Genomic DNA, 72,089 nt, shown 5'->3' with positions numbered 1-72,089 from the left:
CATGCCATATTTCAATATAATGTTTTGGCGATTGATGACACACACAACACTTGGACTAATGTGATTGTTAAGATGACCATTCTCAAGCTTTTAGGTTCAAGTGATGACAAAGAGAAGATAGGCATACCATGTCAAAGAAATCAAAACAGAGGCATTTTGTTATCACCGGTTTAACCGACGTATGGCAAAATGAACTCACCGGTGCAATAACAGAGAAGGCCTGCGAGCTAGGGTTTGGCACCGGATTAACCGGCGTTGGGTATTTTACACTCGTCGGTGCATTGACTTGGAGCACGTCTGGAAGTTTGGTTTCACCGGTTGAACCGACGTTAGGAAATTTTGTATACGTCGGTGCATTGATAGATGAAGACAGAGGAAATTCTATACACCGGATGAACCGACGATTGGGTCTTGGTGAACGTCGGTGCAGTTCTCCAGAGAGTTGGTTTTCAGAGTTCACAGGACAACTACACTCACCGGTTAAACCGACGTAGCATCGGTTGATTGCCTGTACACGTAACGGCTAGGTTTTGAGGCAGGCAGTTTAGTATCACCGGTTGAACCGACGATGGCTTTGGAGGTACGTCGGATTAACCGGCGTTAAGTGTTTTTCTGGCAGCTTTTCTCCAACGGCTATATTTGCTTGGGCTGCCTATATATACCCCCAAGGCCGGGTCATTTGAAGTTGCTGGAGACCATACAAGCATACAAGAGTTAAAGATCATCTCCAACCATCCTAGAGCTTCATTGTACATCATATAGGCTTAAGCACACTTGTGAGAGTGCTTGTTTAGGCTTAGTTCTTGAGAGAACTAGCTTGAGAGAAAGTCTTGCTGCGGCAAGCAACTTGTGTACTCGTCGTGTGACCCTCCGACTTGGTGTGGAGCGGCAATGACACTTTGTGCGGGGAAGGAGACCCCTCTTGGTGAGAAGCTCCAATAGTGAAGACGGTGCCGTGGTGACGCTTCGAGAGAGACGGTGGCGGTGGCCTTGTCTTAGTGACTTGGAGTCACTTAGCCTTTGCTTGCCGGGAGCCTTGGTGGCGAACGCAAGACGGTGATCAAGCGAAGAGACTCGACATCACACTTGTTCGTGTTGGACAAGTGGCCGTGGACGTAGGGAGGGACTTGTTGTCCTAACCGAACCACGTTAATTCGTGTGTCTTGGTGTCTTCACGGGAGTTTGCATATCCTCTCCCTTACCTCTTTACTTACCGTATTTCGTTTCCGCATTTTCTCTATCTTGTGTTCCTTTACTTTCCTAGTTAGTTTGATTAGGATTGGCTATAGGTTGCAAGTCTTTTAGGGGTAAGTAGAGAGTAGCATAGATAAACCTTAGTCATAACTAGCATGTGTAGGACGTGTTAGGTTTATCTTATGCTAATAGTTTGAGCCCTAGGCTAAAAAGCGATTAGCGACCCTATTCACCCCCTCCCCCTCTAGGGTCGGACACCCCGGTGATCCTTACAAGGGGTCCTTGGCCGATGGCCCGATGGCCGCAGCCCCCGAGGGTTCAGGTGCTGCTCCGATGACTTCTGCAGGATTCCTGAAATCGACGGATGGCATGGCGAGGTCGCGGGCGAAGATGTTTGGGGGAACAGCAGTCCGCCCGGATGCGATTTTAGCCAGTTCGTCCGCTTCCTCGTTGTACTTGCGCGCGATGTGGTTAAGCTCGAGCCTATCAAACTTGTCCTCGAGGCGACGCACTGCGTTGCAGTACGCCTCCATCTTCTCGTTGTGGCAGCTTGCCTCCTTCATCACCTGGTCGATGATGAGATGGAAGTCTCCCCGGACGTCGAGGCGCCTGATGCCGAGCTCGATGGCGATGCGGAGGTCGCTGAGGAGGGCCTCGTACTCCGCCATATTGTTGGACGTCAGGAAATGCAAATGCACCATGTAGCGCATGTGCTCTCCGAGGGGTGAGACAAAAAGCAGGCCCACGCCTGCACCGGTCTTCATCACCGACCCATCGAAGTACATGAGCCAGCATTCCGCTTGAATCTGGGGTGGGGGAAGCTGAGTGTCGGTCCACTCGGCTATGAAATCTGCCAAGATCTGGGATTTCACTGCCTTGCGAGGGGCATAGGTGAGAGTCTCTCCCATCAGCTCCACCAACCACTTGGCTATCATACACGTGACCTCCCGGTTGTGGACTATCTCCCGAGGGGGAAAGATGAGACCACGATGACGGGGTGGGCCTAGAAGTAGTGGCACAGCTTGCGCCGAGCTAGGATCACTGCGTAGAGCAGCTTCTGGATCTGTGGATACCATGTCGTGGTTTCGGATAGAACTTCACTGATGAAGTACACCGGCCTCATGACAGGCAGAGTGTGCCTCTCCTCTTGTCATTCCACAACAATGGCGGCAATGACGACCTGAGTCGTGGCTGCCACGTATAGGTAGAGGGGCTCGCCGTCCATTGGCAGCGTTAGGATTGGAGTGCTAGTGAGCGATGCCTTGGCCTCCGGGGTCCAAGAAAAGCGTTTAGATTTCCTCAAGAGCCGATACAGAGGCAAGCCTTTTTCACCGAGGCGTGAGATGAATCGGCTAAGGGCTGCTAGGCAGCCCATGACCTTCTGCACCACCTTTAGGTCTCGAATTGGTCCCATCCGAGTGATGGCCGAGACTTTCTCAGGGTTGGGCTCGATGCCCCACTGAGAGACGATGAAACCCAAGAGCATGCCTCGAGGGACTCCGAAAACGCACTTCTCGGGATTGAGTTTGACCCCCTTAGCCCTAAGGCAATCAAATGAGATCCTGAGGTCGGCTACCAGGTCGTACGCCTTCCTGGATTTCACAACAATGTCGTCGACATATGCTTCTATGGTGCGCCCTATATGATCTCTAAACACATGGAGCATACATCGCTGGTACGTAGCTCCAGCATTTCTAAGGCCAAAGGGCATCATGACATAGCAGTACATGCCGAAAGGGGTAATAAAAGAAGTCGCGAGCTGGTCGGACTATTTCATTTTGATTTGGTGGTAACCGGAGAATGCATCAAGAAAAGACAAAAGTTCGCATCCCGCAGTTGAGTCAACAATTTGATCAATTCGTGGCAAAGGAAAGGGAACTTTAGGACATGCTTTATTTAAACTAGTATAATCTACATACATCCTCCATTTCCCACTCTTTTTCTTAACTAAGACAGGGTTAGCAAGCCACTCGGGATGGAATACCTCCTTGATGGATCCGGCCTCCAAAAGCTTGTGCACCTCCTCACCGATCACGCGCCGCTTGAGCTCGTCGAAACGACACAGGCGTTGCTTGACCGGCTTGGAGTTCGGCAGGATATCAAAGGAGTGCTCGGTGACCTCCCTCGGGATGCCAGGCATGTCCGAGGGGATCCACGCAAAGATGTCGGCGTTGGTGCGGAGAAAGTCGACGAGCACCACTTCCTATTTGCTGTCGAGGGTCGCGCTGATCTTCAACGCCTTGTCGTCGGGGGTCTCTGGGTTGAGGGGAACATCCTTGGTGCCTTCAGCCGGCTCGAAGTTGCCCGTGTGCCACTGCTTGGAGTCCATGGCCTCCTCGGCCATCCCTTGCAGCTGCACGGCGAGGGCTTCGTCGAGCGCCAGAGCCTCGGTGTGCTTGACGCACTCGACATCGCACTCTTAGGCATGCTCAAACGAGGAGCCGATGGTGATGACACCCTTCGGGCTCGGCATCTTCATCTTGAGGTAGGTGTAGTTGGGGATCACCATGAACTTGGCATAGCAAGGATGCCCAAGAATGGCGTGGTAGGCTCCCCGGAACCCTACCACCTCGAAGGTGAGCACTTCCTTGTGGAAGTTAGCCGCCGTGCCGAAGCAGACGGGCAGGTCGATCTGGCCAAGGGGTTGGACTCACTTTCCCTGCGCAACGCCGTGGAACGGCGACTTGCTGGGGAGGAGCTTGTCCAAGCCGATCCCCATGAGCTCCAAGTGTGGGCTATATAATGTTGAAGTTGCTGCCTCCGTCCATGAGCACCTTGGAGAAGCGGGTGTTGCCGATGATAGGGTCCACAATGAGTGGGTACTGTCCAGGGTTCGGAACGTAGTCGGGGTGGTCCTCGCGGCCGAAGGAGATGGTGTCCTCCGACCAATCGAGGTAGGATGGCGTGGCATTGGTGACGGAGAAAACTTCCCGGCGCTCGCGCTTGCGCTGTCGGGGGGTCATGTTCGCCGTCGGCCCTCCAAAGTGAAGAAGGCGTTCTCCACCGAGGGGAACCCGCCATCTCCGTCCTTGTCGCCAGCATCCTTCTTCTTGTCCTCGTCGCGATTCGCGATGCGGTTGTAGTACTTGCGGAGCATCTCGCACTGTTCGAGGGTGTGGTTGACCGAGCCTTTGTGGTAAGGGCACGGCTTCTTGAGCATGTCGTCGAATAGGCCGCCACTGTGATGAGGGGGGCCTTGAGGACCTTTGCGGTCTGGGGCAGTGACGAAGGCCTCGTCGGAGTCCTCCGCCTACCCCTGTCCGCGATGGTTCGATGGGGCCGGCTTCTTTCCTTTCTTCCCCCACTTTTGTTTCTTGGCGGGGGCCTTAGTCCTGCTGCTGCTGCCATCTGCAGGCGCATCGTCCTTGCGCTTGCTTGCCTTGTTGTCGAAGATGGCACCAACTACCTCCTCGCCGGCGGCGTAGTTGGTGGTGGTATCGAACAACTCGTTGGTGCTGACGGGGCGGCTTCGCACAAGCTCGTGCACGAGATTCCTGCATGTCGTGCATTCGAGGAAGGTGTTGATGACATCGACGTTTGTGACGCTGGGGAGCTCGGTGCATTGCTTGGAGAAGCATCGCACGTAGTCACGCAGGGACTCATTGGGCTTCTGCCGACACCCCTTGAGATCCCAGGATTTTCTGGGGCGCACGTAAGTGCCCTGGAAGTTGCCCACAAAGATCTTGACTAGGTCAGCCCAGTCGTAGATCTGATCCGCGGGCAAGTGCTCGAGCCACGTTCATGTGGCGTCGGCAAGGTGAAGAGGAAGGTTGCGGATGATCACGGTGTCATCCGTTGCGCCGCCCAGCTGGCATGCCAGGCGGTAGTCGTTGAGTCAAACCGCGGGGTCCGTCTCTCCTGAGTACTTGACGAGGGCGGTGGGTTGTTGAAAGCGTGGGGGGAAAGGGGCGGTGCGAATCTCCCGGCTGAACACACGGGTGCCCGAAGGCTCCGGTGTCACTCACCTATCGTGCTCGGGGTCGAAGCGGCCTCCCTGTCGAGGGGTGTACTTCCTCCGTTGACGATGTAGCGGGCGTCGTCGTCATCGGCGTGCCCGCGCGTGTCATGTAGGCGCTCCTTCACAGGAGTCCTCTTGATGCGGTCGTGCATCGAGGGTCTTCTCGCGTCATCGGCGGCGGCCGCCTTGCCCTTTCCTCCCGGAGGAGTGTGCACCGAGGCCTCGTGGCCCTAGTGCACTGCTCCTCCGGGCTTTGAAGCTGCCGAGCGCATGCGAGACGCAGAGCTCTCAGCCTGCTGCACCGCAGCCTGCTCGAGGAGCACCTTTGCCTCGTTGCGCAGGTTGTGTCCATCAGTCGTAGAGGGCTCTGGCAAGGCTTGGAGTACGTAAGCCATAGCGACGAGCTTTTGGCTGGCCCTTTGCAGTTCCAGCGGTTTGTCAACATTGTCGTCGGCCAGGATCCGCTCCCGAGCGATGCGTCCCGCTGCCTGAGCTCGCGCACCGCGAGCGGTGCACTCCTGCTCAAGCGTGGTACGCAGCAGTCGTGTCTGGTGATGCTCCTCCTCGAGCCTTTTCTCGAGCTCGGTGAGTTGTGCCAGCTGCATCCGCCACGCCGCCGAGCTTGATGAAGCGGCGGGGTTTGGAGGGGGTGCCACCACTTAGTTTGCTGGTGGGGGCTCCCCGTGGTTCCCGTCGTCGCCCGATGCCTCCCCGACGTCCCCGTCTGCCAGCTCCGCCATGAAGCACTCTCGAGTGGGATCGTAATCCCCCTCGCTAGAATCCTCGGAGCAGGTGACGCAGTACGCCGCCGCGAGCTGGAACGAGTGGAAGGCATCGGGGTCACAGACCCCGGAGGAGTCCCACTCCGAGGTCGTGAAGTTGTCCATGAAGAAGTTGATGTCGTCGGCGATCGAGCCCGCCATTTTGGGGTAGGAGTCATCAGGAGATGACGCGATGAGATTGTGGATCGCGAAGAGGTGGTGACCCGGCAGCTCCTCATAAGCACTCATGTTGGTGCTGACTGACGAGGCGTAGGTCGCGGCAATGGAGCGCGTCCCGAAGGGAAAGGGCGACGGCGCAGTCGTGCCCTCCCTGGGAGGCTCCGGGGCTGTTCTTGGTGGCGGTGCCGGCGCGGATGGCACCGGAAAACGTGATGACGAAGCAGCGACATCGTTAGCCGCGATGCTGGGCTCTGACATGCCATCCTCGACCCACGTGGGGGAGATAAGGCGTGCCGCCCTACGTCGCTCCATGCGCGCTAGTCGCGCGCTGGCCCGAGCACCTCCTGCGCTGGGGTGGTGTAGTCGGAGTGCCGGTGTTGGCCCCGACCGGGAGCAGCTCCATGTCGTAACCGTTGCTGGTCGCAACGAAGTCGAGGCTCCCGAACCGAAGCACTGTGCCCACCAGGAGTGGGCGTGGTGTGTCTGCCATCTAGGAAACAAGGGAGAGAGCGAAGACAAAAGTCACGCAGCGCCCCCTACCTGGCGCGCCAACTGTCGGTGTCCTGACCCGGCGGTCCGGCATCAACTAGTAAAGTGATGTGTGATCTCTCTTCCGGGATGGTTGATGCAAGAGGTAACACAGGAACGCAAAGGGTGTGCGAGTGCACTGTACTATCTTGTATCGGGGGTGCCTGTAGTAGGGGGTACAAACGAGGCGAGAGAGGGAGGGAAGCTCCCAAGTCTTTGCTAGAGGAGAAGTTCATTGAGGCAAGTACCAATATCGGGACTCAGGAGAGCTTGTGTGCTCTATGAGTTGTGCTAAGTGTGGGGATGATGTGTGCCCGCGGAGAAGACAGAGCCCGACTCCCCCTTTTATAGACACAAGGAGGGGCGGTGTACATGTACGAGAGGGGGTTTAGAAGTCATCGTCTTCCCCGAATCGGGGGCGTGCAGTGGCGGGTTACTATAGGAAGTACATTGTGCCGTACTGGAGAGTGAGGTGCTGGTCGTGGCGGTCGTCCTGGGCGTCGTCCTTGGTCTTGCGGAGATCGTGCTAGTGTCTTGGCAGCTCCAGCGGGCGACGTGGTGGTTGCTGTAGAAGGTACTGTCTCCCGCGCTTGACGTGGCAGTGTTTCGGGGGTCCTGCAGGCAAGGGTCTTGATCGGGTTAAGGCATGGGCCGCACCCGAGGGTCGTGCCCGGGTTCGAGGGTTCTGTGGAGCGGAAAGTACAAGGAGTTGGCAGCACAGTGGCTGGTACAGCGCCGAGCACGTCGCGCACAGTGTCGCAGGTTCCCACAGTGGCGCCACAGCGCCGGGGATGGCTGTGCAGCGACTGGAGTTGGTGGATAAGACCCCGGTCACAGCCACTGTGCGGAGTGGTGGCCTGACGCCGTCTGACCCGGGTGCCACGGCGGAGTTGTTAGCATTTAATGCCTCCGTACGGCGAGCCGGTGAACGGATGGCTGTTTGTTCTTTCCATCGAGGGGTGGCCTCGAGCGAGGCGGAGACGTGGGGGGCTGTTGACGGTCTCGGCGGGGAGCCCTCGAGCGAGGCGGAGACTGCCCCGCAGGTCCGAGGGGGCTTGGATGGCCCCCATTGTGTTCTTGGGCCGTGGATTGGGCTTATTTGAGTCATTTCCTTTCCTTTGGATCGAAGGGAGGCTGTAGGCTTTCGTGGGCCTGGTCGCCTAACATGTGTTTGTGTTTTAAGGGCGATTTTGTCCCCTGGTTAGGGTGCCCCTAATCATGGTACCCGACACTTTGGAACTTTTTGATAGGATCACTTGATCTTTTGCTTATTGGCCCTGATGATATAATGATTTGGATGGCATGCTTGATCCTAATTCAAAGACATGGAGAAATTTTATATCAAAAATAAAATAAGGGCAACTGTAGTGCTCAACCTTACCAAAACCCTATCCAGAACCATGTATATTTGAGGAAAGTACAATTTGAACGCACATAGCTATCTTTTACATTTTTTAGCTCGTTTTTAGGTGGAATGGAACAGGGAACATCCGAACATCATTTTTTTAGGTTGCTGGTATGGATTTGTCAAGGAACCGACTGGAATGCAATAGGACCAGGAATGAGTGGATGAATTAGGTTTCAATGGATCCTGCCAGGGAACCATTTAGGGGCAGGAATGAAACCTGAACAACCAAACGAGACCTAAGAGTACTCAACATGACATGAAGATAGGAACGTTAGCAATCGGCAAGTCATGGGTCATGGCCATGGTGCCTGATTAGTAATCAGGCCTCAGCGTGAGTGTCAAAGGCGATGCATCTTGATATGACCGTGTTCATCTCGGGTCGTCCTGCTCCCTCGAGGTCTCAAGGGCTCATGGCGTTCATCCAAGACTTCTGTCCCTCATTCCAGCTCCTTGGCTCCAATCTACCATGGGATTTGGTACTTAGAATTGAAATGACGTGCAGTGAGCTAATTAACTAACTACTGATTAGGGACCGGACAACGGCTAATTAACTACTAATTAGGGAGGCTAATTAACTAAATACTTATTAGGGACCGGATAGTGGCTAGTTAACTACTTATTAGGCAATCTCAATGGGAGTTTCATGGCGCATTTATCTAGACTGAGAACTAAGTAAGTGTGCCATAGGAGTTTCATCGAAACTCCTCCTTATCTCTCCTCATAAATACCTTGCCAAATCAGCAAAATTGGTGATGTGGCATAAAAATTAATGTTTATGAAACTCTCCATAAAAGCCTATTAAAACTGGCCTTAGCGGATTTGAGGGTTGTTGGCAGTCGATTACAATGATTTTCACCGCCAAAATTTCGCCGGTGTGCCTTGTGCAAAGTGATCAAGGATAAGCGAACGATGAAATGAAATTCATGCCCGTTGCTCCACGGTTATTACATCCATGACGGCCACAATTAAGTGACCCATTGGGGAGGCCTGTTGTAGAGCACTCAGCAATGACAAATGAAATTAGCAATTGTCAGTTGGTCATACGTCGCCGGTTCTCCATCCTTGAAGGATTATTCACGGGTTGCTAGGGGTCGCAGGTACGACTGCAAGCAGAAGGCTCACAGAAGGTCCACCTGCATCTCGCTACTGCCACCGCCGTCGCCCCATCTCTGGTGGCTCCCGCCACTAGATCTGCTGCCAAGCAACCGCCTCGAACGGCTTCTTGCGCTTCCCGCCTGGTGCCTGGCGCACTAGTTGTCTTCACGACCATCGGCAGCTAGCAGCTTCCACCATCTCACCACGCCATGCCCTCAACTCGGCGCCCGGCTTTTTGACCATCCTATCCCCCCAGCGGGCCGGGGAAATCTATTCGTCGCGCGCTGCTGGCGCACGAGCTGTCGCAGAAGGGGGTGGCGTTCACTGCAGGTAGGCCCGCGCAGCACTGTACTTCTTCTTCCTCTCGGTCTCGCGAGGGTGATGGCCGCGGGGTTGGGGAGGGGGTGGCCGGGGTCCAGGGTGGCGGCCGGCGAGGTCGCCGGCGGCTGGGGTGGTGGCGGGTGGCGGCGGCCTTTAGGTTCCGGGTTGTCGGGGCTCCAATGGCCACCGGACCTAGAGGAAGGGTTCGGGGGCGGCGGTGGTGGTGTATTGGCCGGCGGAGGGCGAGGCGGTGCGGGAGCGCCGCTGGCTGGGCGGGGTTGGACCCCTGGTGGGCGGTGCCAGCGGCGGGGGCGAGAAGAAGGCGGTGCGACGGCGGCTGGACGGCGCGCTTGGTTGGAGTTGGCGGCGGTGGAGGGCGGCGGCGCAGGCGGCGGGGGCGCCACCGGAGCCGGGGAGGCGGGGAACGGCGGGGGAGCGGGGCGCGGGGTGAACGACGGTGACTACGATTGAATCGCAGGAGAAGGTGACAAAATAGACGCCCCAGCGAGTCTATCTACAGCGAGTGCGACCTCTTCTGTTATGGGTCGCCTCGCACTCGTGCGCAACTGCTAGTACCTGTGGATTATTCGGCGCCAATGGCATCGTGCTTTTTTCTTTTTTATATTTTTTAAAAATAAAAATTTCAAAAATATATGTCCGTTTTGAAATATTTCAAAAATACCCCCCGGTCGCCCCCCCGTTGGGCGACAGGCCTTAAGTGTAATTTTTTTTTCTTCAAATTCGCAATGAGGTCCCTGGAAGAAAAAAAAGGCCCTGTCGCCCCCCCAACGGGCGACAGGGGCCTGTCGCCCACCCCTGGGGCGACAGGCCCTATATATTTGCCATATGCCGCCATTCCCTTTGTCATTTGAGCCTAAAAATTCAGGAAAACAGAGAGGGGTGAGAAGAAGAAAAACGGTGAAACTCTACCGAATTGCGTACTTTTTGAAATGGTGGAAGGGCACTGCTATTGGGTCACGTATGTCTGGGCAAAGAATGCCACATTTGGAAAACCCGTGATCACCGTGCTGAGCAGTGGCAACCTGTGATCTCGTACTCACAGCTAGATACACTATGGTTCCTATTTTGAGCTATTCGAGCGTGTAGTCGTCATCATCGTCGGCAGGATCTCGGCCGCTAACTCCTACCGCACCTAACTTGTCCTTCATTAAATCACGGGAAAAAATCGCAAAAACTTCCCTTATTTCACGAGCATTATGGAACCCACAAACATAATAAGTTCACATCAATAGTATGTATAGAAACAAATGACAAGTAAACTAGCACAATCATAAACATCGGATACAAATAAGCGGTCCACAGCTATCTCATTACAAATAAACATCAGAGATACAAACATCAGATACATCTAACCACCCCTTGGCCGTCGGACCCTCTTAGCCCTCTGCTGGGCACGGACATGGCCCTCGGAGTAGGTGAGAACATCCGGAGACCTCACCTGTCGCTCAGGACGCGCAAGGGGCTGCGGTGTCTGCTGCTGAGAGATCCCAAGTGGTGCTACTCCTTGCTGTGAATACCCCAAGACATCGGGGTCACCTTGCGCGGCAGGCTCTTCTGGACTCAAGCTGTCGAAGTCGTCTAAAGTGAAAGTCTCGTTATCTGGTCGAAAGGAGGAAGAAGAAGGTCCGGCGCCCGCATGGGGGTAGAATCCTACGCAAAAAATGTGGATGTTAGCGTACGCTCGTATATTTTGTCATGACATGTAGAAACCGAAATACGAAACATAAACTAACATGTGTAGGCCGGTATCTGTGGCCCCGGTACCATCCCTGGATACGGTCCGCCAACTGGTGCTGTCCCTCTAAACATTCCAGTATGGCCGAACGCAGTAGCTGAATCGTATCCTGTATGTGATATTAGTAAATATGTAGGAACACTTGATGTAATTTTAAAGAGATATGTACGTTACCTGCACTTGGGAAGAACTGCGACGTCGGCCCGTGCATGGTCGACGGACACGGGAACGACGACGAGGCATGAGACGACCCGTGGCTGTCTTTGTACTGCACACGGCTTCCGAAGTTGTGCACTACCTGACGCAACTGATCACGCTGCCTCGACCATGCCTCTGTCTGCTCAAATTGGGTCATTGGGGATCTAGCACGTACCCTCGTCAAGTAAGTCGAGCAGTCCGTCTCCATTATGTTGCAAAGGCGAAGCTGCATCAATTCAGTAAAGGTACAGTTACAAACACATGAATTATCTTATGAATATGATTATATATATATATATATATATATATATATATATATATATATATATATATATATATATATATGTGTGTGTGTGTGTGTGTGCAAATATAATCAAGAGACTCACCGCGCCAGCTAGTGCCTCCACGTGGTGCCGGCCATAGCCATCCTGAGGCCTCGCCTGGTGTGGCTGCGGGTGAGTGTAAACAAAAACCAGACGAGCCCGAGTCCGGGGTAAGTACCAGGTGAGGTAAGCCCTAAAGGAGCTGTCTGTGTGTGGTCCTGTTGGATGGACTAAGTGCTCGTCTACCTGTTCCCATTGGTCCACCCACGGCTGGATCTTGGTGAGCCAATCATCAGAGCACGGCAAGCCACTCCTTGACAACCTACAAAGTGGACCACGAAGAATCGTTAGATTCGACACGAATGTATGAGCCAAGTTCATTCATAATTACCTGTGGTCCTGGCGACTGACACGCTCCAACGCGGTGGGCACCGGAAACTCCTGGCGCTGCCCAAACTGTCTCCTGACTCTCCAGGGGCAATATGCCTCAACCGCGATGTCATAAACCAGGATGGCGGAAGTAAGCCACAGGCTCGCATTCGCGGAGCAGTGCGAAGACAGGCCTGCTAGTGCACGGGTAGCCACAGCCTCTGGGCTGTAAGGCTCCCAGACAACGTCCTCGGGCGTCAGCATGTCGAGCTCTGAAACAAACTCAGGATATGCGCGTCTAACCTGCGCATGCTCCTAGGACCTCTCCATTCGGAATAAGTAACATTAAAAGTGCGCTAATGCATCATGTAACAATGAATAACAAAATTAGATGTATAAGAATGTACCTGACGCCAGATCCAAATAGTTCCCATAGTGGGCCTCTCGTCCTCCTCTTCGCCGTACATGCCCCCGTGGTAAGGCTCGTGGCTGACCATGGGCCGACCAACGGCTAGCCTCTCATACGACCAAAGCTGTAGCAGTAGTGGGCACCCTGCCAAGATAGCGTTCCCATGTGTCTTCATGCAGCCGTCGCAGAGTCCACGGTAAGTGGCTGCAAGTACCGCCTCACCCCAGCTTTAGGGCGGTACGTCCTCGTCCCCATCCGCAATCTCCCGTGCATACGGAAGGAGAATCCTATCGACCGAGTTGCCATGAGTGTTGTTGAACATGATGTAACCAAACAACCAAAGTAGGTACACCTCCAGCGATCTGGTCACACTGTACTCGTCTGCATCCGCAGCCAACAGGGCAGGCTGCATAAACAATTAAGATTAATGGTTTCAACTGTCAATGGAACATTTGAATTGTAATAATTAAATTTATATATGGAATGAATACGTACTGTAAACTGTAGGAACCAGGTCTTCGAAGGACCTGCTGCTCGCGGGTGCGGGTTGATCGGACCTGCTTCCTCCACGCGGTCAACCAGGGCAAAACGGGCCTCCAGCTCATCCTTCCACGAGGCCGCCACCACGCGGACCTACAGCCTCCCCGACGATAGGGAGGCCGAGGAGGTAGGCCACGTCCTGTAGCGTAGGAGTCATCTCCCCACATGGGAGGTGGAACGTGTGTGTCTCCGGCCTCCATCTGTCAACGAGCGCCGTCAGGAGGGATCGGTCGAGCTGAATAGGCCCAACCTCAACAAGACAGCTCAGAGTCAGTAGACCGGCCTCACGTAACCTGAAAATAAACAAAATTATCGAAACAAAGGAATACCGACGAATACATAAGTGATAAACAATAATATTTCATTACATACCGGTCACACCAATCGTGGTGTATAGAGATCGCCTCCCCGGGTGGACGAGGACGTAGCACCTCTAGGGCTCGGTGCTCAACAGCTGCAAAGTAAGACCTGTGGCTCGAGTCGATCACTGGGTCTAGCAAGGAGTCCATCTCCATACCTGCATTCAAAAATATATGAGAACACATAGGTAAATATATATTTCATACAAACTGGACACATAGGTACAATAATAGTTCATTACATACCTGCAATATTTCATTACTACATATTACAAATAATGAAATACAATTGTGGATCATGACACCGAATGCCTTCCACGAGCAATTTCTCGCCGATGCTCGTCTGAACGTAGGAGGTGCTCCATCTCTGGGATTTCCGGAAGGACCGACGTCAGCAGCATCGTGAAGTGCATTCTAAGGACACTTCTTATAGTTGTGACCCAATGCTCCACATTGGCTGCAACGCTTTTGTGCCTTGCTTGCTTCCGACTCGTCCATACCATTCCGAATACGACGTGTTTGACGGCGGCCTTTGCCTTTCTTAGTGGCTGGATCAGGAATAAACATCTTATTCTCATTATCCTGAGTGAAAGGCCCCACAATTCCAATCCCGTATACCTCATGTCCCTAGGTGGATACAGCTGCTTCCTTGCTGAAGTACGGTGAAACAAATACTCCTGGCTGCAACGCAGACTCTGCACATGCCGCAATGAGATGGGAGCATGGCAAATGCAATAACTTAGGCTTCATGCAGGAGCAGAAGGCTTTGCCATCAACTGTAATCAAACTCTCCTGTACCACCCTATCTCTATGGATACCACGACCACTTCTATCCTTGCATAGAACCTCAAATCTATGCTCCATTATACCTGTCGATATGACGCGGTGCAGTTTGGCCTTTTCAATCTTCTCTTGCATATATTATGTCACTCTTTTGCAAAACTGAATTTAGGGGTTGCTGATGTTTATGCTTGCAGCCGTGTAACGCTCTCTGAAATACTTCATGCACCCATACATGATGAACTCAACAATTCCCACAAGAGGAAAGGCACGACAAGAACGCATAACCATATTGAAATACTCTGCATGGTTCGTTCTCTGAATATCATACCGTATTCCATTAGTATCATAAATGAATGACCATTTCTCCTTAGGTGCACCTTGAATCCAGTGTGAAAATGGCTTCACAATTGAATCCCTAGCCTCTGCAGCCTGACTCGTGCCTGCTCCTGATGCCCTTACCTTCACTAGCTCTGCAGTCAACTGATCAAGCATCTGCCATAATGCATTAAATTTTCTCTGTTGATTTTGGGTGCACAACCTCTTAAACAAGTTCTTAAGATCCTTGTTCTTGAAGTGCTCATAGAAGTTTGCACCCATATGCCTAATGCACCACCTGTTTTGGACATCGGGCAACAATGGAGGCGTTGTCGCAGTTCCACGTTGCAATTTCAGTATTGATTGCAGGATACCTGCATGCCTATCACTAATAAGGCACACATCTGGGCGTGCAGCAACAACATGAATCTTCACTCGTTCAAGGAACCAATACCAACTGTCTATGTTCTCATTCTCAACAAATGCAAATGCGAGCGAAACTATTTGGTTGTTGCAATCTACACCGATTGCGGTGAGTATCTGACCTTTATACCTTCTAGTCAAAAATGTGCCATCAATGCAGATCACCGGAAGACAAAACTGAAATGCTCTAACACAAACACCTATGCAAAAGAAGGCTCGTTGCATAATTCTTTGTCCCCTAGTCACGGCTGGTACGAGGTATGTGTCATAAAAGCTTCCAGGATTTCTAGCAGCAACCTGGGATAACATACGAGGTAGGTTATCATATGATGCCTCGTATGTGCCAAACCGCATCTCGAACACCCTTTGTTTAGCCCTCCATGCCTTCAAATAACTGATGGTGTACTGGTAAGTCTGCTCAATGTGTCGAACAATCATTTTTGGCTCATAATTAAGGTTGTCCATAATAAACTCATACATTTGCTTTGCAACAAACTCGCATGATATATTGCGATGCGAGGGAAGAACTTCTGACAGCAAACAAGTGTGCTCTGTGATAATGGAACATTTCCAGTTGGACTTCCATTTTCCCTTGAATGCATGTACTCGCCATGGACATCCATCATTCACACACTTCACCTCATATTCTTTACTGCCAGACTCTACGACTCTGAATTCTCATTTCAATGATATTGCCCATAGTCTCACAGCATCTTTTACGGCTTCAATGTTTGGATATGTTGCACCTTGCACTACCTCATTCCCTCTGTACTCCCACTCCTGATTTCGTACATCTTCTGCGACATGACTGCCAAAACCATGCTCCTTCCACTCTTTTGGCAATGAGTACTGCTCGTCATCAGATGAGCCCTCTTATTCTTCCATCTCTATTGCGGTTTGGTCTTCTGCCTCCATCTCGTCCACAATGCTATGTATCCTCTCTCCCTCATCAGCAAGGCCCTGTGGTCCCATGTTTTGGTTCTCTGTCTCTTCTGACTCATCTTGCTCAACATAATTGGTCTCTCTTCGAATACTCAGAGTTCCTTGATCTGCACAATGTTAGATTTCATTTTGTGTCTTCTCCCGGATTTGAACAAGAATGGCCAGAGGCCACCCACGCTCTAGAGCTGCTTGCATGTACTTCTGCCTGTCATTAGTGCTGTGTATCATCATCAATTCCCATAATTCACTTTCTACCTCCCAATTAACAAGAGACTGGACAGTGATCACATGTGTCAACGGATCAACATGGAACCCACGCTGCAGCCACTTACATATGGAACCAAAACTCCTTTCCAGAGGTTTATCTATGCCGCTAGATGTGCACTTAAAGGCAGAAAGATCTACTCCATTTGGCCCATACATAACATTGTATTCACCATAAAATACTTGAAACTGCATCTTGCTCGACATATCTGTATATCACATAATACTTATCGAGTTATACTCTTTACTTCACTACCTTATTCAATAATCCGTAAAAACTAAGTATGAAATTCAACTACAACGTATAAGTATTCATAAGTATTCATAACTACGTGATGACACTCAAATTCTATCCTGCATATGTCAAATTCTATTCTAAATCATAATTAATTTATAAACACATCTCTAATAGTACTGCAATTGTAATAATAAATGCGTAGAACTAATTTTCTAAACTAATTTACTACTACGTAACTACAAACTAAAGTATCATTGAACTCCTACTTAAATGGTTCTACTATAGCACTAATTAAATTAAATTACTCACCCCTACTTAAATTACTCATACTTAAATATGTAGTACTTAAATATAACAATATCTAAACTAAATGTACTAACCTGCAGATCACAAGTGCTGAATCCGGCAGGGCTTCGCCGCTTTCCTTCTCCTCACTCCTCTCTTTTTTTCTGGATTTTTGGTGGAATTTTCGGGCTCAAATGAGGAGGGAAGGGGAGGGTTGAAGCTTATATAGAGGGTGACGCCCCGGTCGCCCGAGGGGGGGCGACAGGCCCCCCCCCCCCCCCCGTCGCCCCTTGGGGGGCAACAGGCCCCCCTTTTTTCCAGGGACCTCGTTGCAAATTTAAAGAAAAAAAATTACACTTAGGGCCTGTCGCCCTTTGGGAGGGCGACCGAGGGGTATTTTTGAAATATTTCAAAATGGACATATATTTTTGAAATTTTTATTTTTAAAAAATATAAAAAAGAAAAAACTGCAATGGCATCCACGCCAATTTCAAATCCGGAGCTGCAAACGGGCCGGGGATAATATATGGTTGGGCCCTGTGCATTGACTGATTCAAACGCCTAGGCCTCGGTCCATTGCCTTTTGAAAGCTGGCATGGCTGTTGTTTCCCTCTTGACCGCACAAAGGCCTGAGTCAGCTTCGGCCCACTACGATGCGGCTCAATTCGAGACAAAGCAGTCCGCCGATTGCAGTCTCCACCTCGTCCGACCCCCGTGGGAGGGCTCCGTTCCACCCGACCCCCGCAGGAGGGCTCCGCCTCGCCCGACCCTTGCGGGGCGGGGGCGCACCGCCACGTGGCGGCCTACCTACTCTATAGTACGGAGACCACCATCGGTCAAAACGAGATCCACATGGGTAGACGTGACCGATCACCCATGCCTCGGTACAAAACGAGATAGGACACGGATACGACAGGGCCTCATTGATAAGATAGTGTATCACCACTTCCCCCGGAAGTCAGCACCAATGATAGGAGGACCGTCCGGATGGAGGTCAGGACCGGACGGCTATGCCCTGCGAACAGCAACATCATCAACGGGGCGTCATCCACAGTGCACCATGTCATTTCCCGTCCGCCACTTTCGCTACAGGGTGGGGAATGGGAGAAAAATGATCGCCATCGCCATCAGCAAGGACTGCGGGTCCCGCCATGATTGACAGTTGAGGAAGAGTGGGTTGGATTACATCCGACCCCGCGGCTTTCTCCTTTTTATCCTTACTCCATTTTTGTATCCGACCCCTTCTTTTTCCAAGACTATAAAGGAGAAGAGGGGTACCCCTTAGTGGGGGTGGGGGGGGATTGAACCTTCACACACACTCGCAATCAGAGACTTGGGGGCTCGTTCCCTCTCTCGCTCGTTTGTAACCCCTATTACGAACTAAGTGCAAGAGATCCAACTGGACGTAGGGACATTCTGCCCGAACCAGTATAAATCTTGTGTCGCATACTTGCATTACCATCCGAACCAGTGACGCGCATACAAATTTACTAGTTGATGATACATAACACCGACACCATGCATAAATTACTTCATCTAGATGAAACACATTTCATCTTTCTCCTCATTACTCTAATACAACAGTATCTAAAATAGTGACATGGCATCCTATATTAATTTGCATGAAACTTTCGTGAAACCTCCATTAGGAATGGCCTTATATCATAGGGAAAATTCGATTCATGCCACCACAACTCCGTGAAATTGGGTTTTACGTTGAAAATCATGCCACTCAATGGCATCGATTTCAACATGAAATCAAAAATCGTGAAATTGTAGTGGCATGGATCCAACTGACCCATTATCATATATGCCTATATGCTCTTAGGTAGCAACTTGTGTGCCTTGTTTTTTGTGCACCTTGCGTACTCAAAAGTTAGAGAAAGTTGACAAAAAAAAAGGTTTGCTGATCTGCCCACGAGGACACGAGGAGCATGATTCGCTCGTCCGAATTCACAAGGCCAAGCCCCCCACCCCCACCCCAGCGGCGTCACATGATGAACTGATCCACGGCACCCTGTTGACTTTGTGCAGCTGCGTCCCGGTGATCCAGCAGAAAGACCGCACAGAGGCCCCGTGATCCGGCGGAAGGCGCGAGCCATGGAGATCGCCACGGTGGACCACCACGGCGTGGAGCCCGGCGGGCCGGGGTGGGAGGCCGCCCGCGCCGCGGTGACCGCGTCCATGGCGGCGCACGGCTTCGTCGTCGTCGCGCACGACGCGCTCGGCCCGGACCTCCGCCGGGCGCTGTTCGCCCGCGCCCTGCCGGAGCTCTTCGTGCTGCCGCTCGAGACAAAGAAGCGCACCGTGTCCACCAAGGGGCAGTTCAGGGGCTACATCGGCCAGCGGCCCGGCATTAACTGGGAGAGCCTCCGCGTCGGGGAGCCCACCGACGCCGCCAGCGTCCGCGGCTTCGCCGACCTCCTCTGACCGGAGGGCCACCCGGAGTTCCAGTGCGAGGAACCGCCTAAATTATCTCGATTAAACCAGGTTATCATCCATTGATTAATCCTAGCTTAATCGAGATAATTCCGGTAGTCTCCGGTATGCGCCTTGAGCAACGCCCAGGATTAACTCGCATACCGTTTGTTCACATCATAGCAACCATCATAAGAATACATATGAGAGCAAAATTTTAAACTTTTGATTACAAGTCTTATTTATCTTATAAAGCTCATGATTTTAACTAAACATAAGCAACTATACATGAGGGTTTTTAGCAATTAAAGAGTTTTTTTACAACTAAGATGTATCCTAGGTCTAGGTGGATAACCTACCATGCTTTTCTTAAGATTCAGAGCCAAAACACAGCGGATATTTAGAGAGTATTAGGTAGCAATAATGATGTCCTTGCCCATAAAACACCACTTGCATAAGCTTTGAGCGAGTTCCACCATCCATCCACTTTGCCGGCTCCGACGGGATGAACGTGGCGGTCACTTCTTAGGAGAGAACCTGCAAAACAACTTAATGGCAACACCGTAAGTACATTTCGTACTTGCAGAACATATCCACAATACTATACATTTGGTGGATGCATGAGGCTAGTCAAGTTTTAATATTGATATATAAAAATGCGAGCATAGTTGTCAAGTGAATAAGCAAAAGACATGGCATCTAATATTTCTATATCAAGCACCAATACAAATACATAAGTAAAGTGATCATGTAATCATGAGGTCAATCTTCCATAAACTCCATCACGAGACTCTACATTGGAGCGAACCTCAGAGAGCGTGCTCTATGACCGAGAGCACGGCTATTCCAATAGATTAATACCCTGCAGGGGTGTACAACTTTTCCCACACGACATAAGACCATAGGCCATACTACCCGCCGGTCCATAAGCAATGATTCACGTGTCAACCGTTCGCATACTCATCCCCAACGCTGAGACTAACGGCCGGGATGGACAGGTGCAACGGAACTGCCGACTACACCCCATCACAAACCGCGCCAAATCCGCTCAGTGAAGGGTGCATGTATGGTACTGAGCTTACCATCCCATTATAAAGCATGTGGTTTGTATGAAAAAGTGCTCAAGAAACTGGCATCCAAAGAGACGGTCTTTAACCGACTCAAGCAAGTCTAAGCCACTTGGATTCCACTCCCAACATGGCCCTGCAACACTTGCTCAAGTCTCGATCCATCATTCATACCTTGTTCATGTTTTAATCTTTCTCATCTACTCAAGTATATTTAAGCAAACACCATATAGCTTGCGAGTGATGGTGACCTTGCCATCTCTCGACTTTTACCGTAAGCTAAACATGACTAAGCAATTTAATTCAAGAAGTCTAAACATGCATACTTTACCTAGTATAAGTTGTTCTAGGACTAAAAGGGAAGACATGCCAAATGGGTTCTACATAAATCACACGAACTAGATAGGGTTAAGCCCATACACAAACAATATTTTACAATAGCAAATTAAGATTCAAAAGTAAGGTTTGAGATACATACGTGCTTGCCTTGGTACTCCACAACCGCGACACTCCGGAACATCATTCTCTAAGAAAGTAGAAAATACATGAATTAGAAAAGATGACATGAATGCATATGCTTATGAGATGCAATAACATATGAGAGGTAAAGGCTAACATGATTCGGGGTCATAAAGTAAGCAATTCAAAGAGGTAATTGAGGGCACACAAGCATTGCATAAGGTGGAGGTGCAACATAATTATTCATACAAGCACACACTCTACAAGACAAATTGTAACACGAGGATGTCATCAAAACTAGTTGTGCTAATATTATTTGTGATATAAATTAAGAATAAGCAACTCATCACAATATCAAGCATCAACCATGGGAGTTAGTTCATGAATACTATCAACATAAAGCGCTAGAGTCTAAAGTATGCTCATACAAGTTGATAATATTATTATAGCTAAATTTAGACAATTCAAGTTAATGGGTGGCTGCTAGTAACATCACATTTTTAGTTAAGGCAAGATCATCATTGTACAAAAGAGAAACTAGCAGATCATGTTCTACTTAATTAAGACAAATATCGTTATTATAAGCTATTCCATGGAGGTCACTAACCAAAACATATCATGGCCACAAGTAATTAACAAGAGTGTTTCATGATTTTGGGAGAGCATCACTACAAGAAATTATTTAATATATGACAAAATAAATTCGTCATAGATTGCTGAAAAAACATCGCAAAATAGGATCTATGACGATTTTGGATAACGTCATGGAATGAGCGTTACAGATTAAATCAAACGACGTTTTTTTGCATAAACGTCACATATTAGCACGATCTATGACGTTTCTAAACTGTCACGGAACGACCCGAAGCCCACGTAGCCCAACCCAAGCCCAGTATATATGACAAAATAAACGTCACAGATATTGTCATGGATAATGCCACGTATTCAACAATCAATGACATGGACTTCACGTGGCATCTGACATGGCGCGTGGCAGCCAATAAGGCTGATGGCGTGGCATTTTTTAAGAACAGCTGGCCCATTTATTACTGGGTCCATTTTGGAACTGGGCCGCTATGATGGGCCATCTTTCAGCCCACTATAATTCTACTCAGATTTAAAGCCCATTAAATAGCCAATCGTACAAGAGAAAATTTCAGCTCATTTATCAGAATAATCAATTCAGCCCACAAAACATACAAAATTTATCATCCAATTTACCAGAATTGTATTTCAAATCTGGTACCTAATTCTCCAGAATTAATCCCACAGTACAAAAATTCAATCCAAAGTCTAACTTAAGTTTTAATCTAGCACAAGATCTCAAAACAATAAAAGATCATCTTTGTTCCTTGCATATGATCCTCGGCATGCCATGATCCTCCGCCTGAAAAGACCAAATTGTCAAAATGTCAAATACTTCAGTGGGAAATATTTGCAATAAAAAGATTTGTGAATCCAATGGGCTACTATCAAATCATAACAAGTAATAGCTCTAAGTTACTACTAGAATTTAAAGTTTTACGACAAGTAAAATAATTATCTAGAAGCTTTCAGGTGTCCAAATCTCGTGAATTTCAAGTAGTCCACACCAAAACTGACAATATAGTTCGTGTTACACAAGCTTATGCCTATGGTATATTGGATCAGATAAGCAATGTTACATAAGCTTAAATTTTAGGCACGAGCTGTACAACAAGGAATCCAATTAGCTTATTGAATCTTATCCAGAGAATACCACAAAATCCAGTAACAGGAGTGGAAACGGCAAGGCAACACTCACTTGATGCAGTCCATGATTCAGAGTTGCAACTCCATGATTCAGCTCCAGTGCTCCACTGCACCTACACAGCAAAACTCAAAAAAATCAGAATCACGGTAATAGAGATGAGTAGATCAAAAGTGAGCTAGCCGTCAGGCAACACCAAACAATCATAAATAATCTAAGCAGACCACCAACTAAACAACACGCTGCAACTGCTTTACTACTAACAGCAAGAAACAAGAATAGTACTAAAACTGATTGAATAACTAAATGAAGTAACTAGACATGGCCAACAAACTTGCATTAGCAGATAACCTGAGCTGCCGTTGGACTGCAGAACAAAACATAGATTAAAGAGAACGCAAGCTAAACCTTTAGTGCTTGGCTAGCAACCAAAGTATTATTTCATTTAAAGAAGGAACTGATGGATTAACATTTATCGCTTTCAGGTTCTAATCCAATCAGCTAATTCGTACCCTGCTTTAGATGTTGTCAATTCACGGGGGAAAGTAGAGCACACGAGGGAGGGCAGGGGGTCCGAACCTTGCATCTCCTGGGCGACCTTGGCAGTGTGGAAGCCTCCTCCATCTCCTTGGAGCAGCGCTTCATCTCGTCGAGCTCCTACAGCTGCACACGCGATCTTGGGTCAGTACCGCCACTAGGGTTTGGTAAGTGAGGAAGCAGCGGCACCAGCACCGGCAGTGGAGGCTAAACGTTGGAGCTGTAGACACGAGCCTGCCACCAGCATGCGCCACCTCCCCAGCATCTCCGTCGCCACCAGTAGCCCACGGCCCTCGGGTTCGCGCGGCGACCTTGCATCCACGCAGCCGCCCTGCATCCACGCCGCCCTGCCGTGCCATGCTCCCCCTTGATCCGCACCGCGCTGGGGATCCGCTACACGCCGCGCTGGGAACCCGCGCCGGGAACCCGGGCCGTGCCACACTGCGCTCGCCATGGATCCGCGCTGCGCCGGGGATCCGAGCCGCGCCGCACCGCCCTCGACGTGGATCCGTGCCACGCTCGCCGTGGATCTAGCATCTGGGCCATGGGAGCGCTGCGGCTGCTCGGCGCTCAGCATCTTGGCTCCCTTCTCTCCGGATGCGTCGGCCGGGAGACAGAGGAGCAAGACGCGGGGAGGGAAGAGGGAGATGAGCTCTTGCCCGTCCAGTGCGGAGCTTGCACTGCGCTCACCCGGCGGGCGGAGTTCGCCTCGAGCAGATCTGAGGGGAGGCGCGAGTAGCCGGCAATCTAAGGAGGAGGACGAGTGAGAGAGGACAAGCTAGGATTTCAACTCATTTTATACTATGGAGATGTGATGCTAACCGTCGGATTTGGCAATGGATGGTCAGGAACAATTGGACCGAGTGGGCCGAGCTAAAAACAGCCCATATATTGTCTCAGATTGATATTTTCCATTTTTTTCTTTCTATTTAAAGAACACTTGTGAAATAACTTGTAAAAAAGTATCCTAAATAGCTAATACATTTTTAAAATGTACTTGACAACTTCGAAGTTGTCATGTAGAAGTTTCAAATTTTTTTGAATATATTTGATATTTTCCATCAATTAAATAAATTTATGCGTGCTTATAGTAAGTAATTCCAAGTTGAACTATATGTATCTCTAATAAGATTAAAAAAATTAAAATAATTATATTTAGGCTCACATGTTTTATTATATCCCATGTCTTGGAGATAGATGAAATATTCAAAAGTTTATTAGGAATAATTCAAACTCCTTTCTCCAAATTACCACATAATAATTTTAATAATATCTTAATTTGGTAAAAAAATTCTACAAAATTGGTATGGAAACATATTTTAGGTCCATAATCTTGCCATAAAAAATCAAAAAGTTTTAGTAAAGTGGGAGCATGCATTATTCAGAAAAGGATACGTCTCACACATAGTTTCTAATAACTCAAGTCAAACTTTGAGATCTGAATACCTCATATATTTTTTGAACTTCTATGAACTTCAAATTTAGATATGACCTTACTCTAATCATAACATTATAAAATATGAAGTTACATTATCAATTACTATGCAAAAATATATGTTTCTATTCTCTTCGTAAGTGGGAGAAATGAAGTCATATCAATCCAATTAATAAATTCACAATAAACACATAATATAATAATATTGAATAAAAGATCGTGATTTTACAAAATGTTAGAAAAAAATCGGCAAATTTGAAGTTAATATGGCCAAGAAATACAAGTTTCAACTATATACTACGAATTTTTAAAAAATATATGAAGTATACAACAACCTTGAAAGCGATCGGGTGCTCTAGCCTAAGAGGGGGAGGGGGGTGAATTAGGCACTATTAAAACCTTAACCTATGGCTCCAACTAGTTTGCACAAAACTGAAACTAAAACAAGCTATCTAGATGTGCAACTACGGTTCACCTTAGTGTGTAACCCTCATCCCAAAAGAGTTTTGCATCCTATAGCCAATCCTAGCAAGATACTACACTAAGAAAGTAAAAGCACACAAGTTGCAATATGAAATGCGGAAGCTTAAAGAGAGGGATGAGAGGAAGCGAACTCTCGACATGAGGATTTATCCCGTAGTTCGGATTACCACAAAGGCGCCCCTACGTCCACGTTGTTGAAGCACTCACGAAGAGTATCGCTTCCCGGCAATCAAGTCTCTTCCGTGAACACAATCACGGTCACCTTGATCCCGATCTTCACTAAGGGAGATTGCCCATGAAGGAGGGGTCTCCGTCCCCCGCTCAATATCATCGACACCGCTCGACACCAAGCCGGAGGGTCGTTGACTTGACGGCGAGCCACCAAAGCTCCAAGGATGGCCGGCGCACCAAGATACAAGGATGGTTCACTCTAGAACCACAGCACAAGGATCTAAACCTTGCCTGATCACTCACTCAAGAGCTAACCTTGCACTAACACTCACAAAGCTTGTGCTAAGGACTAAGGATTTGATCTTTATGCTCTTGGATAGCTTGGAGATGTTCTTGGGTGTGTGTGGGATGTTCAGCAACTCCAGCAAACTCAAAATGGCCGGGGGAGCTCACATATATAGGCCTCCAAGTCGAACTAGCCATTTGTACCTGTTAGCAGCTTTTCTGCGTGGGCATCGGAACTTCCGGTGCTTCAGTATCGGTTCTTCCGGTCACTCACAAGCTGAAACTAGCTGTTGGCTTCTCTGACGCTTCTGCAGCTGAGTTGGCACCCATCGGTTGAACCGATGCTATGGTGTCAGTTCAACCGGTGACCCTTGATCATCTTGTAGCCGTTGCCCTTGCTGACGTCATTGCTCCGACGCACCACCGGTTCAACCGGTGCTGAAGACTTCGCTCCTGCTCGCTTGACATCATCTCTGGAACATGGTACGTTGAATGCACCGATTCCAATCTTGAAGCCGTCGGTTCAACCGGTGCTTCACTTCTTTCTTCACTTGATCTCCAGAGGCGCTCAGTTCTGCACCAATGCCAGGGCGTCGGATCTTCCGACAACCATCGGATTCACCGATGCTATGGGCATCGGTTCTTCCGGTGCTACTGATTTCAGTAGAACTCGTCCAATTCAGCGTTTCATTGAGTTCTTTCTTCGTATTTTGCTTTGTATGGCCTTTTTACTTCATCCCTGGGATCTAGAAATGTTTACTTAACAACACCATTAGTCTCATTGATTGTGTTGTCATACGATCACCAAAATCACTCGAAATGGCATAAATGGTGCCATGTTCGTTACAATCTCCCCCTTTTTGGTGATTGATGACAACATAATTAAAGCAAGCATAAAATTTGCAAGAATTGATAAATTAAACCACTTACACTTGCTTGGATGTTTACCATCATCCAATGACGGTTTGGCCTCCCCCTAAAACCATGATCCCCCTTTGTTCCTCCCCCTATTTGTTACTCTTCTCTCATATGTTGACTTGATCCAGTCGGCATTTTCCCCTTTTGGAATATACTTTTCCTTCTTGGGAACATCTCTCCCCCTTTGTTGGAAACATGCCTTGCTTTGATCCACATTTCTCCCCCTTTGGAATCAAATCACCTAAAAGGTCTTGCACCTAAAAGGTCTTGCAAAACAATATAGCTCAAGAGAAGATTATTAGCCTAGGGAGTTAGTTTCATGACTTATGATCCAATTGTATGATATCAATGAAGATACCAATTGAAAATTTACTATGGTGGATCACAAAATCACGAAACTAGTATGACATGAGCTAAGCTTTCCACAAGTGTGTACACAACATGATAATGTGAAAATCAAGTGTACAACTAAAAGATTCAACAAAAAAGCTTAGATCATATCATGCACGGAGGTAGCTCTAAAAAGATAAGAAATTGACAATTATACCAATTGAATGAGTTTAGAACCTTGCATACCTCCGGGGGTCACTTTGTTTACCTTGCATGTACCAATTGAAAGTGACTTGCAATCAATTGAAAGTCTTTAAAGGAAAGGCACTTGGTACACCAAGGTTAAACAAATGTATGAGCTCATAGCCTATGAACTTAGAGTATGGCTCAATATGCATAAAGCACAATTTGTCTAATCACTCTTATAGAGTTGTTTGTTCACATTGAGCGTGAATAACATTCTCTTAGAGTGTTAACTCCATCGTGAGACTGCAAAAGATAAACTTGCAAACATATTAGTCTCAAAATCACAACCTATAGGATGAACTCCCCCTAAATGTGTGCATTTAGTGTTTGAATCACCAAGCAAATGTATGCACATTGATTTTGACACAATTTGGAGGTTTATCATATATCTTGTGTTCATGGTACACATATGAAACACTTACCTCATAAAGTCCGTGTACCATGAAGAGTGACCTTGTGTAGTTTTCTACACACTTATCAAACCATGTAGGTTACTCATGGGTTAGAATCATGACACAAGCAACCCACCATATATAACACTAGGAGATATAAAACATGCAAACAACCTAGCAAGAGCAATGGAGCTACATGATGCTTGAATTTAAATCTAGCTACCATTACTTTATGGGGGACTTGGGCAACAAATGTCCAATTATTGAGCTTAGCTTGTTTTGGCTTGAACCTTCACTTCAACTTATAAGCTAAACCTCCAAATCCCCCGAAGCCATTCTTGGCTTTAAGTTTCCTTTGGAACCCACACCATTTGAGGCCCCTTCATGTTGGTGAGGATGTCCTTGGGCACCCAAATGGAGTGGTTCCAACTCCTTTCCTTCTTCCCAACCTTGTGAGCAATCACCTTGCCATTGGTCTTCTTTTTGATCACATAGGAGGTGCTATTGCTTTTGTTCCTCCGGTTGGGCTTGATGTAAATGAGAGAACTCTTGAGTGTGAGCTTCTTCTTGTTCTTCTCATTCGGAAGCTTCTTCCTTGGTTGAGGACACTTATTGGACTTGTGGCCTTCTTTGTGGCACTTAGAGCAAGTCACGGTGGACCCCTTCTCAAGCTTCTTCACCATGTCTTCATAGTTATCTTGAGAAGGTTGGACATTTCTCTCTATGCCTTTGCCCTTCAACTTATACAAGTCCTTCATGAGCATTTCCACTTCTTGCTTGAGCTCATCATTCTCCTTGGCAATGAGATCATCGCATGATTCTACAACAATATTCTCATAGCATTTCTCATTGCAAAGGTTAGAGCAAGATTCATCAATTAAATCAATGCAAGAAGTTGAAGCATCTACCCTAGAGATTGGAATTGCACAAGGGATAGTTTGCTCCATTTCTAAAGAGTCATTAGTATCATTAATGCTCTCAAATTTTAATTTGAGTTCTTCATGCTCCTTGCTAAGCAATTTGAATTTGCACATCAAATCTTCAAAATTTGTAGCAAGAGAAGCATTTAGATCATTGAGAGCATTAAAGTTTTTAATTTCTTTTGATTGCTTCTTAATGATTTTTTGGTGCTCATGAACTAAGTCAAAAAGTTCATCAATTGAAGGAGAGTCGGAGTCATCATCACTTACATCGCTATCCATACCTTTTGCCATGAAGCAAGTGTTGGATGATGATCCCATGCGGGTGGTGAATTTTTTGTTTGATTCATCACTTGAACTTGCACTTGATTCTTCACCACCGCTTACCCATTCACCAAATACGGCATATGATTCATGCTTGGGCTTCTTCTCCTTCTTATGCTTATTCTTCTTGAACTTCTTCTCAACCTTCATGAGTTGATGGTGAGGCCCATCTTTAAGGAAGACCATATACCCCCATTGAATTGATTTTCTTCAAGCATTTGTTCATCTTCTTCACTTGCTTGTAGAGGTTGGGGTTCATTGGCTCTTTTTCATCATTTGAGGAGCTTCTTGCATCCTCTTCTTCCTCATCACTTGAGCTACTTTTGATGGCCATCTTCTTCAACTTCTTGAGTTGTTTGCATGCAAGAGCGCTATGCGTTGGTGAAGAAGAAGGCACTTTTGCCTTGATGTCATTGCGTAGCTCATGGGCGATCACCTTATTGAGGACTTGATTTGGTGTCATCGTGTCGAGCTCTTTCTCATATAGAATTGTGGTCACCAAATCTTGGTCCGGCCTTCGGAGTGAGTGAAGGATCTTGCGAATGAGTTCCAAGTCTTCAATTTGCTTCACACCTAAGAAATTAATCTCATTCACAAGAGTGTTCAAGCGTGAGTACATTGATTCAGCTTTCTCATCATCAAGTTGCTTAAAACTATTAAGCTTATCAATGAGAACATGATATCTTTCATTGGCAACATCCTCCGTGCCCTCATGGTTCTCAATGATAGTCTTCCATAGCGCTTTAGCATTTTCACAAGAATAAACACGATTGAACACATTGTCACTAAGAGAAGATAAGATTATGCATTTAGCGGTGACATCATGTTGCTTCTCTTATTGACCATTATTTTTTACACCTTCACTCACAACTCTCCAAATATTTAATCCCGTTGCTTGGAGATGGGCTTGCATCAAAACCTTCCAACGTTAGAAGCCCGTGCCGTCGAACCGTGGAGCGGGTCTAAAAGGATCCATCCTTTCCCCCTAAGAGCTAACTCACTAGGTGGTGAATCCTACCGATCTAATGAGCTGGTAAACACAAATTTGCAATGAAATTGGCTTTCTTTGTGAGAGAAGTGAGTCCCGGCTCTGATACCAATTGAAAGCGATCAGGTGCTCTAGCCTAAGAGGGGGAGGGGGTGAATTAGGCACTATTAAAACTTTAATCTGTGGCTCCAACTAGTTTTCATAAAACTAAAACAAAAACAAACTATCTAGATGTGTAACTATGGTTCACCTTAGTGTGTAACCTTCATCCCAAAAGAGTTTTGCAACCTATAGCCAATCCTAGCAAGATACTACACTAAGAAAGTAAAAGCACACAAGTTGCAATATGAAATGCGGAAGCTTAAAGAGAGGGATGAGAGGAAGCGAACTCTCGACACGAGGATTTATCCCGTGGTTCGGATTGCCACAAAGGCGCCCCTACGTCCACGTTGTTGAAGCAATCACGAAGAGCATCGCTTTCCGGCAATCAAGTCTCTTCCGTGAACACAATCACGGTCACCTAGATCCCGATCTTCACTAAGGGAGATTGCCCACGAAGGAGGGGTCTCCGTCCCCCGCACAATATCGTCGACGCCGCTCCACACCAAGCTGGAGGGTCGTTGACTTGCCGGCGAGCCACCAAAGCTCCAAGGATGGCCGGCGCACCAAGATACAATGATGGTTCACTCTAGAACCATAGCACAAGGATCTAAACCTTGCTTGATCACTCACTCAAGAGCTAACCTTGCACTAACACTCACAAAGCTTGTGCTAAGGACTAAGGATTTGATCTTTATGCTCTTGGATGGCTTGGAGATGTTCTTGGGTGTGTGTGGGATGTTCAGCAACTCCAGCAAACTCAAAATGGCCGGGGGAGCTGACATATATAGGCATCCAAGTCGAACTAGCCATTTGTAGCCGTTAGTAGCTTTTCTGCGTGGGCATCGGAACTTCCAGTGCTTCTGCATCGGTTCTTCTGGTCACTCACAAGCTGAAACTAGCTGTTGGCTTCTCTAACGCTTCTGTAGCTGAGTTGGCACCCATCGATTGAACCAATGCTATGGTGTCGGTTCAACCGGTGACTCTTGATCATCTTGTAGCCGTTGCCCTTGCTGACGTCATTGCTCTGACGCACCACCGGTTCAACCGGTGCTGAAGACTTCGCTCCTGCTCGCTTGACATAGTCTCTGGCACATGGTACGTTGAATGCACCGATGCCTATCTTGAAGCCATCGGTTCAACCGGTGCTTCACTTCTTTCTTCACTTGATCTCCAGAGGCACTCAGTTCTACACCAATGCCAGGGCGTCGGATCTTCCGACAACCATCGGATGCACCGATGCTATGGACATCGGTTCTTCCGTTGCTACTAATTTCAGTAGAACTCGTCCAATTTAGCATTTCTTTGAGTTCTTTCTTCGTGTTTTACTTTGTATGGCCTTTTTACTTCATCACTGGGATCTAGAAATGTTCACTTAACAACACGATTAGTTCCATTGATTGCATTGTCATACGATCACCAAAATCACTCGAAATGGCATAAATGGTGCCATGTTTGTTACAAACCTCCCTCGCCGCGCGGCACGTTCCTTCTCGCGACCATCCAGGCGCTGCCACGTGTAGTGGGTTGCACGTCAGCCACACTAAAACATAAAACAATCAAATATTCCCATAACACAACAACTGCATAAGGAGTCCAGTGGTAAAGCATACACCATACACATGGTGTATTGCGAGGTCGCCGGTTCGATTCCCTTGTCTGATGGGTCCTGCTGTGGCAATTTTTTCCCCTCCGCTGGTCCTTCTGTTGCTGCGGCAAAAACAACAGGGTGGAGAGAGAGGAGGCCCGAAGCATAAAAACGAGCTCGGCCCAGACACGTGAAAAAGAGCTTGGCCCTTGGTTTTTTTTCAAATTTTTTACTACAGCCCAAGAAAATGTTGAGATGAGCGAGAACGATTTTTTTCAGGATAAAAATAACAACGATTTTCTTATGCTACAGAAATTTGAAAAATAAAAAAGTTGGATTTAAGCCTGTACAAAATATTATGTTGCAACTTGGATGCATACGTGAACTCGGTATCTTATAGTGATTCGTGGGCTCATGTTAACTATATCGCTTTTTTATAACCATTGTGGTTTGAGCATGATATTAAATCCGTGACGATTTCTATTTTCATTCTGTGACGTTTTCAGAGGTTTGTCACAAAAATTGGGCCCAAATTAGAGCCCGTATGGGCTATTTGCAAATCTGTGACGAAAATTCATAACTCGTCATAGATCGTGTCTGTTTATGACGGTTTTTATAAACATCATCGAAAATTCGTCATGGATTAAATGATTTCTTGTAGTGAAAATAATTGACCATGCATCTAACTAGGTAGCAAGCTCTTTAAGTCATAAATTAGAAACTACAAGAGTATATACTATTTCATAGGTGTTATCAATTTTATACAGAAGATAAAAGTTGAGAAAAGTAAACAAAACTGGAGTACATATGTAATTATTGTGTAATATACTATTTAACTAGTTAACTAGATCTAAACAAATATAGATTAAACTGTACCAATTTATAAGCAATTCACACAAAACAACATGTCTAATGGATAGTACACATCATAAGGAAGCCAACAAAATTGGTTTCATAATTTTTTGACTAATAGAGAATTAATTATGTAATTAACAAGGTAAACACATATTTAATTAAACTGGAAAATAATATAATTATTTTGGAAGTAAATATATTTTTAAAAGGTAGAGGACATCAAGACAAAACCAACAAAATTTGTTTCACATCAATCGGAGCTATATTCAATTTTATATGAATTTCACAAGGTGATGCAGCCTTAAGCACTAAAATCAGTCAAATAATACTATTTGCTACAGTAATCCGGGTACTCCAGGAATCAACCCGGAGTTTCCGGGTCTCTACCCACCTTAAAAGAATCTCATCCTGAGATTCAAACAAAAGTTGTAAAAGGAGATGGTAGAAGATAGGATTGGTGGTATAATACTGTAGTGAGATATTCAAGAGTAATATATAGTCAAGAGAATGGTAGACCAAGAACTTTGCAGTTTGATTAATGGAGATGAGTTCATCTAACCAAGATATAACATATGGGGTATTGATATGGAGTTGACTCTTGTGGGCTTATGTAGGTTTTTTTTCTTAGGGAAGATGAAGAAAGGAATAGTCATCATAGTCATGGAATTTAGAATTAATTTGGGATGAGCTCATTGGAAGTTTTCTCTAAGAGATTGAAGAAACACCTAAGGAAAGGAAAGATGCGAGATTGCTCAATCCACATAGATATTGTCTACTAGATTCATGATGGACATATTTGGTGAAAGAGAGTTGGAGGTAATGCATAAAGGAAATTGAATTGGTTCTACAAAGGGCTGATTTAAGGGATTCCTATATGTTTATGAGCAGTCATAGGTACCTATTCTTGACAAGTTTACTCCCCATCTTAATCTAGCATATTGGCTCAAAAGTAGCAATTTGGTTATTCCCCAAATTCCCGTTCGTGGTAAATGCTCAATTGAAATCACATGATTGCTCGTGACAAATTGATGGATGATGCAATTATTACAAAGATGCAGTTCTATTAATAGTGCTCCTAAGAGGACACCATGGAAACACAATGCATGATATGATGCAATTCATGGTGCTTAACATGATTGTAATCGTGCAATACACATATGAGATGGTGTTGGTGCAATAGTGCAAAATTATTGCAAGGATGCACATGCTCATGAAGGTTATTATAGTGCACATAATTACATGATTGCAATTTTTTTTTTGAAAGGATGGGAACACATGGACTAAGGCATATGTGGTACACCTATAACTTGCTAAAGGGGTTGTCATGGTGCTATTTCTATCTTACACCTAGCACAAGGGTAGATAGTTCTAAACATATTTAAGGCACACTATAGTCCTAGCTAGGTAAGTTCATGATGAGTGAGAGCTATCTCAAGATGACACATAGGTTTTTAACGGGTCAAGGATGATTGAGTTTAACCTAGAAGATCATCACAACATTCATAACCGACAAGGCATTAGGAAGGATTGACTTGGCAAAAGATTGGACAAACCGGTGTTTGTAAGATGGAATGGAGTAGAGAGGACCTAAATTGGTAGCTATTATTACCATGAGAATGACTTACTTTGTTAGATAGGATCGGAGCTCTAAGATATGATTGGGTATCGAGAATAAGAGCACTAGAAATTTTAAAGACTAAAGTAGTGCACTGGTAGACTTTTGTAGCATGTCACAACCACATACCCGAGCACCAGCGCGCGCCTGGCGGCACAACCATGTGGCTGCAGCACACATGGGGGCCCTAGGTTCCGTCGCGGCACTATGGGTCACATGGAATGGCACAACCACAAGCAAGCCACCAACAGCAACTAAAGGCACATATCACCAAAGAACATATTTTCTAAAGTTTTGGACAACAAGGAGGTGATCAATTTAGGAGGTAATCTGCGAAATACAAATTGGTAAGATTTCTAGTTATTGATAGCATGAGAAAGTTAGATGACCTAGGTAAAGAATTTTGGATAGCAAGATTGGAAGATTTCTATAGATATTGGACAGCAAGGTACCAAATATATAAAATTATGTACGCTCATGAAAATCATTAGCAACACATATACAAATGAATGGATGCAACATGATGATGACTACACTACCGCAATCCTAGCTACACGTTATTCTTACACTCGTCATTCTCCAGGAATTCAGCAAGGAAACTACCTACACAAAAAAAATTACACTAGAACATATATGGTGTGACTCAACATAAATACCAATGCATATGGTCATGATTTCATAGAAATTTCAGCAAGCATGAACAATTCAATGCATGATAAATCAGCCTCCTATATCACCATTAGTGCAAAATAAAATACTAATAGATAGTGCCTATGCAATTAACTCTATATAAACAACCTACATACATCGTTGCCAATGTATTCACTTTCAAAATACTCAACTAATGAAAATCTCATGTCAAATACCATATGAATTAGCACCAAATATTGCCATAATAAATTAAAAATTAAGTCTAGAGTAAATTGTAATATGAATGCAAAAGTGCGCTTGCTGAAATTGCAAAGTACAACTATCCATATGCAATCCATGAGTCATACCACAAGAATTTGTTTTTTTAGAAACATAGGGCAAGAAGCATGATGAACACTCATCCTCACTCACGTCTATTCATTTTCATACCTTAAAACCTTATTAAAACCTTAACCATGCTCGGTCCAGTCCTAAGGCACATACGGGCAATCTAGGTTGGTCGTGGTTCATTTCCACTTATAGACCAACATTCTTATTATTGAAAATGCTACCCATTTATTTAGACCACACCACATCTAGATGGAGAAAGCAAGATTTTAGAAAAGAACGGATAAGGTCAAGGTGAGATATAAAGTGAATTCTCTAACAAGGAATAGATAAGATACAAAGGTAGGAGATGCACTATGGTGAAGGGACATTCTCTATACGCACCCAAAATCCATGATAGAAAAGACAAGTTAAAAACAAATTATCAATTCGATTGGTTAAGAACAAGAAGAAAATAGCTCTAGGATACGTAAGAACAAAAGAGAAGGATACACTTAGAAAGATAAAACTGTATTTAGTGGCATAAATTGGTTACAAGTGTATGTTGTTATCTTTTAATACCCATCTAACTACTCTAGCTAAGGTTCTCTCCATAACCAAGCTCTGATGCCACGCTGTGAGGAACCGCCCAAATTATCTCGATTAAACTAGGTTATCGTCTATTGATCAATCCCAGCTTAAGCAAGATAATCCCGGTAGTCCCCGGTATGCGCCTCGATCAACGCTCAGGATCAACCCGCATACCGTTTGTTCACGTCATAGCAACCATCACAAGGATACATATGAGAGCCAAATTTTAAACTTTCGATTACAAGTCTTAATTACCTTACAAAACTCATGAAATTAACTGTAACATAAGCAACTAAACATGAGGACTTTCAACATCTATAAGTTCAACATATAAGTGGATAACCTACCATGTTTTTCTTATGATTCAGAGTCTAAACACAGCAGATATTTAGAGAATATTTAGGTAGCAATAATGATGTCCTTGCCCATAAGACACCACGTGCATAAGTTTTGAGCGAGTTCCACCGTCCATCCACTTTGCCGGCTCCGGCGGGATGAACGTGGCGGTCACTCCTTAGGAGAGAACCTACAAAACAACTTAACGGCAGTACTGTGAGTACATTTTGTACTTGCAGGACTTATCCATAATACTATATATTTGGTGGATGCATGAGGCCATTCAAGTTTTAACATTGATATATAAAAATGTGAGCATAATTGTCAAGTGAATAAGCAAAAGACATGGCATCTAATATTTCTATATTAGCACCAATACAATTGCATAAGTAAAGTGATCATACATTCATGAGCTCAAACTTCCATGAACTCCACCACGAGACTCTACATTGGAGCGAACCTCAGAGAGCGTGCTCCATGACCGAGAGCGCGGCTATTGCAATAGATTAATACCCTGCAGGGGTGTACAATTTTTCCCACACGAGACGAGACCATAGGCCATACTTCCCGTCGGTCTGTAAGCAATGATTCACGTGTCAACCATTCGCATACTCATCTCCAATGCTGAGACGAACGGCCGGGATGGACAGGTGCAACGAAACCGCCGACTACACCCCATCACAAACCGCGCCGAATCCGCTCAGTGAAGGGTTCGCATATGGTACTAAGCTTACCATCCCATTATAAAGCATGTGGTTTGTACGGAAAAGTGCTCAAGAAATCGGCATCCAAAGAGACGGTCCATAACCAACTCAAGCAAGCCTAAACCATTTGGATTCCACTTCCAACATGGCCCTACCACACTTGCTCAAGTCTCGACTCATCATTCATCTCTTGTTCATGTTTTAATCTTTCTCATCTACTCAAGTATATTTAGACAAACACCCTACAGCTCGCGAGTGATGGTGACCTTGCCATCTCTCGACTTCTACTGTAAGCAAAGCATGGCTAAGTAAATTAATTCGAGAAGTCTAAGCATACATACTTTACCTAGTATAAGTTGTTCTAGAGTTAAAAGGGAAAACATGCCAAATGGGTTCTACACAAGTCACATGAACTAGATAGGGTTAAGCCCATGCACAAGCAATAATTTATAATAGCAAATTAAGATTCAAAAGTAAGGTTTGAGATACATAGGTGCCTGCCTTGGTACTCCGCAACCACGACACTCCAGAACGTCATCCTCTAAGAAAGTAGACAAATGCATGAATTAGAAAGGATGCCAATGCATATGCTTATGATAAATTAGAACAGATGCCATGAATGCATATGCTTATGAGATGCAATGACTTATGAGAGGTAAAGACTAAGATAATTCAAAGTTATTAAGTAAGCAATTCAAAGAGGTAAATTAGGGCACACACAAACAATGCATAGGGTGGGGATGCAAAACAATTATTCATACAAGCACACACTCTACATGAGAAGTTGTAACATGAGGTTGCCATCAAAACTGAGTTGTGCTAATATTATTTGTGATATAATTAAATTAAGAATAAGAAACTCATCACAACATCACGCATCAACCATGGAAGTTAGTTCATGATCGCTAATATTTACAACAATATATCATGGCCCTACATAATTAACAAGAGTGGTTCATGATTTTAGAAAAAGCATCATAAACTAATTAACCATGCATTCAACTAGGGAACAAGTTCTTAATTAATAAATTAGAAACTACATGAACATACAACTATTGCATAGGTTTTATTAATTTTAGACCATAGATAAAGGTTGAGAAAAGTATACAAAACTGAATTCGCAATTTTAGAGGTACATATGTATTTATTGTGCAATATACTATTTAACTAGTTAACTAGATCTAAACAAACATAAATTAAACTGTACAAATCTACAAATAATTCACACAAAAAATATGTCTAATGGATAGCACACATCATAAGGAAGCTAGCAAAATTGGTTTCATAATTTTTGGACTAATAGAGAATTAATTATGTAATTAATAAGGTAAACACATATTTAATTAAACTGGAAAATAATATAATTATTTTGGAAGCAAATATATTTTAAGCAGATAGAGAACGTCAAGACAAAACCAACAAAATTTGTTTCACATCAATCGGAGCTATTTTCAATTTTATATGAATTTTACAAGATAATGCAGGCTCATGCACTAAAATCAGGCAAATGGTACTATTTGCTACAGTAACCCGGATACTCCGAGTTTCGCTGACCCAGAAACTCCGGAAATTACCCGGATACTCCGGGAAAATGTCCAGAAACTCCGACCGGTGAACATCGAGCTCGTCACCGGCGATTCCGACCACGGTTTGGGGTGGGGTTAGTTCTTAGAGGTTCCTGGAAGTGTGGGGAGTCTATTTTGGTAGCTAGAACCGACATGCATTAGGGTTTTAGAGCTCTAGGTCATCAATGGTGAAATGCCATGAATGAGCTAGGGATCTTGAATGAGGGCACAAGAAGGAAGGTGAACGGCGAGGGGAGATCACCGGTGATGAGTAGAGCACGAGCAAGGGACCACTTGTTGGAGTAGAGCGGCGTCGGCGTATATCGAGTCGATTTCCTCCTTGAGGGCTTGAGGAAGATGAAGAATAAGCTTAGGGATGAACTTCTCCTTGGTCTCCGGCGAGGAAGAGGTGGCCCAGGTGATGGAGAAGCTCGTCGGCGTTGTCCTCCTGCGATCATCCGGTGAAGTAGAGGGCTTCAAGGGTTGGAGGGATGGTGGAGCTCCTCCATGGCTGCTTGGAGTAGAGAGAGAGGTGGGAGTGAATGAGGGTGAGAGAGAGGGCAGGGGTGCCCTGGTGGGTGTAGGGAGCTCGGGCTGACGTGTGGGGTTCGTGGAGGCACGTGGCGTCCATGTGATATATGTTTGACACATATTCATCTAGCAAAACCCGGATACTCCACGTTCAGCCCGGATACTCCAGACGCTGATCTTCCAGGTCTCTAAAAATTCCACCAATTTTTGTGTTGATACTAGAAATCAAGAGCAACCCATTTTGCCTAGAATTGGTAGAAAATCTATTGTAGATTTGAAACAAAAATTCTTCCCGGAATGCTATTTCTGTGTTTTCGGCTAAGCTGTTTGGCTTCGAGATGGTTTCCTAAAATCCGGGAAAAATCATCTAAATTCATATTTTTCAAAATAGTATTTTATAAAAATAACTCCCAACATAAATCATATAATGAAAATGCAAGTTGCTTCACAAAGCATGAGTTCAAATGGCATTAATAATTCAAAATTAAATTTAGATGCATTCAAATCAACCACAAAATATTTATGAATGCTTAACAAAAGCTCATATGCAATGTTTAACATGATAATTACATTTGGGTCGTTACATCTGGTGAGACCAGCCGTCTTGTCTTTTGAGTTTCGATATGCTACCACCTTGAGATGCTCTTGTCGTTCTGTTCTGAATTGGGGAGAACAAACTAAAATCGATCACTTTTCTCCTACGCCCAGCGAGACGATCGTGTCGTTCGCCAAGAACATGCTGAAGCTGGAGGAGATGGTGGAGGCGCTGGTCCTGGAGGGCCTCGGCGTCCGTGGGGAGAGCATCCGCGCCCACTTGGACATGCTCGGGCACGGCATCCGGATGTCGCACTACGGCGTGCCGCCGAACACGGAGACCGCCATGTCCATGGAGCCGCACTACGACGACAGCATAATCACCACGATCGTGCAGCACGAGGTGGAAGGCCTAGAGGTGCACGTCGGGGACGGGCGCTTTGGACACATAACTAGCAACAAATAGCACAAATAAGAAAACCGAAAGGTCTAGTTTATGACGAACCATGCCTCCTGGTGATATGTCTAGTACTGGTTCCTCCTCTTGGTTGGGAGCTTTTATCGTCTTTTCTTTTCCTTTCATGAGAGGCCCCTCTTGGTTGTTGGCCGCACTGATTGGTGAATGGTGGTTGATGAGTTGGAGTAGAACTACCAAGATGCCATCCTCATGCTGGTGGTGAATGGTGATTGTGAAGCAACTTTTCAAAGTGAAAACGCGATTTTGGTTATGCAAACTAATCCAGCTAGCTCATTCTTTTTTAAGAACTATATCATGTGTAATTTTGTTCTTTTCCTGTTTCCAACTGCTTTCTTGGCCTCTAGGGTTCTAGCACCTTTACTATGAAGTAACCATAGTCACACATGTCGATGTCTAGCAGAACCATTTTTTTAATCAAGCTACCAATTTTCTTCAACACTATTAATACGGTATCTACCAAATACATTCCAGAGCTGTAAAATTTCAAAAATATACCGTGTCATCCGATGCCTAGATAAAATCTAGTCCTACATTCGAACCAACAAATTCCGTTTACCCGATCGACAAAATCCTAATTTTGTTAGCCTGCAAAATTAAATTATGTTTCGTCGGCCCGCTAGGCAAAATCATACATGGGTCGTACTCCCTCTATTCCAAATTATAAATCATTCCAAGAATCTTGGAGAGTCAAACCATCTCAAAGTTTGACAAAAAAATTATAAAAAGAAACATAAATATTTATGAAAATATAGCTAATAAAGAATCTAATGATACTTAATTGGTATCATAAATATTATTATTTTGTTATATAAATTTGATTAAATTTTAAAAAACTTTGACTCTCCAAAAGTCTTGAAATGACTTATAATTTGGAACGGAATAAATACTTAACAATAGATCGGCCGACGTAATACTTACTCTACTGGACATCCGGCCCGCTGCACGAAATTGATTCTCATCCCATGTACGATTTAGTCAGCTCCTCCAGCGACAGCGTGCGAATACTATGCTCCTTGCGTACCTACGTTCTGTATAAAGAAAGAAAAATTTATTCATAATGTATATACATTTTTTGCATATAGAATAATTAGTTTGTCCGGTTAAAATTAATTATTTGCTTTATGAACTAAATTATTTATTTCTAATATTATTTGTTCTCTATGTAGAGGTGTTTGTACAAAATGTATGTATATTTATTCTTTTAACTCATATAATTTGTTCTAGGGATATAAATTTTTGTTCGTAAGTCAATACAATTTATTCTATATTTGAAATTATTTGTTCCATAAGTTCAAATAATTTGGTCCAGGTACACACATATTTTTTCTGCGAGTATGTGAGTTTGTATAATTTGTTTTGTGAGTTTTTATAAATATGTTCGGATCAACTTCCTTCCTTGAAGTTGTACATCATTTTAGTTTTGTCAAGTTGAAACTTTTATAATAATCAAATTTATAAAAATGATGACTTTTTATGAACCATAGCTGGCTAGATGCGATATAGGTGTGCCAACATAACATGCCACGTAGGATGAATGATTGAATTGAGCCAGGTGAAAACGTTTGAGGACTAAAATTGTCGTTTTTGAAGTTTGAGAATAAAGTTGAGCTTTAACTGAAAATTTTGAGAATGAAATTAACTATTTCATATATTTATGGTCTTTTTTATTATTTTTTCCAGTTCAGCCACTAGAGCATAATATTTACCTAATCCAATTCATGCCACCTAGGATGAATGATTAAATTGAGCCAGATGAAAACGTTTGAGGACTGAAATTGCCGATTTTGAAGTTTGGGTATCAAGTTGAGCTTTAACTGAAAATTTTGAGAACGAAATTAACTATTTCATATATTTATGGTCTTTTTTATTATATTTTCCAGTTCAGCCACTAGAGAATTATATTTACCTAATCCAATTCTGCAGTCGATCACTTGCAGCGATTCGGACAATCGATCTTCTCCCACCTGTTGCCCCATGTGGGACCTGCCATAGAAATTAATTATTCCACAACCCGAGCTCCACAGTGCCTAAATCCAAACATGTCATCCGGTTTCCAAATTTCACAGGACTCTCCGGCCACCTCTTTCCAGTTCTCCATTTCCATTCTCTTTCTCTTATCAGATCCTAAGCTCCCAACGGTGGCGCGGCACGGCCGCTCCGGCGAGGGCTCCCAAGGCCCTGCCCCTTCGCCGCGCCCGCCGGAGGCGGCTTGGGCTCCTCCCGTTGCGTGCCGCTACAGAGGAGCGAGGATCCAGGAGCCCGCACTTTGATGAACCGAGTGACAACAGTGATGTGACCGACATCTTTTTCCTTTTTATGTTTTTCTTTTCTCTATACTTTCTATGTGGCAAAGTTATAGTATAAGTTTTATATATAAATTTATCTTTTCTCATAAGTTTATTTCTTTTTTTGCATAAGTTATATCGATAATTTGTTGCATTTGCAGATCTTTTTTCTCCAAGTTTGTTTGTGTAGCTTTTTTTCTTGAAAAAGTTAACTATGTATTTTTCTGAATAGATTATGTTATAAGTTTGTTATATAAAAACGTTTAGCATAATTTTTTTTGTATAAATGTATTTTGCATAATTCATGTGATATAAATATGTTTATAATGTTTGTGTATAAATTTGTTTTATATAAATTTATTTATATGCATATAAATTATGTACATAAGTTTGCGTTTAGAGCATCTCCAAGTATGAATAGAGTCAAAAACGACTAGTTAATACTTTGCTAAAAATTATTGAGAGTAAAAAGAAATAACCTTGCCAACAGTTCCAATCAAAAACTATCCAAACAAAAAAAATGGTTCCACATCATCAAAGAGGTGTGCCTATCTTGATTATATTCACGGCAGAATCACAAAGTCATTGCAGCTCTATCCGTTTTTTCATGTCACGTTTATATGCTCCGTCGCCGTCTGGAAGCATTGACCAGGCTAGGGATGGCACCTACGGATGCGGGTGCGGGTGTGATGAAAATCCGCCCGCAGACAAATCCGTGGGGTTGGAAAAAACCACCCAAATCCACTCGTGATAGATCTGCGGGTGAATTTCTACATCTGCACCCGGCGGGTTTCAGGTACCCATGGGTGTTGCAACAGACATAATAAAATACTCAAAATCATCAATTTAAATCGTCAAACAATACATTTCTATAAGTAATAAGAGCAAGTTAACAACAAATCCTTAAGTTCAAAATAATAAATAACAATTCAGCGTAGCAGCAGCACCACAAATCTACAATTAAGTGTTACAATACACTGAACATCCACATATTTATATGCTGGATATTGCTAAATAGGCTGGACCGATACTATCTGGATAGGAATTTATAAGTATGGTGCACGTGCAGGTACGAAGGCACTTCTGGGTCAAATTTGAAATCCGCACTCGCACCCGTCGAGTCTTAAATCCACGGCTACCTGCAACTGCGGGTGGAATTGCCATCCCTAGACCAGGCCCACACTCCACACTAGCCTGTACCTGCGAGGGCGGCCCACCAGTCAGTCCCTCTGCAATAACTGTAGAGGAGGCTCATCTGATCTAGACGCCGGAGACGCTGCATGCTCTGGTAGAATAATCAACATCGACAGGGTTATCAGCAGCTATGCGTTAGCGAAGGACGCAATTGCGTGGTCAAGAGCAGCTTGTCCAATGAGTTGTCATCCATAGTTGCTTCAAAGTTTACTGGATGAACCATCATCGGACAATGTTGATGAATTCATTCTTTTTGCAGCTGAAATCATGCAAAGTCATTCGTGATCGGAAAAAAAAAACACGGTGAGTTCTCTTTGGGTCTTTTTGGTGATAGAGAAGGATGGGGGCGAGGTCAATAAAGGGACGGCGCACCGTTAACAGAGGAGATGCCGCGCCATTGAAGCCGCACAGGTAGAGGCTGTGCCCTGGATTGAGAACCAGCAGGTTGAAGAGAGGCTGCGCCTCTGCTGCGCTCGGATATCTGTGGTACTAGTAGCAGGTGGATCACACCCACCTGCTACTGTGCATTAGAAGGTGATACTGCTAGGCCTGCTAATGGGGATCTACTCGCCCCTTCCCCACCCCTACCGGCAGCAGTTCAATTATTTTTTGCCAACCCGCCCCAACCCACATATTTAATTAACCAACCCGCCCCAACCCACCCCACCGATGGTGGGTTATGCATGGGTTATTGCTGTGCACGATACTGGGCTCCTCATTATCCGAGCTGTTCAAGCAACAAGCCTGAGAGGAAAGATGCAACACTGGGGGTAGCTCCTGATTGCAAGGGCTCGTCGCAGGAACCCTTGGACTGCCTGGCGCATAGACGAGGGAAGACGACCCCTCCTTACATTTACAGAAACAGCAGCAGCAGGAATGAGCTGTGCATAAACTACACTTCATGGAAAAATATTGCTTGACAATTAGACGGAAAGAACCAGCTGAGAGATAATAGGTCGCAGCTTCCAGATTACATCAAATGCTCCTGCAAGAAACTAAAAAAAAAACATAATCACTACTGACTGTAAGTTATATGATGTATCAACTACTAAAGTCACCTCTGAAGCAACAGATCCAACCTTCAGATACTACTAAAAACCATGTAGCTAGCATACAAGTTTCTCAACAACTACATCTAAATTTAAGGCAATATCATCTTCTCTTGGATTCCATAGTCTGTCAGAACAGTTGTAATGGTTTCCTCAATAGCAACACCTTATGTGGATACTTCACATCCTTAAATGCAATTATCTTTTTCTTCAAAACAAAATCAGGGCCAATATAGTGGGCTGTAACACAAAGATATCCCAACTTTTGGTTTGATGTCCAAAGATCCGAAGTGAAGCATATGCGAGAGCTAAGACTCTGAAGTTCACTTCGTAATTCTATCTTTGCTCAATCAAACTTAGCAACACAATCATTACGAATCGTTTGTCTCCCTATGCCGCTAAAAGTAGGTTGCATTGACTCCATCCAAGGCTCAAAACCTTTATCATCAAACTTGTTGAAAGCTACATCAGCTCTAACAATCCATGCAATCATCAGGTCACGACTTCTCTGCTTATTAAAGGTGAATGGACGACCATCTGGCTTTTTCTTCACTGTAGCGACAAATTTGTTCCTATCATCACTAGGGATTTTGGGGCAGTACTCTGCAATGTGAGTTCGAAGGCTATTTGTACCTGATTTCCTGTTTGCAATCAACTTTGTTCCACAGTACTTGCAAATTGCTTTTAGTGCACCATCTATCCTGACCAATTCCGGCTCATAATACTCCCAGATTGGTGCCTTTCTATTTGGTGTTTGTGACAAACTATTACCAGTGCTCTCACTTGTACCAGAGGCCTCTAACTGAAGAGAAGACATCTGTTTCGGAAAGGCATAAACGATACAGGTTTAGCTGGGATTTCCAACTACTAACTGGTCTAAAGTGTCATGATAGAACTGCATGTCTGCATAGGCCAGGTAACTGTTTGCTTATATTTTTAGAAGTTAAACATGCATGGGTTATCTTGTTGTAGAGCTCTTAAACTCTAAAGAAGACCTTTCAGTACTATAGCAGTCTAGTACTAGCAGCAATATCAGCAGTGCCAAGTGCAGCAATATCAGCAGCTATGCACAGCAATATACATGAAATGCAACAATATCAACAGCTATTTGAACAGCAAAAATAGCTGCCAGTCTGAAAAATAATTAATGGTTATGCCAATCATTGATTTCACAAACTAGTACTAATAGAAAACAAGCAAAGCCAGGAGGTGACAAATAACAAGTTAACAACATCTAGAAATCATGATGCCAAGTTTTATGTATCAGTAAATCCTACAAGCTTCACACCTCCAATTCAGCAACAGGACATAAACTATTTTAGGGCCACAAAGACAAACCTTAATTCTCTGGTCTGGTAGTCCAACTTTGTCTGATCATAATCCATGACTATGAGTAATCTAAGCATGCTAATGAGATCAACTTAAAGCTATTGGTCCCAAAAAAAAACCCTGAACTGGAAGCAGATAAAAAGCGATGCGAGAGGGCATGCGGTGGAGCAACCTGAACCTAGCATAAACTTGAGCGGATTACCTCGAGATGTTTCTCTGTGACTCTGTGATCTGTTGGTGCAGATGAATCCGGGTCAGCGGCGGCTTGGCCGTCAGCGCGGTCGGCGGCAGCTTGGTGTATTGATTTAAAACAGAACTGTAACAAAAGAAAAGGAATGTTGGTATAACAATCAAAATGTTGGCAGATTGTAACTGTTACACAGTCACAGATTATAACAATCAAAAGAAAAGCAATTGATGATATAGGGCATGCAAATGTCCTTCAGGTTGTGACTGACAATGCACAAAAATGGTTGGAAAGATCAAAGATATTATGGACTTTAATAACTTGCACAAAAATGACTTTTCAGAAATAGAGGATATAATTTGGCAGCAGTGGCAACGAGAGTTCTTTCCCAACCTATCAGTAGTTCATCAGCAGAGAGACTTTGGAGTACCTACGGATACATCCACAGTGCAAAGAGGAACAAGCTGAATGTAAAGACAGCTGACAAACTAGTCTATATCCACCATAATCTGCGTCTTTTGTCAAGGTCCACTGATAGCTACAAAGACGGAGCACATGCCAACTGGGATGTAGATCCTGAAATTTCTAATATCTAAGGGTAAACACTAGTAGTTCTAAGCTGAAAGTAATCTATTTGAGTTTTTTCTATTAGCATGTTCCTGATCTTGTAAACTTGCTTGTAGGATTATGATGCAAGAAGATCAATGGGCTACCAGCGAACTTGCGATGAAGCTGAGCTGCTGTGGAGTGCAATTTCAGGGGAGGCACCGTGGATCATACTGGATGAACGGTGAGGAGAAGAGGAGGAGGAACCCGACCGAATTTTCCCTGGGAGGAAGCGGATAGTGAAGAGGATAGAGGAGACGTGGGGTCGGAATCGGACCTGGGGAGGACGACGCGACCCGGATGGCGTGGTGGCGGTGGCCGCCGTCTTCCTCGTCCATCCTCCTCCGCCAGCCGGGACTGCCTGGGAGTGGAGACGAGACCTGAGAGGAGCAGCTAGCTCCACCAGCTGCGAGGCCACACTCTTCCTGCCTGCCAACGGCGGCGAGCGACCCGCGCCGCCCGATTTTGTAGCCCTAGCTCTGACAGCGACCCTGCAACGGAGACGGCATTGGCAGTCTGGAAGAAGGCGAAGCCGGTGGCCACAGATCCGGCCATCCCGCCGTGCCTACAGCACCTCCGCCACAGATCTTGGCATCTTGCAAGAAGAGGAATGGAGCTAATGAGCCGTTAAGGAAGAGGAAGGAGTGATGCGCAGGAGATGGAGATGCAAGGCAGAAGGGGAGTACCTCGATCTGTGGACGTTGGAGGAGGGGAGTTGCGGCGGCGATGGTGGCCGGCAGCGGTGACGGCGACGACAGCGGTGTCGCTTTCTTGGCTTCTTGCGGGAGCAGGCGATCTGATCCGTTTCTATCCCCCACCCCGCCCCAACCAGCGGATGCAGCCTACCCCGCCCCAACTCGTTGGCCTCTAAACTCATTACTACCCACACAAACGGATCCCCATTCGAAAACCAGCCCCAAAATCCTCATCCGACCCCGCCCCATAGCAGGGCTAGATACTGCGCATTAGAAGGCCTCGCAATATTTTTATAACATGAGATTTAATTTGTTAAGTGCAATGACAGGGACTTTCACCGTATCACACCCACTATTAGCTCAGAATAAAACGTCAGGTACGCACACCATGAACTTGAACTCGTGCTCTGCTCAATCATTGCTCATAGGTTGACTTTTACTCGAGGCTAGATCCAAGGCAAGGCAAAGCGGATTCAGCGAAGCCGCTGGGGAGCAGCCCATGGAGCTCGCCAAGATCGACCTCCGCGGGGTGGAGCCCGGCGGGCCGGGATGGGAGGACGCCCGCGCCGCGGTGACCGCGTCCATGGTGGCGCACGGCTGCGCCGTCGTCGTCGCCGTCGAGCACGACGCGCTCGGCCCGGAGCTCCGGCGCGCGCTGTTCTGCCGCGCCATCCCGGAGATCTTCGCGCTCCCGCCGGAGGCCAACAGCGGAGCGACTCCCGCTGGGGCCCGTTCAAGACCTACATCTCGCAGGTCCCCGGCATGGCCATGGAGAGCATCCGCGTCGCCGAGGCCGCCGACGCCGGCCGCGTCCGCGACTTCGCCGGCGTCCTCTGGCCGCAGGGCAACCAGGAATTCTGGTACGCAAACCACCGACTCTTTCAGCATTTCGTACCATCGATCTTTTAAACATACCAGAGAACCATCCCGTGTAAAAATTCCTCATGGCGTCGTCGGACCCGGCCGTCCAGCGACACGATCGTGTCGTTCGCCAAGAGCATGCTGAAGCTGGAGCGGGCGGTGGAGACGCTGACCCTGGAGGGCCTCGGCGTCCGGGACGAGAGCATCGGCGACCACCTCGCGTCGCTCACCCACGGCGTCCGGCTGACGCGCTACGGCGCGCCGCCGGACAGGGAGACCGGCGTGTCCATGAAGGAGCACCGCGACGACACCATGGTCACCGGGATCGTGCAGCACGAGGTGGAGGGCCTCGAGGTGCGGGCCGGGGACGGGCGCTGGCACGCCGTGCCTCCCGAGCCGGGCACGGTCACCTTCGTCGCCGGCGAGCAGCTCAGGGTACGTCCGGTCCGGATCGACGCCGTCGCTCCTCCGATTACCCGATTGATGAGTCTCGCTCACGAGCATCTCGCAGGTCGTCACGAACGGGCGGGTGCCGGCGTGCCTCCACCGCGTCAGGACGCCGAGCAACCGCGACCGCTTCTCGGTGCTGTTCGGCTGCCGGGCCAGGGACAACGCTACGGTGAGGGCCATCGATGAGCTCGTCGGCGGCGACCAACCGCTGGTGTACACGCCCGTGAGGTACGACGAGTACCCCTGCGCGCAAATCCGGAGCTCCACTGATGAAGCGGCGTGATTTCTGTTCACACATATATACAGATACAGAGGGATACAGTGTTGCAGCTGTGGAAGAATCCAACTTTTACATCCCTTTGCAATAAGTACCGAAATTGTCTGGCTGTTGAAAGAAGAATACTTGTAAGAAGCGAATAAAACAGCAGGAAAGTTGCCACTTTTGATCGTGGAGAGCATGCAACCTCCCAAGGGTTTCCATGTCCTCCTGCTGTAGCTGCTTCACGCTGATCCTTAGCCTATCTCCAACCATTCCCCCATCCAACTCCCCGCAAACGTACTATTTACTATATTTTACTACCTCCCTCCAAAAGATTTCTCCCCCTATAATTCCTTCTCTCCAACCATTTTTGAATTTAAAAAAATCATACAGTATTTTACGCGAATAATACGTATTACGACAGTACAAATACTATATGATTTTTTTAAATTCAAAAACGATAAAAAAATAGTTAGTTAATGAATGATAGTATATAGGGGGAATAGACATAGGGGGAGTTGGAACTCACTCTATATATGGGGGGAGTTCCAACTCCCCCCATATATAGAGGGAGCTATAGGGGGAACCTGTCACACCCAGTTTTAATGAGGAAACCGAATGCATAACTATATGTATGCCAGGATCAAGTTTCATACACATAGAGACATTATAAGTGAATAATTAGTAACAGTATCACGTAAAAGAGAATTAAACAATTAAGAGACTATCAGAGTTATACAGCTTATCCTGGAAACGAAGGCTTCAAACTTCACAGGCAATCGACTGGGGGTTGCGTATACCTAGAACTCAGCAACATCTTCAAAAAGAATTCACCACAACTTTCTCCTTCTGAGCAGCAGTAAGCAAGGGTGAGTACACTTATGTTTGGTACTCAGCAAGGCCACAAGAAATAACCAAAAAATGATTTAAATCCATCTTTAAGTTTATTAATCATGTGAGGGTCCAAGCCGCTCTTGACCGTGAGCACGGCTAACCGGTTAGTTTTAACTCTGCATAGGTTGTACACTTTCACCACAATTCGCGTAAAAGTTCTGAAGAACTTTGAACCCAACCACGCATATGTGCTGATCAGGCACAATTCCACACTTCCGATGTGTGATTGCATAGGGACACTACGAGGCCTTTACAAAGAATCCCTATATGTATGTGTTGGTCCCTGCCGTTGCGGTCCCTCAGAAGACACAGCTTCCTTCACCCGCTCCACAACACAAACTCATAACCACCAAGCGAAACAACCCCAACACAACATATAGTTCATCTAATTACTTAGCCAAGACCAGAGCCATATAGTATTGTGATTGTACGGTTTTCTTGGGTAGTTCTCCATGTTCCAATTAAATCATAGTACTCTTGTAAATAAGCATAGACAGAAAGATGGTTAGGGTCACTTGCCTTTCTCCAATGAAAAGCTACTCTTACTGCTCTTCAGCTTTTGCTCACTTGGAATTCTTGATCTTCAAACTTCGAACAATGATCCTTCTACTCGGAACAATCATCGGGCAAACATACAAAGCAAACAAGAAGATACATCTAAGAACAACACACCAAAACAAAAGAAAGACTTTAAAAGAGCGTACTAAAGGATAAGGCTCACTGCTACGGTTACAAAAACGTAAGAAACACGAAAAACGGAGCTAAAACGGCGATTCTATGGGATAAACGGTGCTTCAAGGATCTAGTCGCGATTAACTAAAGGGTTAAGGACTAACAGAAAAGATTTGTAAGACACAATAAAGTGTGCTCACAAAGGATAAAAAGGTGATAAAGCTATTGCACATGATGCAAGGATCATGTGAGCGCAAGAATTGATGAAAACGGAGTTGAAATGTGAAAGATATGGCTAAAACAAGGTTCTAAGGACTTGTTTGCGATAGATTTAAACTTCCAGGGGCTAGCCCTAAAGAAACCAGGGACTAAAATAAAATTAAACCTAACTCGTGAGGGTTAGAAAGCAAAACTACACTTCCTGGACGGCAGGTTCTATTTCCTAAAAGGTCAGGGTCTAAAACATAAAAGCAAGGGTTGTTTTGTAAATACTCTTCAACTACGAAGGACAGCGGGTTCTAATATATAAAAGCAGAGGGGTTTATGTGCAAAAGGGACCACGGTTGACCATTTTCTGACTAGGTTGACTTGGATCCGATCTAATCTGGGCCGTTTGATTTAGATCTGACGGCCAGGGTTCGTTGGGGCGGGCTGGCGGCGGCGTGGGCGGCCGGCGGCGAGCTAGGCGGCGGTGTGCGGTGGCGGGACGGCCGGAGTAGACTAAATTTGGTACTCCGGTGCTTGATTCGAGCCGGGATTGGGTCGGGGAGCTAACGCGCAAGCACGCGAACCCGATGGCGGGGTTTGCGCGGGGTAAAGACGAGCAGAGCGAGCTTGCGGCGGCGCACGGCGGAGCGGCGGCACCGGCGAATAGATGCGGGCAAAACAGAGCGAGGGAGAGGAAAAAAATAAAGATCCGCTGCTTCACTACCTCGACGCAAAGCTTCGGGGCGGCGAAGTTGTCGACGGGGAGCAGAGGAACGGCGGCGCGGCTTGGAACTCCAAGCCCCAACAATGGTGGCGGCGCGGAAACTAGGGTTTTGCGAGGGCGGCTACGGCGGCTGTGTCTCGGTAGGGTTCCCTGGGGGCGTGGCGTTGCTTATATAGGGGTGGGCGACGCCCCTTGGCGTGCAGGCCAAGAAGGCCGCAGCGGCGCGGGGTGCGGCCGGACTCTGCGGAGTCCGTGCCCGACCCGGGGTAGGAGAAGGCCTTGACTGGCGGGCCCCGTGCACCGGTGAGAGAAGGGGTGCTGGGCCGGACTGGGCTAGGAGACGGGAATCGGGCCGGCGACGTTGATTTTGGGCCGCGGGAAAAGCTTTGGGCCGCGGGAAAAAAAGAGAGATAGAGAAAATGGAGATGGCGAACTGGGCCGAATCAAAAGGAATTGGGCTGGGCCAAAAGAAAGGAAGGAGAGATATATTTCTATGTTTTTTAAAAGGATTTAAACAATTCAATTCAAATTTAAATTCAAGAGAATTTAAACTCGAGTTGAACAACAAGCAATAAAACTATGCATTGCGGCATGAATGCAAAACAAACCAAACAACCTCAATTATTTTGGAAAACAACCAATGTATTTTCTCTTACACTAAATGCCCTGTGAAGAAAAATAAATGTTGGGAAATTTTTAAAATTATAAGAAAATTGTTGTTTTATTTTTAATTTCAATCACATCCTGAAATTTAAAAATTTCAGAGTGTGACAGAACCGTTGAAAACGATTTCCCCCTATAGCTCCCCCGATATGGGGTGGGGGGAGGGATAGAGGGCTCTGTTGGAGCCAGCCTTAGGAAGGAGAGGTTCTGAACATGCGAGTGGTTAATCCAAACTGGCAGCTTCCGGAACCAGCAGCCATCTACTTGTAAACTGCGGAGATTCTGAGGCCCAACCCAGCCATTCACGTCATCTATTTCTTGGATGTGGATAGATAAATTCTGGAGTTTTTGCAGCTTGCGTAGGCACTCTGATAATGCCAGTGCGCGGAAGTAGCCAGCTATATCCAGCACTCTCAGTTCTGTTAGATGTCCCAGCTCTTCTATATCGTCACCCGTACTGATGTATGACCTTGACAGCTCTTCAAGGGATATGTTAGACCCCTGCTGATCCCTTTCATAGCAGTTCCAAATGACCATAAACTTTCTTCATTCGAATTGGCATCATTAATGTACAGGCACTTTAACTGTCTTGGCTGAACAATATTGGACGGCAATGCTGGAATGCAACTGTTTGAGATGTCCAACACCTTTAGAAATTGCAGGTTCCCTATTTCCTCAGGGAGCTGAACAATATCTGTAGAACGTAGTCCTAGGCATCTCATGTGAACTAACTTCCCAATATACTTGAGGTTGTAACCGTGTGAAAGATCACAATTTTCTAAATGCAGCACACGTACAACTTCGAACCTTGAAAGGGCTGGTATTAGATTTACAACAGAGGAAAAGACAACCACTGACCTCACTTGATGCATCTTCATTGTAGCCCCAAATGTACCATGACCCTCCTTGTAATTTTGGAGGCATAACCTTCGAACCTTTTGTGATGGAGACCTGTGACCCACATCATTCAACATGATAATAAAGTTTTCTTCACTTGCTATGGAATGGATAAGATCAAGAACCATATCATGTACACGGCAAGAATGTATCTTCATGCCATTCCTATCATACACAGCTTGGATCATACTTGTGTTTACGAGCTCATTAAATAAACTCTCTCCAACTTCAAATACATTTTGCTCTTGTTTCCCACAATGGATAAAACCTTCTGATATCCACATCCATATCAAACGCTTTTTCTCAATTTCATAATCTTCTGGAAACACATATAAATATAACAAGCAAGTCCTTAGATGGGATGGCAGATTATAATAGCTAAATAACAGGATATTTCTCATATTCTCCACGTCTAGGCTGTTTTCCATGCCCCTACCAATGGAATTATACACCTCATACCAGTCCAATTTATTTGTCCCTTTACTGGCCAGCAAACTAGCTATAGTAATGATTGCTAAAGGCACCCCAGCACATTTGGTTAGTATTCTGTCGGATACTTCAGCTAACTCCTCATTAGGACACTTTTCTTCATCTTTGTTGCCAAATATTCTTCTGTACAGTAATATTCTAGAATTGTGAAGACAAAGAGGTTTCATCTTGTAAGCACCGCCGACTTCTTCAGCGACTTTCAGAATACGCGTAGTTGTGATAATTTTACAACCACGATTATTATCAGGCAAAGCATATCTAATTGTTTTCCAAACTGAGATATCCCATATGTCATCAATAACAACGAGGTACCTATAGATATTATTAGAACAAAAAGACATGTTGTCAGAAGACAAAGCTTGTTAATTAGGAAGCAACTAGATTCGCATTGTAGATGATAAGTAATCTACATTTCAGAATCCTTCTGTATAAATCCTTCTAAAACACCACATTAAAAATATGAGAAAACAAGTGATGAGAAAAAAGAGGGGGGATTCATATTGGTTCATAAAAAGGGAACATCTTATCCATGTATTCTATGCTAGCTTGCTTGAAGCCTTGTGAAAAAAGAATCTAATCTAACTACTCTGAGTAACGTTAAGGGGCAAAGGGGTTAGAACTGATTGTAGAATCCACTCAAAGTGACGGAGTTGTGAAAAAAGAGTGGAGAGAAAGTTAATGGTTCAACAAGAAAATTTTGATAGTATTTTCAATAAGAAAGTTGGTATTTCTTCGGTTGTCCTACAACAAAAATTTCATAATCGTAAAATGATGGCAATTATTCACTGATTTGTTCATACCTCTTTTCTCCAAGGAATTCTCTAAGCTCATTGATGACATTGAAGCCTGCAATATTTCTCTTGCCAAGTTGATATAGCAAGTTCTTGAATAATTTATCCATGTCAGGAGTTTGAGACACTGAAACAAAAGCAGAGCAATCAAATTGTGCTCTAAGATTTTGATACACCACATTAGCAAGAGTTGTCTTTCCCAGCCCTCCAAATCCAACGATGGAAAGTATCTTTTCATGCTGCTTGGACATTCCATTGCCTTCCATCATCAACTTAATTAGCTCATCTCTTGCTTCATTAATGCCAACAAGCTCTGTCATCTTCTCATACCGAGCTAGCAAACGAAGATCTACCATGACGGGTTTAGCAACCTCACCATTAACCTTGTACCGATCACGCCGCTTGGACACCTCTTCCACACGTCTCTTGATCTCCCTAATGTCAGTAGAAATCTTAGGGCGGATCTTGGGCTGTGTCAACCAATTGTGGCTCCTGCTAATGATCTTCTTGATGCCATGTTGTTCAGCAAGCTTGCTATCCTTGCAGCGCACAACGAATGTGTCAATTTTGTCCTCTATATCGTAGGACAGCTCCCTCACTTCCCTGGCCCAGATCTTGTCGACTTTGTTAAGCTTGTCATCTGGTGCAACTGAGATCTCCTCAATAGCAGCCTTCATGCTCTCAAGCTCAGTTTGGAGAAACTTTATGCTGCCCTTGACCTCCTTCTGCAGGCTGTACTCGCTGATGAGCAGATCGGCAAGCTTGGGGAGGAGGCTCGGCAGTGCCCCCGTCGCGACCTCCATGGACCCTGGCAGCCTATGGATGATGAGGATCAAGCTAGCTTGTTTGGTGTTTGTACAGAGAGCAGTAGTGCTTGGAGTTGAATTGTGGTGCTTAAGCTAGTAGCTTAGTAGAGTAACTATCCTGGATGGGCACTAACAAAGTTAATCATGCAGGCAACGTGCCATGATAGTTCTGCAAGTATGCTCTAATTAAAGTATTGCATCTCCACCTGCACAACCAGCTAGCAGTGAGATTCCAACGATGATGGAGGTTTATTAGGTCAGTCTCAATGGGAGTGTCATCGACACAGTTATCAAGACCATAAACTAGGTAATCAAACCGGACGAGTGTCATGGTGATGACATTCCTCTCATATTTCATAACACGCCACATCCTCTCTCTTCATAAAAGTTTGTCATGTTAGCAAATTTAATGCTCATGACACTACTATGATAATTCCATTAAGACTGGTCTTAGAGACTTGACCTAATAATGGCTCGTGGTTCGACACAAGTAGAATTTGGCAATGCACGTTGAGCTCCTTGGATGCCTCCGCCATTGCCGGACGCGCGCACATATCTCGTTTTGAAGATAATATAAAGTTTGGGAGCTCCATTAATGGTGAGAACGTGGATGCACGTTGTCTCAAGAAACAATTTGCAGCTACCAGAAACATTTGCCATACACATAAGAGGAATAATCAATAATACACAGTTAAACAAAGATGGTGAATACAGGAATGAAAACACATAGAGAGAGAGAAGTCTGGCCTCTCTGAACGGGTCACTTTGTATTTCTAAATGTGAGGATTTCATGCGAGTCCAGAGATATGCATCTTGGTTGGGGTTTTTTCTCTTCTTTTTTCCTTTCATGAGATGCTCCTCTTGGTTGTTGGCCGCCGCACTGATTGGTGGACGGTGGACGAGGCCGATGGACGAGCTCGTCGGCGGCGACCAAACGCTGGTGTACAATCCCGTGAGGTACGAGGAGTACCCCAGCGCGCAAATCCGGAGCTCCACTGATGAAACGGCGTGATTTCTGTTCACACATACAGAGGGATACAGTGTTGCAGCTGTGGAAGAATCCAAATTGTCTGGTTGAAAGAAGAATACTTGTAAGAAGCGAATAAAACAGCAGGAAAGTTGCCACTTTTGAGGCTCTCGTCACACTCTAACGGAAGTGATAATAAGTACTCCCTCTGTCCGAAATCATTAGTCGCTTTAGCTTTTCTAGATTTATAGATTTTGCTATGTACCTAAATATAATATAATTATGTATCTAGAAAAGCAAAAAATGACTAATAATTTGGAATGGATGGAGTACATATTAGTCTCTGCTTTACTGCATAGGCCTGCCCCAAAATACCTGCTGTCCAGGTTTGCACACCGCCACAATTTCGAGCTGAAATGGACTCGAGTTCCATCACGTTTAACATGCAGAGAGGAATCACAAACAAGCCACTGAAATTATATTGCTGCAGCAATGCTTGATTGCAATTATGAGACACTAATAAACAGGTAGAAAAACACAATGGCATGTGTAAGGATCACCGGGGTGTCCGACCCTAGAGAGGGAGGGGGAGAATAGGGTCGCTAATTCGCTTTCTAACCTAGTGCTCAAACTACTTGCATAAGATAAACCTAACACGTTCTACACATGCTAGTTATGACTAAGGTTTATCTATACTACTCTCTACTTACCCCAAAAGACTTGCAATCTATAGCCAATCCTAATCAAACTAACTAGAAAAGTGAGGCACGCAAGATAGAGTAAATACGGAAACGTAATACGGTAAGTAAAGAGGTAAGGGCAAGAAGGATGCAAACTCCCGAGTAGACACAGTCATGTAACGTGGTTCGGCTCAAACGCCTACGTCCACGGGACACCGAGGCTCTTCCGATCACCGTCTTGCACTAGTCCACCAAGGCGCACCGGCAAGCAAAGGCAAGTGCCCACAAGACACCGAGTCTCGTGCATCGCCACCGTCTCTCTCGGTCACCCGGCAGAAATCCACTACGGAGCTTCTCCACCAAAGAGGGGGTCTCCTCTTCCCCCGTACAAAGTGTCGGCACCGCTCCACACCAAGTCGGAGGGTCGTCGACGGGAATGCTTTGCTTGCCTCGGCAAGACTTCTCTTAAGCTAGCTCTCTCAAGAACTAAGTCTATACAAGTGCACAAAGCACTCTCTCAAAACTTCTCACAAGCTAGATATGACACTAAGCTTTGCTAGGATAGTTGGAGATGATGATTTACTTGGGCAACACTTCCTTCAACCTTTTTGGCGTCCAACCATATGCAGCAACCGGCCTTGGGTGGTATATATAGCCCACACACCCCAAAAGAGCCGTTGGGAAAGGCTGACAGAATTCCTGAACGCCGGTTGATCCGACGCTCCAGTTTTGTCATCATCGGTTCAACCGGTGAATGCTTTTCCCAGCTACTAGCCGTTACTGCTCCAACGGCTACTTGATCAATTGTACCGACGCTCTTGAAATCATCGTTGGTTTAATCGGTGAGTTCAAACTCAGAAACCCCCGAAAAATGGAGTCTCTGGACAACTGCACCGACGCTCGATTTGAGCATCGCCGGTCTAACCAGTGCTGAACCCTAGCCTTAGTTTCTGGATCCGTTGCACTGATGATACATCTTTTTCCATCGTCGGTTCATCCGGTGCATTCTGTTGATTTGGTCTCTAGTGAGCCCATTGCACCGGTGAGTGTAATTTGCCTCATGTCGGTTTAACCAGTGAGTGCAAATTACCTCTGTCTTGGTCCTTTCGACCTGATTTCTTCGGGGTTTTGTATCTTTTCATCCCTTGGACCTATAAGCCTGATAATGATCATCTTATCACATATATTAGTCCAAGTGTTGTGTGTGTCATCAATCGCCAAAACATTATATTGAAATATGGCATGAGAGGCCATTTTCGCTATAATCTCCCCCTTTTTGGTGATTGATGACAACACAACCAAAACAAGCAAGATGAATTGCAAGAATAAGAAATTGGTGCCAAATTGAAAAGTTAGAAACTACTTAGCTTGCTCGGATGACATTTCAATGCTCATTTTAAAAGCCACCGGCATTTAATTAGTCCATAGGACGAAATGCTTCCGGCTTGATAGCAATTGTGAAACAATGGCTTGTGGCCAATGTAAGACAATTGTGTGGTTTGAACCATATGAGCAATGAAAATTTTTGTACCTTAGTCCATGGGATCATCAAATTGCACTTCTCCCCCATATTGACTAAGTACCTCCCCCTATCACCATGCATCTTTTTGCATTGCATTTTCCATTCCTCTCCCTTGCTAATAGCATCATTTACTCCAAACACCTAAAAGCTTCATAACCACTAACAGCAAAGAGCAGTAGTAGCAAAAAAAATTTACTAGTGATAGAGTGTTATACCCACTAAATTTGGCATATCTCCCTTTGTTTGAACAAGCTCCCCCTTTTTCAAAGCTTGTGGCACTTCTCATCTTAACACCAATTGTGATGCCAATTGTGACTTGTAGGGGTAGTGTTCAAAAAAAATTTGAACTCATGGAGATAGCTCTAGGTGACTACAACAAATAGCACTTTTAAAGCATATCAGTCACACAAACGTAAGTTACAGAGTTAGCTCCCCCTAAATGTGTGCATTAGTGTTTGAATCACTTTAAACAAATGTATGCACTTGTAATTCACATAATGGGAATTTAACTTCATAACTTGCTAATCAAGGCATCATAAGCAAGCAATTGATATCAAAAGTATTTTTACCACGAATATGAGAGATATCAAATTGCAAGATATGCTATGAAAGACATATGACATGTGAGAGAATCAATTAAGCTCATGTAGATTACAACAAGATATGAATAAGGCATGGATAATCTACCATGTGAAATTTCTAGGAAGGCATATCAAATGAAAGATACCAATAGTAAAGATAAGATCATGCAATCCTAGAGAGGCATTGAGCTACAATGATGTATGAAGGATATCAAATGAATTGAGATCATCCTTTTACCTTGCTCATTACCCCATATGTAGGGAAGGGGAATTTGGGTCACTAATCTTTAATCTATAACTTGGTTTTAATTCAACTTTGCATGATGCATCCCTACTCATGCATCCCAAACCTTGCCAAGCCTCCAAATTCCCCGTAGTGCTAGTTTGACGCCTAAATTTTAGGGATCCAAACCTTTTGAGAGCCATACATGGTATGAATAATATCTTTGGGCACCCAAATAGGCCGGTTCCATCCATATGTTCTCCACCCCATGACATGAGCTACCACCTTGCCATTCTTCTTCTTTTCAAGTATGTAGTGGTTGCTCTTTTGCTTGTTCTTGTGGGTGGGCTTGGTGTACATGTATGACGCCTTCAAGTTTGGAGATGTGTTTTTCCTGATCTCCTTAGCCTTCTTGTGTCCCTTCTTGCTCTTGTTCAAGTTTTTGGGCTTGCTGTTTTCTTTGCCCTTTGCTTCGCCCGCTTTCTCCTTGCATTGGTAGGACTTGTGGCATTCTTTGCAACACTTGAAGCAAGTCACGGTTTCTCCCTTCTCAAGGTTCTTCATGCCCGTGAGGGGGTTATCTTGAGAAGGTTGGGCTTGCTCTTCAGTGTACTTTCCTTTGAGCCGCCTCAAGTCCGCCATTAGCATTTCTACCTCTTGTTTGAGCTTATCATTTTCCTTAACAATGAGATCATCACATGTTTCTACAATCATATTCTCATTGTAAGGGGTTAGATCACAAGAGGTAGACGCATCTACCTTGATAATGGGAATAGCACAAGGAATATTGCAAGGAAATGATTTATCCGATGATGATTCATTTTTAGATTCAAAGCTCTCATATTTTATTTTAAATTCTTTATTCTCATTGTCTAACAAATTGAATTTATTTAGGAAGTTCTAATATCTTGAGACAAATGAAGCATGGAGTTTTTCTTTAGCCTTGAGAGCTTTGATTTCTTTATTTTGTTTAGTGAGATGTTCTTGTTGATTATAAAGAAGTGTCATCATCTCACTAGTTTCATCAGTTTCAACATCGGATTCATCATTGGAGGAGTCATCACTTACATCGTTATTACCTAGTGCCATAAGACAAATGGGTGGTGGTGATGTCCTCCGAGGGTGATGAGTGGTGGTGCTCTTGGAATTTTTGTTGTTCTTTTTACTTGAGTTTTCACCACCTTTCTTGGGCTTGTAGATGGCAGAGAGAGCTTGGGATCTTGACTTGTTCTTTTTCTTCGCCATCTTCTCCATCCCAACCGTACTCCCTCTAATGAGTGTTTTGTACCCAAGCTCATAGAGCTCATGCACATGCTCATCAATCTTGCGGTGGTGGTATAGCACGGCCCTTGGATATTCTTCATCACTTGAATTTGATTCATCATCACTATCTTCCTCATCCTCTTCTTCTTGTTCACGTGAGCTTGATGAGTCTTGTCGCCTTGGTTGGTGCTTGCATTAGTGCTTGGCGGCGAGACTCTTGTGGCTTGAAGGAGAGGTGGACTCTTGCTCCTTCTTCTTTGTCATCCCCATACTATATTCATGGGCGATGATTTGATTGATAACTTGGTTTGGTGTAAGCTTGACCAAGTCTTCTTTTTGCAAGAGTGAGTTGATGTCGTAGTCGGTCTTGCGAAGGCTTCGGAGGATCTTCCGGATAATCTCCCAATCCTCAACTTGATTGAGACCTAAGGCATTAAATTCATTGACAAGAATATTTAATCGTGAGTACATGTCATGAGCATTTTCATTAGGAAGTTGTTTAAAGCTACTAAGCTCCTCGCCGAGAATATGATATTTTTTATTGGCAACATCCTTTGTGCCCTCATGATTCTCGACGATTTGAGTCCATAGCTTATGAGCACCTTCACAAGCATAAACACGATTAAACACACTATCACATAAAACGGACAATAGAGAAGATTTTGCAATAGCATCATATTGTCGCTCGGCCTTAGTCTCATTTTTCTTGCCTAATTCGGTGACACGCCAAACATCAAGCCCACGGGCTTGAAGATGTGCTTGCATAAGCACTTTCCATCGAGGGGGGTGAAGCTGGGGGTGAAAGGATCGATGGACCAAGAGGGGGGTGAATTGGGTCTTTTTCAATTTCTAAAACACAATAAAGCAACCTTAACCTATGCAATGCTAGTAAGGCACCAATTCACCAACCGGATAACTAAGCTACCTACACAAGCTATGAGAGATATAACGAGAAGTAAAGCCTAGCAAGGTAGAGCTAAGTTATGATCTCTAAGTCAAGCACATGAATAAATTGCATGAAAGAAAATGCTTGAATAAAGAGAGTGGACAAGAGACGACCGGATTTTTTCCCGTGGTATCGATGTGTTGGCACACACCCCTAATCCACGTTGTGACACTCACAAAGAGTTTTGTCACCTCCCATGTCACCGAGACGTGGGTGCTCACTAAGAGTCTCCGTTCACCATCCCGGCGTGGTGGAGATCAAGCCATGTACAATCTTCTTCTCCGGGCTCCCACAATCCTTGGCAAGCTCCGCGAGAAACACCTCGATCACCAAGATCGCCTAGGTGATGCCAATCACTAAGAGTAACAAGCTAGGGCCTTCACTTGAGCAAGAACCGATCACCAAGAACGGATGCACACAAGCTTCTCTCTACTCAAGTCCTTAGCCTTGCTTCTTGAATGATTGAATGATCAATTTAATTGAAGATGAAGCTCAAGGTGGCTCTTGACTATAGTATGAGTGTATGGATGTTGCCTGGTGTCAAGAGTGTGCAAAATGGCCCATTGGAAGGGTATATATAGGCAGCTCACATGAATATAGCCGTTGGAGAAAAGCTGCTAGAAAACTGCGTCGCGCCGGTTAATCCGACGATCCTCCAATAGCCAGCGTCGGTTTAACCGATGAATGTAAACTGCCCCTTCTGAAAACTAGCCGTTACAACTTGGGCAGATTAACCGATGTATCATCGGTTTAACCGGTGAGTGTAGTTGTCCACTGATCAACTGAAAAACCAAGTCTCTGGACAACTGCACCGACGTTAACTCAAACCAAATCGTCGGTTTAACCGGTGAGTATAATCTTGAAATACCCTGGAAACACCAACTCTCTGGACAACTGCACCGACGTTAATTTTGAACATCGTCGGTTAATCCGGTGTTAATACTGTCCAGACACTGATCACAGCGTTTAACCGACGTATAGAAAATGGTCAGCGTCGGTTAAACCGGTGTATTGAACTTTTCTGTTTTTGCCTTTTCTGATTTGAGTCTTGAATGAAAACCAAATATTCTTGAGATATGAGTTGAAAACCACTTATTTGAACTTCTAAGAACTTGAGTGACCATAGTGTGCATCCATTTTTGAAAGATCATGTCCATGCTCAAGTTACTTGGCCTTAACCCCTCTTAATAGTGCGACCTCTACAAAACTATAAAACCTATACTAATCTAAGTGTCCTTCTCAACCTTGTGACACTTAGTACTAGAAAGATCCTTAGTCTTGTTATAATCTTGAGTTGAATACGAGATCGCCTTTTTGAATAATGAAATTGAGGGGCCTCTTTTGACATATGACCAAATGAGCGATAATGATTTATTAAGCTGCACAAACTCATTAGTCACAATAATGGTTGTCATTAATCACCGAAACATACCTTGAGGGCCTATATGCTTACAATCTCCCCCTTTTTGCTGATTGATGACAACACAAACATAAATAACGAGAGGGCGAGAAAGATAAAACAGGATAAACACAAGCAAACTCGAGAAAGGACCAAAGAGCTCAACGGCTCAAACGAAATCCATAGATATGTCTAAAACCACAGCATACTCAAGCGTCAAATGTACATATCCATGAACTAACACCAAATGTAATACAAAGCATCAAAGTCCTGATAACTACGAGCTCTCTCTAACTCTACCCTCCCCCTGACTCCAACGCCCCCTGACTCTCTCCCCCTTTGGCGTCAAAGCACCAAAAAGGCGAGCTACTGATCCGGCTGTCGCGGCACGGCGAGGAAGCGGTCCGAGTCATCATCGTCGTCGTCGTCGGACGGTGTACCCTCGGTAACAGACGGGAGCTGCTGGTCAGAACTGCCTGCTGGATCTGAACTAACTGGGGGTGTAGCTGTCGTCGAGGCTCTTGTGCTAGCACTGCCTGGAAGAGGGTCCGTAGATGTGGTAACCGGCTCAGCAGAAGATGTGTCAACATCTGAAGTAGTAAGTGCTGAAGCTGCCGGCTGTGACGACTGCTAAAGTAAGGAACCCTCTCCTCCTCCCCCTGAAGGTAGTGTCTGTGGTACGACGGGGAGGGCGACTGACTCGACTGCCGAAGGAGACTCCTGGAAGAGTGAAGTCGCTGGCAGTGGTGAGAAGAGTGGACGACCGGCAGACCCAAGTAGTGCGGACATCGAGAACGCGGTCTCCGTTGTCACTAAGGTAGCTGGAGCTGCAGTAGGGGCTGGAGCTAGAGTGACTGCAAGATGAGGTGCTCCAACACCCTGAAGGCCTGGCTATCCTGGCTACTGTGGGACGAGTCCGGTGTGAGTGTACAGTTGAGTAATCATCCCGAACAAAACTCCTGGCTACTGTGGGACGAGTCCGGTGTGAGTGTACAACCTGAGTGACCATAGTGTGCATCCATTTTTGAAAGATCATGTCCATGCTCAAGTTACTTGGCCTTAACCCCTCTTAATAGTGCGACCTCTACAAAACTATAAAACCTATACTAATCTAAGTGTCCTTCTCAACCTTGTGACACTTAGTACTAGAAAGATCCTTAATCTTGTTATAATCTTGAGTTGAATACGAGATCGCCTTTTTGAATAATGAAATTGAGGGGCCTCTTTTGACATATGACCAAATGAGCGATAATGATTTATTAAGCTGCACAAACTCATTAGTCACAATAATGGTTGTCATTAATCACCGAAACATACCTTGAGGGCCTAGATGCTTACAGGGGGGAATGGAGATGGGGAGAGGGAGGAGAGGGGGGCGAGAGGAGCTCAGGAGGGGAAAAAGGGCGGAGGGGTGCCGTGGTCGCCGGCGTCCAGGGGGGTCGCCGGCGTCGCCCGCAAGAGCGCCAGGGGCGCTCCCAGGGAGGCACATCATAGCGGCCAACCTTCTCTAAGTGTGTGTGTTATCATGCCATCTTGTTGGATAAGATGGTGTGATGCAGAGTTCCGGACCTGGTGCCAAAATTTTGGCATGCCAAAGTTTTGGCTAGCCAAATGTTGGGCAAAAAACTTGCCCACATTTTGGTAGAAAAAATGTGAGAGATGGACAAATTTTGGCACCCAACTAAAAAGTGGCCAAAATTTTGGCTTGGTATCAATCCAAGCAGCCCCATATTTCTCTCCCATGTGGAGAGCAGAAGAAGAAAAGAAAAACACGCTGCCTTGTGACCTAGGCAATCTGCACTGGTGGACGCTATGTCGTCGATCCTCCGGCATACGCATAGCATACATTCTCCACATTGAGTATAGTAAAAAGAGTGCTAAAGAACAGGATGGGAAACGGGTCCACATACTATTTCTAGCGGGATAAGAAAGAGCGCTATGCCCCTTGACGGCCCCGCCTTGCCTCCAGCCATTGCTCCCCGTGCCCGCGTCGGCCGCTCCCGCTGCATCTCCGCGCCTCGCTCAAGTTGCCAAGCCCTGTCCCCTCCCCGCCTCCACCTCCGACCTCAAGCACTCCACTCCAATGGCGACGGGGAACCTCAGGAGGTCTCCAATGGGCAGCCGCAGCAGGTGGCGCCTGCTCCAGCGGAGGATGACGCCGCGATGCCGCCCCCGCCTCCACCCTCGCTTGAGTCGCCTACCACACGCGCCTGCCGGCACTGCCTCCCCTCCGCCTCTGCTGCACCTTTTCCCTCGTCACACGTCGCGCCTCCGCTGCTTCCTCGCCGTCGTTGAGGCCGCGCCAAATTGGCCGAGCCACAGCCGTTGCTTGAGCTTTGTGAGGCAGCGCTTCTCGGCGCGACGACAATACGGATGTCCGGCAATGGCAGCCAAGAGCCAACGCGCCGGCAAGCCACCACCGGACGCACGACGCGTGGGCTGTCCAGCGCTCTTATTGGCATGCTTCTTCTGGTCCACCGGGGTAGAGTCATCCGCGTTGGCCCCAAGCGAGCCGGCCATGGCGGGGGCCGGGTGGTGCGTGGCCTTGCTGGCTGCCTTCGGCACATCTATGGCGAGGGCTAGTGCCAGAGCGGCGGAGCCGGAGCCGGAGCCGGCGCGGGCTTGAAGAGCTCGACCGGATGGACGACAGCATCGATGATGTAGATGGCGAGTGGGTCCTTGTCTAGCGTCATGGACTAGATCCGCACGCGCCACATGGCGGAGGCCGCGGTCTTGATGGTGATGACGCCACCTTGGATCTGCATCTAGTTCTTGGCGGCGCCGTCAGTGGCGAGTGTGTTCATGGGCCCGTTATTAGACTTGAGGCTCCCCAGAAAGTAGTGCACCGGCACGAAAGTGGAATAGCAGCAGCACGGCGGAGGAGCAGCTGCTAGCGTGAGAGGAGCAGCAGTCGTCGGAGGGAGCAGGGGCGACGCGAGGAGGAATGCAGCGGTGAGAGTAGGGGAGGGGGTGGCGCGGGTGGGAGATGGGAGAGAGAGGAGGAGGGAGGGAGGAGAGAGACTGATCGGGGGAAATTCTGATCGGGGAGGGAGGGACGAAAAAAACTAATTCTGATATGTGGACCCCACTAGCTAGTAGTTGATATAGACGATGGGATATAGAGTGTTACATCTACTGAGAAAATTGGTATAAAAGAGAAAATCTTGATGACCAGGATGAAATATTTTTTTTAAAGATGAAAATAGAGTATGACGAGTGAGGACAACCTTAAACTGTCTACGGCGGCTCCTCGATGCCCAAAAAATTTGAGCCCCACATCTGAGTAATGAGCATCTGTTGATGCGCCACAACATCTCCTCGATGCCCAAAATATTTAGAACCCACTACTGCTTCATGCATGATGCTTTGCACCCTCAGACCAAACAAGCAAGATTACCCTCTAGCCAAACAAGCATGATGCTAAAAATAGTAATGAACCTTTTTTTTAATTATAACCAAGATTAGAGCATCTCCAACAATTATTCATTTTTCCCCAAAACTTGTTGTTTGCCAAGTCCCCAAATAAGTATAAGGAGGGGAAAAAGTCTATCTCCAAGAGTTTTCTATTTTTTCTTCCAAAAATGAAAAAAAAATTGGCCCCACAAGATTTCTCCCACGATCTCTGCGGCGCCAAACCCCACCGCTCCCTATCCCTCTCTGTCACGCTGCCGCCTCTCTCCTGCACCCGATCGCCGCCCTCCTAAAGATGGGCGTGGTTCATCCATGGAGCAAACCGGATGCGACCCATCGATCCATTAGTCGTGAATAGGGGCACCGCTTAAACCATTTGATACTAATTGCTTGACCCATTTGAACCGGTGGATATGGTGGGTCGATCCAAATCCTTGCGGCAAGTTGCTTCCACGAGCAGGGACCATAGGCTTGCTTCTTACCCACTGCTTAAGCTCCTGTAATCCAACGTTGGGCTTCAAGTAGTATACAGCCGCAAGACCCCGACGGCCAGTATGGAAGATCGCAAGACTTGAAGTAGCTGCTTTGATACTACCTGCATGAAGATGAAGTCCATGGCTTAACAATACTGCTGCTAGTAAAGTCGCCAACAATGGCCAGACGGCAAGGATGATGAGCCAAGCAGCTGCAGATGGGGCCCATGAGCCTGACACTGGCATGGTGGCGGACATGCTCCCGCCAGACGCGACCTCGAAGAAGATCATCGTGGACGCCATGTGCCGCATGGTGGTGCCGCACAGGCGCATCGACACATTGGTGAGCAGGTCGAGATCAGGTGCGGGCTTGCTAGTGTAGCTGTGCTGTGTGCCGCCAAAGACGTGAGCTTCCCTGATCAGGATCGAACCACTCGAACCAGTGGTTCTTCCGGTTTTGATCCGCTGACCCCACGCCGCTTCGTGGGTCGGAGTAGGATCCCATTTGGATCGTTTTTATGGATCGATTCAACGATCCGCTGGAGCAAACCGCACCACGCCCATCTTTACGCCCTCCCTTCCAGTTCCTTCCTTGTGAATGCAGCCATGGTTGGCACAAACTCTAGACTGGCGCAAATCCTACAAGCCGTAGGGCACAGGGCCAGTGCCACAACAGGCCGCCTTTGCCCAGTCCCAGGCTCCCAGCAAGCCGCCCATGGCCAACGCCCCACATGGCCTGTGCAAGTCCTACAAGCGGGATGGAAAAAATCGTACTTGAATCTTGCCTTAGGCCGGCGGCCGTCTGCTTTCCTCAACGACCTTGCCGCGAAGAGGACCAGGCGCGGTGCCAAGAAGGGCAGGAGAATAGGTGTCGGTAGAAAAATCGGTGGCGGGAAGAGGGATTGGGAGTCATGATGTGTGGTGTCTATCTTTGAGCACAAAGTTGGGCAATATGCCAATTGTTAGGAGATGAGAAATTAGAATATGGAAATATTGAAGAGGTTTTTTTCCAAAAAAATAAGGATGGGGAAAAGAAATAGAGAACTATTGGAGTTGCTCTTACTCGCTGCTTGCTTTTTCTATCTCAGCATCGCAAAGTTGCAATGGTTGCCCCAAAGAAGAGACAGAAGTTTTCATCATCGGTCTTTTGCCACCGTTGTGAACAGTCTTAGAGCAAGTGTTATAGTTGACTGCAAACCAGCTGAATCACCACTGGCAGAGATAGAAATGGAGAGAGAGAGGAGCAGGTGTCTCACCAAACAACAGCTTCGGACGAATATACTCATGCTGCGCTTCCATTCGCTGTTCTACTACTACACTCCCTCCGTATTGGCTGCATGTGCTACTGCAGAGCTGTCAATGCCGTTGCCGCATTAATTGGAAGCCACGCTAGAGTTTATTTAGCTGGCGAGCGGGCTATATTATTGCCCTTGCTCTAAGACACGAATGTGATTAAGCGCACTTGTGCATGGAATTTTGGGCAGTAATTAAGACTATTTATGGTTGAGTGTTTGCGTGTTATGCTTCTATTGAAGAGAAAAGATTCTGTGCATGGAAAAAAAGGACAAAGATGATGACATCATCAATATGCAAGCAAATTCAAAACTAAAAAAAACTATAATTATTAAACCAAATATCCAAATTTAATTTGGATTGTATCATTATCTTTCTTATGATAAGATCTTCAAAACTATACCACACTTGAATATGTTTGTATGATAATTTTTTTAAAAAAATATATTTCAATACTCAATAATGAATTTCAACTACTGAACACTATTATTTTAGCAACACGAACAAATAATAATATACAACGAACAAATATTACACATCATGAACATTTGATTATATAGGATAAATAATAAAAAAATATCACGAACAAATGAGTTAACGTCACAGAATAATTTTTAATGGTAGCGAAAATACTAAAAAGTACAGTTGACTATTTAGTCATCGCACTAATCAAACATGATTTAACTAAGTCATGTTGCTCACGGACCAATCGCATTCATAAATGTTAGCCCATCAACATGGACGGAGGTTAATGGGCCCAGTTAAGAGAAGTCTAATCCTCGCCCAAACAGGCCAAAAGCCCAACAATGCATCCAGATACCAGATCCATCGACCCAGTCAATCCTGATCACCCCAGCGGCCTCCTCGTGCTCGAACTCGAACCAAACCAACAACCACCTCCTCGGCGGCTCCTCCCCCTCCCACCATGGCGGCCGTCGCGCCTCCGCCCGACAACATGGACCCGCCGCCGTCCACTCCCACCTCCTCCGCTCCCGCCGCGGTCACCCCGCCCCCCGCCGCAACCTCCACCCCGCCGAACCCCGGGACCCCCGGCCCTGCGGCGCCAAGCCCAAACCCTAATCCACACCCCGCCCCCGTATCCACACCCCCGGCGGCCATCGCGCCGCCGATGCCTCCCGCGCCTGTCTCCTTCGCCGCCAGCTTCCGCCCGCTCGGCGCCCCTCCGCCGCCGCCGCCGCACCAGGTGCCGCAGTACGGCGTGGTGCCGCCGAACCCGGGATACCCGATGGCGCAGCCGATGCAGCCACCGGGTGTCCCTGGCGTTATGCCTCCGGGCGCCGTGCGCCCGCCGGCCATGTACGCGCCGCCCCAGCCGGGCGCCTACATGCCCCAGCCCGGCGCTGCTGTCCCCCATCCCGGTGGGTCCCCGATCTCCATCTTCGTTAACCTCAGGGACACTCGACTATCCGTTGTTTAAGTAACGACGATTAACCTACGCCTCACCTACTAATCGTGTCTGGTGTCACCACCGAAATCTCAAGGCGCTCTATGGGCTGCTGTGTTGAGGATCTCTAGTGGGTTTGGTGGGAATTGAGAGGATTTGTGTACTGGAACGTGGGTAGGGTTTTGGTTAAGCGTTTAGAGGTGTGGTGAGTTTAGTGTTAGAGAAACTGGGATCCGCTCGCTTGATAACGATGACCGGATATTTCTCTGCTACAGCGGTGGTCGTGCCAGCCGTTACTCCCCACAGCGAGAGGTGCCGGCTCATGTTTCATTCTGCAGCTCTAACTGAAGCTCTAGATCATTTGCTCCCTCACTGAGTGTGGTATGCCGAATGTTTGAATTTGAAATGGTTATGTTTACATTATCTAATTGATTTACATGCTTTAGCTCGACTCACTGCTTAATTAGGCTCAGTTTCTTTATGTACTTAGATGCTTCAGCTGTGGGTTGTTCCAAAAACTTGCTAAGGTATCATGATTTTCTGCTGTTTAAATTTCTTATGCCGGCTATACCTTTTCTGTTTTGGTTTCATTTATTTCTCTTGTTGATACGAAGTGTAGAGATAGTGACACATTTGCCTGAGCTCTTTTATCTTAGTAGTGCATTGCAATGGTGTGAGCTATACCGAGTTTCACAAATAACCAATACAAGTATGTTATCCTGTCCATGAGGCATTGACAGGTAAGGCCAGCTTACTATCTCCTTTCATTTGAGCAAGATATTGCTAGATGTTCGCTCTGGCATTCTGAACCGGCAAGATACGTGCTTATCTATTCAGTCAGTTTTTATGTGTTGATGCCATTGGGTACCTTAAATTGTTTCCGCATTTCTATAATCTCTGATTCCATGTCTTCAGATGTTTAATTGTGCACTATGTGTTCAGAGGTTTAATTTCTGTACTAGGTGTTTTATTTCATGGGTTGTTACTAACGTGGTTGCATAGATGTCTCTTTTGTTTGTCTGTGCAGGAATGCCTCGTTATCCTGCTCCGTATCCTATGGTTTGTCCAGGCTTTGTTCCGCGTCCAATGCCTCCACCAGGTGTCGTGTCAATTCAGCGGCCACCAATGATTCCTGGGATCCGTGGTGTTCCACCTTTGGTAGCCCCAGCTGCCAGGCCACCTCCTCAAGCTGTTAAACCAGCAGATAAACCACCAACTGCAGTTTATGTTGGCAAGATTGCTCCAACAGTAGACAATGATTTCCTTCTTTCACTTCTTCGGGTATGTCTTTTTCTCCTATGATTTTAAGATGTATATATGGAAGGTTTGATTTGTTCCTATATCAGTAGGGTTTTGTGCTTTAGTAGGCAAGTCTGAACTAAAGTTATTTTCTATCTAATTTTGACCATATTCAGCTTTGTGGATCTGTCAAGAGTTGGAAGCGTGCCCAAGATCCAAGTAATGGAAAACCTAAAGGTTTCGGATTTTGTGAATTTGAATCTGCTGAAGGCATTCTTCGTGCAACTCGGCTTCTCAACAAATTGAGCATTGATGGTCAGGAACTGGTGGTATGTGTTGTTGCCTATTTCTTAAAAACATATTGGCTAGCAGTTAGGTTCCCTTGGCTCCTAGGGCGTACATAACTATATGGCATGATAATTGAATACATTTTGCATGTTGTTTTGATATCTGTCTGTACGATAAGGGTAATAGTTCAAATTAGTCTTTCATCATGCCATGAACTTGTTCTGGTTTCTTTATGATCAGAGTGCAAAGTTGAGGAACCAAACTTGGGGGTGGAAATGGATTGAATAAGAATCAGACAGTGCCTTTACCGGATTTGCTTCCCTATATAACACAAATACAATCTTGGATATTCTTGGATATGTATGCAAATGAAATGTTTTACGACTATGATTACAATTTGAATTTTCTTTGCTTCAGTACTAAACTAAGCTTAAAGCGTATAAGCTATCTGTAACGTAGCTTATTTAATTTATGAAATGATGTTTGGTTGCATTTTCATATTTGTTACGTTAACCTTCCTTCATCCTGTTAATCCAAGGTTTCTTTTAGTAGGTTCTTAAACTAATGCTAATTCTATTTAATGTATCCATTCATCTTTTTTATATCAGATTAATATTAACGATGCCACCAAGGAGTACCTGAAAAAATATGTTGAGGAAAAGAAGAGGTTAGAAGAGAAGGCGAAAGAAACAGAAAATGGAGACATGGATAGAACTACAGCTGTTGCTGAAATTGAATCATCAAAGCCTGTCCCTGATGAATCAGATAAAGCAACAGAAGATGCTGGAGATAAGGACAGTGAAGAGAACACTAATAAATTTGGGATCATTACTGATGAAGATTCTGAGGCTGATAAGGATGTTGCAGTAAAAATCAGAATTACTATTGAAGAGTGGTTAAAGACTAGACCACCGCCCCCACCACCACCAGTTCAACCATCAGCAGATAGCTCTGGTGTAGATATGACAAAACCTGGTACATAGTTCCGCTAATTGTGTTTTTTTTTTTTGTGCTTTGCCTGATAATTGATTGTCTTAAAAAATACTTTGTTGCTAATGCAGATTCTGATGATAAGAATGATGCTGATACCGATAAAAAGGCAGTTAATGAAACTGAAAGATCAGAAACTGGCTCTCCTGATAAGAGGAAGGATAGAGAGCGTGACAAAGACAAACGGGACAAAGATTTTGAAAGGTATGAACGTGAACGGGAGCGTGAAAGAGTCAGGAGGGATAGAGAAAGGGATAGAGAGAAGGACTATAAGCATAGAGAAGCAGAAAAGCTATACAGGGATCGCCTTAAGGAGTGGGAATCTAGGGAGAGAGAGAAAGAATATCAACGACAGAATGAAAAGGATAAGGAGAAAGATAGAGAGCGTGACCGCAGAAGGGAGATCCTGAGGCAGGAAGATGAGAGTGATGAAGAGGATAATAGGAAAAGGAAGCGAAGGGGTAGTAGCACACTTGAAGAGAGGAAAAGGAGGAGGCAACGTGAAAAGGAGGAAGATTTAGCTGATAAAATAAGAGAGGAAGAGGAAATTGCAGAAGCAAGGAGGCTGGCTGTAGAGTTGCAAAGGCAGGCAGATGAAGCAGCAGCAGCTGCTGCAGCTGCAGCTGCTGAAGAGTCTGATACACTTATGGATGTTGATGGTGATGATGAAAAAGAAACAAATGCACAGAACAAGCCATGTGTTGTGGAAGAAGATAACATTGCTAGCTTTGCTAATGGTGTTGGTACTGGTGAGTGTGAACATTTTCTTACCAGTTTATCTCATTTTGCCTAGTGCCCTGCTCCTGTTTCGTTTTTTTGATTTGAGAATACCATGTTCCAGTTTCATCCTTTTCTTTTCCTCTCATTTCCCAGGTGGTGGGCTTCATAAACAAAATAACAGTGATGAAACAAGCATGGCACCAGGTCAAATCCCAGATACCAAGCAGAACAGCAATGTCCCAGCAAAGAAACTGGGTTTTGGTCTGGTTGGCTTGGGTAAAAGGACATCTGTTCCATCAGTTTTTGCTGAAGAGGATGACGAGAATAATGTTGATAAAAGCATAAGACCTCTAGTACCTATCGATTACTCCAATGAGGAATTACAAGCTGTGCAGGCCAATTCTTCTGATGGGCCTAATGTTGCAGC

The 72,089-nt window shown here is 45.8% G+C and overlaps 2 protein-coding genes, 1 long non-coding RNA gene and 2 pseudogenes across 8 annotated transcripts in view; 3 read left to right on the top strand and 2 right to left on the bottom strand.

The window, feature by feature from the left end:
- The first annotated feature begins 18,713 nt into the window (after window positions 1–18,713).
- Window positions 18,714–39,192, top strand: LOC120678114 (annotated as a pseudogene).
- Window positions 39,193–42,378: 3,186 nt separating this feature from the next.
- Window positions 42,379–46,693, bottom strand: LOC120678612. 2 transcript variants are annotated; one of them, XR_005676648.1, is made up of 4 exons: window positions 46,541–46,693; window positions 46,132–46,449; window positions 43,056–45,377; window positions 42,379–42,942 (listed from the first exon to the last, which is right to left on the bottom strand). It is a non-coding gene; the product is annotated as an uncharacterized LOC120678612 (long non-coding RNA). The 2 variants fall into 2 exon arrangements; XR_005676649.1 differs by lacking the exon at window positions 42,379–42,942 and having other exon boundaries at window positions 43,512–44,549; window positions 45,264–45,377.
- A 41-nt stretch (window positions 46,694–46,734) lies between these two features.
- On the top strand, window positions 46,735–48,340 carry LOC120678611 (annotated as a pseudogene).
- A 3,379-nt stretch (window positions 48,341–51,719) lies between these two features.
- LOC120678113 (disease resistance protein RGA5-like) lies at window positions 51,720–54,259 on the bottom strand. Its single transcript, XM_039959273.1, has 5 exons — window positions 53,466–54,259; window positions 52,613–52,977; window positions 52,377–52,495; window positions 52,138–52,230; window positions 51,720–52,022 (listed from the first exon to the last, which is right to left on the bottom strand). The coding sequence occupies exons 1-5, from the start codon at window positions 54,257–54,259 to the stop codon at window positions 51,720–51,722; spliced, it is 1,674 nt and encodes a 557-aa protein (XP_039815207.1).
- Window positions 54,260–67,902: 13,643 nt separating this feature from the next.
- The window catches only part of LOC120678609 (RNA-binding protein 25-like), a 5,318-nt gene continuing 1,131 nt past the window's right edge, over window positions 67,903–72,089 (top strand). Inside the window, exons 1-8 of one of the 5 annotated variants that reach the window (XM_039959867.1) lie at window positions 67,903–68,399; window positions 68,701–68,806; window positions 68,916–68,952; window positions 69,453–69,706; window positions 69,841–69,993; window positions 70,561–70,927; window positions 71,014–71,691; window positions 71,816–72,089. The exon at window positions 71,816–72,089 is cut by the window's right edge and continues 256 nt beyond it. In XM_039959867.1, the coding sequence (XP_039815801.1) occupies window positions 69,455–69,706; window positions 69,841–69,993; window positions 70,561–70,927; window positions 71,014–71,691; window positions 71,816–72,089 (1,724 nt within the window). In that variant the 5' untranslated portion in view covers window positions 67,903–68,399; window positions 68,701–68,806; window positions 68,916–68,952; window positions 69,453–69,454. Of the gene's footprint in view, window positions 68,400–68,424; window positions 68,807–68,898; window positions 69,707–69,840; window positions 69,994–70,560; window positions 70,928–71,013; window positions 71,692–71,815 lie in introns of those variants that run through there. The other 4 variants (XM_039959864.1, XM_039959866.1, XM_039959863.1 and 1 more) reach the window with 4 other exon arrangements.

Source organism: Panicum virgatum, chromosome 6N (assembly GCF_016808335.1).
Source record: "Panicum virgatum strain AP13 chromosome 6N, P.virgatum_v5, whole genome shotgun sequence".
Lineage (NCBI taxonomy): Eukaryota > Viridiplantae > Streptophyta > Magnoliopsida > Poales > Poaceae > Panicum > Panicum virgatum.
Note: the sequence above shows the minus strand (reverse complement) of the source record. Positions and strands in the feature narration are given on the sequence as shown.

Coding starts and splice junctions, on each gene's coding strand:
- LOC120678113 (XM_039959273.1), bottom strand. CDS start 54,259: ATGGAGGTCGCGACGGGGGCACTGCCGAGCCTCCTCCCCAAGCTTGCC. Junction 52,231..52,376: donor AGAGTTTATTTAATGAGCTC/GTAAACACAAGT, acceptor TGTGGGTCACAG/GTCTCCATCACAAAAGGTTC. Junction 52,023..52,137: donor ATGAAGATGCATCAAGTGAG/GTCAGTGGTTGT, acceptor TACAACCTCAAG/TATATTGGGAAGTTAGTTCA.